Here is a 72,089-nt window from a genome sequence, read left to right as displayed (position 1 = left end):
TAAAGAATCTAAAGAATCTAGAGAATCTAAAGAATCTAAGGATTCTAAAGAGTCTAAAGAATCTAAATAATCTAAAGAATCTAAAGAATCTAAAGAATCTAAAGAATCTAAAGAATCTAAAGAATCTAAAGAATACATGGAATCTAAAAAATCTAAAGAATACATGGAATCAAAAAAATCTATTAATCTAAAGAATCTAAGGAAACTAAAGAATTTAAAGAATATAAAGAATTTAAGGAATTTAAAGAAACTAAATAATTTAAAGAATCTAAAAAATCTAAAGAATCTAAAGATTCTAACTAATCTAAAGGATGTAAAGAATCTTAAGAATCTAAAGAATCTAAAGAATCTAAAGAATCTAAAGAATCTAAAGAATCTAAAGAATCTAAAGAATCTAAAGAATCTAAAGAATCTAAAGAATCTAAAGAATCTAAAGAATCTAAAGAATCTTAAGAATCTAAAGAATCTAAAGAATCTAAAGAATCTACAGAATCTAAATAATCTAAAGAATCTAAAGAATCTAAAGAATCTAAAGGATCTAAAGAATCTAAAGAATCTAGAGAATCTAAAAAATCTAAAGAATACATGGAATCTAAAAAATCTATTAATCTAAAGGATCAAAAGAAACTAAAGGATCTAAAGAATCTAAAGAATCTGAAGAATCTAAATAATCTAAAGAATCTAAAGAATCTAAAGAATCTAAAGAATCTAAAGAATCTAAAGAATCTAAAGAATCTAAAGAATCTAAAGAATCTAAAGAATCTAAAGAATCTAAAGAATCTAAAGAATCTAAAGAATCTAAAGAATCTAAAGAATCTAAAGAATCTAAAGAATCTAAAGAATTTAAAGATTCTAAAGAATCTAAAGAATCTAAAGAATCTAAAGAATCTAAAGAATCTAAAGAATCTAAAGAATCTAAAGAATCTAAAGAATCTAAAGAATCTAAAAATCTAAAGAATCTAAAGAATCTAAAGAATCTAAAGAATCTAAAGAATCTAAAGAATCTAAAGAATCTAAAGAATCTATAGAATCTAAAGAATCTAAAGAATCTAAAGAATCTAAAGAATCTAAAGAATCTAAAGAATCTAAAGTATCTAAAGAATCTACAGAATCTAAATAATCTAAAGATTCTAAAGATACTAAAGAATCTAGAGAATCTAAAGAATCTAAGAAATCTAAAGAATCTAAAGAATTTAAAGAATCTAAATAATCTAAAGAATCTAAAGAATCTAGAGAATCTAAAGAATCTAAGTATTCTAAAGAGTCTAAAGAATCTAAAGAATCTAAAGAATCTAAAGTATCTAAAGAATTTAAAGAATCTAAAGAATCTAAGGAATCTAAAGAATCTAAAGAATCTAAAGAATCTAAAGAATCTAAAGAATCTAAAGAATCTAAAGAATCTAAAGAATCTAAAGAATCTAAAAAATCTAAAGAATCTAAAGAATCAAAGAAATCTAAAAAATCTAAAGAATCTAAAGATTCTAACTAATCTAAAGAATGTAAAGAATCTTAAGAATCTAAAGAATCTAAAGAATCTAAAGAATCTAGAGAATCTAAAAAATCTAAGGATTCTAAAGAATCTAAAGAATCTAAAGAATCTACAGAATCTAAAGAATCTAAAGAATCTAAAGAATCTAAAGAATCTAAAGAATCTAAAGAATCTAAAGAATCTAAAGTATTTAAAGAATCTGAAAAATCTAAGGAATCTAAAGAATCTAAAGAATCTAAAGTATCTAAAGGATCTAAAGAATCTAAAGAATCTAGAGAATAGAAAAAATCTAAAGAATACATGGAATCTAAAAAATCTATTAATCTAAAGAATCAAAAGAATCTAAAAAATCCAAATAATCCAAAGAATCTAAAGAATCTAAAGAATCTAAAAGATCTAAAAAATCCAAGGAATCTAAAAAATCTATTAATCTAAAGGATCAAAAGAAACTAAAGAATCTAAAGTATCTAAAGAATCTAAAGGATCAAAAGAAACTAAAGAATCTAAAGTATCTAAAGAATCTAAAGGATCAAAAGAAACTAAAGAATCTAAAGTATCTAAAGGATCTAAAGAATCTAAAGAATCTAAAGAATCTAAAGAATCTAAAGAATCTAAAGAAACTAAAGAATCTAAAAAATCTAAAGAATCTAAAGAATCTAAAGAATCTAAATAATCTAAAGGATCTAAAGAATCTAAAGAATCTAGAGAATCTAAAAAATCTAAAGAATACATGGAATCTAAAAAATCAATTAATCTAAAGAATCAAAAGAAACTAAAGGATCTAAAGAATCTAAAGAATCCAAAGAACCTAAAGAATTTAAAGAATCTAAGGAATCTATAAAATCCAAAGAATCTAAAGAATCTAGAGAATCTAAAAAATCTAAAGAAACTAAAAAATCTAAAAAATCCAAGGAATCTAAAAAATCTAGTAATCTAAAGAATCTAAGGAATCTAAAGGATCTAAAGAATCTAAAGAATCTAAGGAATTTAAAGAAACTAAAGAATCTAAAAAATCTAAAGAATCTAAAGAATCTAAAGAAACTAAAGAACCTAAAGAATCTAAAGAATCTAAAGAATCTAAAGAATCTAAAGAATCTAAAGAATCTAAAGAATCTAAAGAATCTAAAGAATCTAAAGAATCTAAAGAATCTAAAGAATCTAAAGAATCTAAAGAATCTAAAGAATCTAAAGAATCTAAAGAATCTAAAGAATCTAAAGAATCTAAAGAATCTAAAGAATCTAAAGAATCTAAAGAATCTAAAGAATCTAAAGAATCTAAAGAATCTAAAGAATCTAAAGAATCTAAAGAATCTAAAGAATCTAAAGAATCTAAAGAATCTAAAGAATCTAAAGAATCTAAAGAATCTGAAGAATCTAAAGAATCTAAAGAATCTAAAGAATCTAAAGAACCTAAAGAATCTAAAGAATCTAAAGAATCTAAAGAATCTAAAGAATCTAAAGAATCTAAAGAATCTAAAGAATCTAAAGAATCTAAAGAATCTAAAATATCTAAAGAATCTAAAGAATCTAAAGAATCTAAAGAATCTAAAGAATCTAAAGAATCTAAAGTATCTAAAGAATCCAAAGAATCTAAAGAATCTAAAGAATCCAAAAAATTTAAAGAATCTAAAGAATCTAAAGAATCTAAAGAATCTAAAGAATCTAAAGAATCTAAAGAATCTAAAGAATCTAAAGAATCTAAAGAATCTAAAGAATCTAAAGAATCTAAAGAATCTAAAGAATCTAAAGAATCTAAAGAATCTAAAGAATCTAAAGAATCTAAAGAATCTAAAGAATCAAATGAATCTAAAGAATCTAAAGAATCTAAAGAATCTAAAGAATCTAAAGAATCTAAAGAATCTAAAGAATCTAAAGAATCTAAAGAATCTAAAGAATCTAAAGAATCTAAAGAATCTAAAGAATCTAAAGAATCTAAAAAATCTAAAGAATCTAAAGAATCAAATGAATCTAAAGAATCTAAAAAATCTAAAGAATCTAAAGAATCTAAAGAATCTAAAGAATCTAAAGAATCTAAAGAATCTAAAGAATCTATAGAATCTAAAGAATCTAAAGAATCTAAAGAATCTAAAGAATCTAAAGAATCTAAAGAATCTAAAGAATCTAAAGAATCTAAAGAATCTAAAGAATCTGAAGAATCTAAAAAATCTAAAGAATCTAAAGAATCAAAGAAATCTATAAAATCTAAAGAATCTAAAGATTCTAACGAATCTAAAGAATCTAAAGAATCTAAAGAATCTAAAGAATCTAAAGAATCTAAAGAATCTAAAGTATCTAAAGAATCCAAAGAATCTAAAGAATCTAAAGAATCCAAAAAATTTAAAGAATCTAAAGAATCTAAAGAATCTAAAGAATCTAAAGAATCTAAAGAATCTAAAGAATCTAAAGAATCTAAAGAATCTAAAGAATCTAAAGAATCTAAAGAATCTAAAGAATCTAAAGAATCTAAAGAATCTAAAGAATCTAAAGAATCTAAAGAATCTAAAGAATCTAAAGAATCAAATGAATCTAAAGAATCTAAAGAATCTAAAGAATCTAAAGAATCTAAAGAATCTAAAGAATCTAAAGAATCTAAAGAATCTAAAGAATCTAAAGAATCTAAAGAATCTAAAGAATCTAAAGAATCTAAAGAATCTAAAGAATCTAAAGAATCTAAAGAATCTAAAGAATCTAAAGAATCTAAAGAATCTAAAGAATCTAAAGAATCTAAAGAATCTAAAGAATCTAAAGAATCTAAAGAATCTAAAGAATCTAAAGAATCTAAAGAATCTAAAGAATCTAAAGTATCTAAAGTATCTACAGAATCTAAAAAATCTAAAGAATCTAAAGAATCTAAAGAATCTAAAATATCTAAAGAATCTAAAGAATCTAAAGAATCTAAAGAATCTAAAGGATCTAAAGTATCTAAAGAATGTAAAGAATCTAAAGAATCTAAAAAATCTAAAGAATCTAAAGAATCTAAAGAATCTAAAGAATCTAAAGAATCTAAAGAATCTAAAGAATCTAAAGAATCTAAAGAATCTAAAGAATCTAAAGAATCTAAAGAATCTAAAGAATCTAAAAAATCTAAAGAATCTAAAGAATCTAAAGAATCAAATGAATCTAAAGAATCTAAAAAATCTAGAGAATCTAAAGAATCTAAAGAATCTAAAGAATCTAAAGAATCTAAAGAATCTATAGAATCTAAAGAATCTAAAGAATCTAAAGAATCTAAAGAATCTAAAGAATCTAAAGAATCTAAAGAATCTAAAGAATCTAAAGAATCTAAAGAATCTGAAGAATCTAAAAAATCTAAAGAATCTAAAGAATCAAAGAAATCTATAAAATCTAAAGAATCTAAAGATTCTAACGAATCTAAAGAATCTAAAGAATCTTAGGAATCTAAAGAATCTAAAGAATCTAAAGAATCTAAAGAATCTAAAGAATCTAAAGAATCTAAAGAATCTAAAGAATCTAAAGAATCTAAAGAATCTAAAGAATCTAAAGAATCTAAAGAATCTAAAGAATCTAAAGAATCTAAAGAATCTAAAGAATCTAAAGAATCTAAAGAATCTAAAGAATCTAAAGAATCAAAAGAATCTAAAGAATCTAAAGAATCTAAAGAATCTAAAGAATCTAAAGGATCTAAAGAATCTACAGAATCTAAATAATCTAAAGAATCTAAAGAATCTAAAGAATCTAAAGAATCTAAAGGATCTAAAGAATCTAAAGAATCTAGAGAATCTAAAAAATCTAAAGAATACATGGAATCTAAAAAATCTATTAATCTAAAGAATCGAAAGAAACTAAAGGATCTAAAGAATCTAAAGAATCTAAAGAATCTAAAGAACATAAAGAATTTAAAGAATCTAAAGAATCTAAAGAATCTAAAGAATCTAAAGAATCTAAAGAATCTAAAGAATCTAAAGAATCTAAAGGATCTAAAGAATCTACAGAATCTAAATAATCTAAAGAATCTAAAGAATCTAAAGAATCTAAAGAATCTAAAGAATCTAAAGAATCTAAAGAATCTAAAGAATCTAAAGAATCTAAAGAATCTAAAGAATCTAAAGAATCTAAAGAATCTAAAGAATCTAAAGAATCTAAAGAATCTAAAGAATCTAAAGAATCTAAAGAATCTAAAGAATCTAAAGAATCTAAAGAATCTAAAGAATCTGAAGAATCTAAAAAATCTAAAGAATCTAAAGAATCAAAGAAATCTATAAAATCTAAAGAATCTAAAGATTCTAACGAATCTAAAGAATCTAAAGAATCTTAGGAATCTAAAGAATCTAAAGAATCTAAAGAATCTAAAGAATCTAAAGAATCTAAAGAATCTAAAGAATCTAAAGAATCTAAAGAATCTAAAGAATCTAAAGAATCTAAAGAATCTAAAGAATCTAAAGAATCTAAAGAATCTAAAGAATCTAAAGAATCTAAAGAATCTAAAGGATCTAAAGAATCTAAAGAATCTAGAGAATCTAAAAAATCTAAAGAATACATGGAATCCAAAAAATCTATTAATCTAAAGAATCGAAAGAAACTAAAGGATCTAAAGAATCTAAAGAATCTAAAGAACCTAAAGAATTTAAAGAATCTAAGGAATCTATAAAATCCAAAGAATCCAATGAATCTAAAGAATCTAAAAAATCTAAAGAATCTAAAAAATCTAAAAAATCTAAGGAATCTAAAAAATCTATTAATCTAAAGGATCTAAGGAATCTAAAGAATCTAAAGAATCTAAAGAATCTAAAGAATCTAAGGAATTTAAATAAACTAAAGAATCTAAATCTCCTAGAATCTCCCTAGAATAGACGAAATTTTAGATAATTTAGGTCGTTGTAGATATTTTACATGCCTTGATCTTGCCCAAGGATTTCATCAAATTAAAATGTCTGAAAGTTCAATTCCGAAAACCGCCTTTACCGTTAATCAAGGGCACTATGAATATGTTCGTATGCCTTTTGGTCTACGCAATGCTCCTGCCTCATTTCAGCGAATGATGGATGAAGTGACCATATTTATCTTCGTATACATGGATGATGTTATTATATTTTCAAAATCACTTCAGGATCATATTCACGACTTAAAACTTATATTTTCTGCACTTGACAAAGCTAATCTTAAAGTACAACTGGACAAATCAGAATTTCTCACAAAACGCGTTGAATTTTTAGGTCACATTATAACAGAAAATGGTTTAGATCGAATCCAAACAAAATAAAAGCCATCCAAAATTTTCCTATCCCAAAAACTGTTGCCAAATTAACCTATCCAATTAATAAGTACACAAGAAAAAATGAAAAAATAGACATAAATAACGAACAATACATATCTTCTTTTAATAAATGTAAGGAAATTTTGTCCAACTCTCCTATACTACAATATCCGGACTTTCAGGACAATTTTATATTGACAACCGACGCATCTAATATTTCTCTTGGTTCCGTACTTTCCCAAAAAGGACTTCCAATCGCCTATCATTCTCGAACACTGAATTCTGCCGAAAGAAATTATTCCACTACAGAAAAAGAACTTCTTGCTATTGTCGATTCTGTACAACACTTTCGTCCGTATTTATTTGGCCGCCCTTTTAAAATTGAAACAGACCACAATCCTTTAATTTGGCTTTCAAAATTGAAAAAACCCAACTCTCGGTTAATTAGATGGAAGATAAAGTTGGAAGAATACGACTATACTATTACTTATAAAAAAGGAAAAGATAATATTGTAGCCGACGCCCTTTCTAGAATTGAAGTTAACAATAATGAAACTGATTCGATTCTCCCAAATATTGACGAAACACCTAACCCAGCCGATCCAGAAGAATTTCTTGAAGTTAGCACAGTACATTCACAGGCAGATAACATTTCTTTTGAACTACCCATAACTGATAAACCAATAAACTTTTTTAAAAATCAAATATTTATAACAACTGGGAATACAGAAAGTAATTCTCTAAAAATAAAATTCAAAGACCGCCGAGTTATCCATATTGTATTACAAGATAACGATACACTCTCCCAACAAATGGTTCATCAACTTACCAAAGTCATCGATCCATCACAAACTTATCACCTTTTTCTGCACCAACCAAATTTGCTTCGCCCAATCATTGAAGAATCTATAAAAAACATTTTCACAAATTCCCTTAAAATTATACTTTGTACAACTTGTTTAAAAGATATTACCAAATTGGAAGATCAAGAAATTATAATATCAAATTATCATAAAAATTCGCATAATGGTATAAACGAAACATACGCACACTTATCACAAACTTATTACTGGCCAAATTTAAAGAACGAAATAACTAAATTTATCAATCAATTCATGTCCTATATGTTTAAAAAATAAATACGAGAAAAGAACCCCTAAATACCCCTTTCAAGGTCCATTAATTTAACATAAACCAGTCCAAAATTTACACATCGATATTTTCTTTTATAAAAGTAAATCTTATTTAACAATATTAGATTCCTTCACCAAATATGCACAATGTTATATTTGGCAAGATCGTACAAGTTTTGAAATTCTACGAAAACTAAGGCATTTTTTCTCCCACCATAATTATCCCGAAAAAATCACATCTGACGCAGGAACCGAACTTACTAGTCGCTTATTTAACGAATTTTTAAATTTACATAAAATTGAACATCACACTACCACTATTAGAAATTCCACTTCAAACTCTCCTATCGAAAGATTTCATAGTACTCTCATCGAAAAATTAAACATCCTTCACGGAATAAATCCACGAGAATCGTTGGAAGATCTTGTCATCACCGCAGTAACCATTTATAACCAATCAATTCACTCTTCCACAAATTATGCTCCTTTTACACTATTATACGGCCCATATGAAAAATTAATTGAAATAGATACCGATTCTGCTATATACGAGGACTATGTTGAAAAACGGAAAAAGAAACTTTTACCATTTTTTGACCACGTATATGGTTGGACTCGAGAAAAAGCAACAAACCGTCTTGAAAAAATTAACAAAAGTAGAAACGATATTCCTTTAGATTATTCTTCCCAAATTAATTCTGATAAACCTTTAACCGTATATTATAAAAACAAAGCCAGAAACAAAGCAACTGCACCCTTTTCTCCCATTGTCGTTGAAAAACAACAACATAATAAATTAATTGGCAAAAATACCGAAACTGATAAAAAATATGTAAAAGTTTGTAACAAAAACACCTTGTTACAGGACCCACACAGCATTTCTAATATTCCCCCTGCCAATACCAGTTCACTATTCTTAAATTTACTTCACGATCATGCTCTCCAAAATCTAAGAAATTCCTTTCAAAAATTATCAAAAAATAGAAATAAAAGAGGTTTAATCAATGCACTTGGTTTCACAATTAAATTTGTTACTGGTAACCTAGATCAATCAGATCTGGATTTAATTAACACAAAATTTGAAACATTGAGGAATGCCAACAACAACTTGAATCATCAGGTTAACAGTCTTGTTCTCCTTACTGAAGAAACCACTGATCGATACAACAAAATTGTTCAGACATTTAACAATATTTTTAAAAATATTTGGTCAGAATACCAACACGATTTTGATGAATTGCCAAGAATACAATTGTTAATTCAAAATTATAATCACTTACAAAATTTTATTGAAATGCTTTTTCGTACTATTTCATTTTCACTATTAGGATACAGTAACGTAGAAATTTTTGAACTCGATGAAATTATTTCAATAGAATCGTCATTGAAGTCACTATACTCAAAAGAACAACTTCCAGTTTCTGAACGACACCCTTATGAAATTATTGAAAATTCAAAAACTACTGTAATTATTTCGGATCACACAATCTCAATAATTCTAAAAGTTCTCACAAAAGAAAGTTACACATTATCCCAAATTTTATCCTTTCCTTCTACTGACGACATTATGATTATTCTCCCGACAAAAAATTCTCTATTAACAACACAAACAACACGAGGATACCGTTGATTCGTCCAGTTCCGTTGAGTGCTCGAAGAACAGCTGACCTGAATGAGATCCACATCCCTGCAGAACTTTAACTCAAACCGTTAGAAAACATCCACTTACAAAAAGAAGTTCATTACTCTTTTTGGGCCATCCTAATAATAATTATATTTCTAATAGTAATTGTTACAGTCATACTAATTAAGAAAAGAAGCCGCATCAACCATCTCCTTTTTAAGCAGAGGCCTACTCTTAAGGATCTGGAATCTGCGCTTAAATCTGAGAAGGGAGGAGTTACGTCCGCTGACTAGGCATTTTACCCTGGACAACCGGACGTACCGAACTTACGTCGAACCCGGCAGCAGTAATACCGGCACTTGCCTTTTAGTTGTTAAACTGTCACAATCTAATTGTAACCTACCAACTATTAGTGTAATAAATCAGTTAAAATATCTACTGAATTTTAATCACTCCAAACCAACATTCAAAACTCGCGGCTCTGCTTGTAATTACAAATTAAACTACCTTGAAAAGGGTATTTAGGGGGTCTTTTCTCGTATTTATTTTTTAAACATATAGGACATGAATTGATTGATAAATTTAGTTATTTCGTTCTTTAAATTTGGCCAGTAATAAGTTTGTGATAAGTGTGCGTATGTTTCGTTTATACCATTATGCGAATTTTTATGATAATTTGATATTATAATTTCTTGATCTTCCAATTTGGTAATATCTTTTAAACAAGTTGTACAAAGTATAATTTTAAGGGAATTTGTGAAAATATTTTTTAAAGATTCTTCAATGATTGGACGAAGCAAATTTGGTTGGTGCAGAAAAAGGTGATAAGTTTGTGATGGATCAATGACTTTGGTAAGTTGACGAACCATTTGTTGGGAGAGTGTATCGTTATCTTGTAATACAATATGGATAACTCGGAGGTCTTTGAATTTTATTTTTAGAGAATTACTTTCTGTATTCCCAGTTGTTATAAATATTTGATTTTTAAAAAAGTTTATTGGTTTATCAGTTATGGGTAGTTCAAAAGAAATGTTATCTGCCTGTGAATGTACTGTGCTAACTTCAAGAAATTCTTCTGGATCGGCTGGGTTAGGTGTTTCGTCAATATTTGGGAGAATCGAATCAGTTTCATTATTGTTAACTTCAATTCTAGAAAGGGCGTCGGCTACAATATTATCTTTTCCTTTTTTATAAGTAATAGTATAGTCGTATTCTTCCAACTTTATCTTCCATCTAATTAACCGAGAGTTGGGTTTTTTCAATTTTGAAAGCCAAATTAAAGGATTGTCGTCTGTTTCAATTTTAAAAGGGCGGCCAAATAAATACGGACGAAAGTGTTGTACAGAATCGACAATAGCAAGAAGTTCTTTTTCTGTAGTGGAATAATTTCTTTCGGCAGAATTCAGTGTTCGAGAATGATAGGCGATTGGAAGTCCTTTTTGGGAAAGTACGGAACCAAGAGAAATATTAGATGCGTCGGTTGTCAATATAAAATTGTCCTGAAAGTCCGGATATTGTAGTATAGGAGAGTTCGACAAAATTTCCTTACATTGATTAAAAGAAGATATGTATTGTTCGTTATTTATGTCTATTTTTTCATTTTTTCTTGTGTACTTATTAATTGGATAGGTTAATTTGGCAACAGTTTTTGGGATAGGAAAATTTTGGATGGCTTTTATTTTGTTTGGATTCGATCTAAACCATTTTCTGTTATAATGTGACCTAAAAATTCAACGCGTTTTGTGAGAAATTCTGATTTGTCCAGTTGTACTTTAAGATTAGCTTTGTCAAGTGCAGAAAATATAAGTTTTAAGTCGTGAATATGATCCTGAAGTGATTTTGAAAATATAATAACATCATCCATGTATACGAAGCATTTATTATATAAATATGGTCTAAGAACTTCATCCATCATTCGCTGAAATGAGGCAGGAGCATTGCGTAGACCAAAAGGCATACGAACGTATTCATAGTGCCCTTGATTAACGGTAAAGGCGGTTTTCGGAATTGAACTTTCAGACATTTTAATTTGATGAAATCCTTGGGCAAGATCAAGGCATGTAAAATATCTACAACGACCTAAATTATCTAAAATTTCGTCTATTCTAGGGAGGGGATATTTGTCTTCAATCGTGTTTTCATTTAATTTTCTGTAATCAATTACCATTCGAAATTTTTTCATTCCTGAGGCGTCGGATTTTTTCGGAACAATCCATACCGGCGCACTGTAGGGACTTGTAGAAGGATGAATTATTTTTTGATCTAAAAGTTTCCTAATTTGTTTGGAAATCTCGGTACGCATAAGCGGAGGATGCCTAAACGAGCGAGTATAAATTGGATTTTCATCTTTAGTTACAATATGATGTTTAGTTGTGACTGAAGATGAAAGTGGTGTCGATTCGTTATAAAAAATATTTTTATATCATTGACAAAGATCAATAATTTTTGTTTTTTCTTTAGAATTTAAATGGGTAAGACGTAATTTTGAAATGTCTAATTTATTATTGGTGATAGGAAATTTAGTTTGGACATTAAATAGATGCAAGGGATAGGCGGTAATTTGTTTAGGAGCAAATTTTGTAAAAGGGATCGTTATGAAACCGTTTTGGAGTCTGTGAATAGAAGAAGGTATTATTTCTTGATTGTTAATGCAAACAGTGGGAACGAAAACATCACCGTCTGGTAAATTGATTGAAATTTTGGATTTTTCTGGTAAAAAGTAACGAAATTATGAAAGTATTATTAATATTTAAAGTATGAGTATGATAATCTATGTTTGCATATAAATTTTGAAGATCATTTGATCCTATTAATGCGTCAAATTTGTCGTGCCAAGGGATTATATGAAATTTAAAATTGTAGTTAATATTGTATTCTTCGAAAATTGGATACTTTAAATTTTGATTATTGGTAAGTGTATTATTAAGAGACTGTACAATAAATGTTTTTTGAAAATAATATTTTTCAGCAAATAAGGATGCAGCTTTAGGAGTAATTATAGAATTGGTTGCTCCGGTGTCTATTAAAACTTTTAGGTTAAAGAGTGAAAGAGTAATGACCGGTAATTTAGGTAGATTAGCAATATTGTTCAAGTCTATGTGATATTCGACTTTATGTTGACTTTGCAAAAATTTTGCCACATCATTTCATCAACATCAGCGTTATCTGAACACAGTGTTACCTGTTCGGTCTCTTGACCGGAATCGTTATATGATTCGCATGGATCAGGTGCATTTCCGTCAAAGGTGTCGTCTTCGAAGCAATGACCGTGAGAATAGAAATCGTGATTTTCAATGTTGTAAGCATTTTGTCTGTAATTATTATTGGGAGCATTGATGGTTTGTGTGGACATCGGGGTTGGTCTAAAATTTGGATTAGAATATTTGGCAGTTTGGACTGACATTGGTGTCAAAGAATTAGATTTATTTTGGAAAGAAGTTTTGTTTTGTGAAGGTCCGAAAATTTGTCGATTTGTCGGTAACTGTCTTTGAGGGATGGGTTTATTAATATTTCTGAAAGGTCTGGGATTATTAAAATTTGAATGAAGAGGTTTTGAAGGTCCGGGTAGATTTAAATTATGATTTTGGGGTACATGGTTGGGGAATCTCTGAGACTGAACTATGCCGTATGTTTTATTCCTTTCTAATTTAGAGTTTCGTAGAGTTCTACTAAACGCTTCTTCATTCTCGAATTCAGAACAACGCGACAGGCATTCTTCTAAACTCTTACATGTACTATATTTTAATAAATCCCGATAGGGTTGAGAAATCCCCACTTTAAAAGTAAGTAGAGCTTTTTGTTGGAAAAGTTCGGTTTTAATACGAATAACATTTGCATCACTATTATGTATATTAATAAGGTCAATAAGTTCATTTAATTTTTTGTCTAAGCGTAAATAGTAATCGGAATAATTTTCGTTAAAATTTTGAACACAAGTTGTTAACTCTCTTTCTATAGTAGATTCAGATCTACGGTCGCCAAATTTTCTAAGAAGTTCGGTACGAATTTTCCTACAAGTATCAAATGAATTTGGAATAAAGTTGTCGAGTTTGTTTGCAGTTATGAATGACTTTGGAGGCCCGCGAATATTATTTAAAAATAGAGTTTGAATAAATGTAATTGGATATTTGAACACATTGCAAAGGTACCATGGAATAATTCAACAATTTTGTCTACGGCGATAATAAAATCACTAAGGGATGCTTCACCATCACCGCAAATTGGAATAACTTTACAAAATTGTTCTAATTGGTAATCAGAAATTTGGGGAATTGCAGCATTTTCAAGAGACATATTTATGTTAGTCGTTTCAATTTCACGATTGGTAATACGAGTATTTTGCAGTGAATTAATTAACTGTTCGATTTCTGGATCAGTTAATTCCGACAAAGTAATTTCGTCTAAATTTTTTGACATAAAAAGGCGTAAATGTAAAGATAAAAATTAAATAATTAGAAATAAGGAGGGTGCAAAAGGAACTACTGAACGACTTACTTGATTAACAGTAGAACGTTGTTCATCCTCAGTTGGCTCGGGGGACGAAAAGACGAGTTTCAGTTGAAATCGAAGTTGTCCAATGAATCTTCAGGTGGTCCAATGGCAGGCTGAAGACAGGTGACTTCCTCTTAGTTACGGATTGGTTTAGATTCACCACAAGTTGTAGAAACAAGCCGAAAATTCAGATGATTTCCGTTGATGAATCCTGTTCGCAGCGCCAGTTTTGAATGTTGGTTTGGAGTGATTAAAATTCAGTAGATATTTTAACTGATTTATTACGCTAATAGTTGGTAGGTTACAATTAGATTGTTACAGTTTAACAACTAAAAGGCAAGTGCCGGTATTACTGCTGCCGGGTTCGACGTAAGTTCGGTACGTCCGGTTGTTCAGGGTAAAATGCCTAGTCAGCGGACGTAACTCGCGGAGCCCACATAATATATATACACGACCTTTGAGGATTTACCGATTTACCTGTTGTATTCTTAATTACAACATAATATAGAGATTCTGACATGCGTCACCGTCGCTACCGCACATTAAAAGATATGATTAAAAGATAAAAATTCAATTAATTAATTAATGAAATACCTGATGTTTTGTATTTTGGTATTAAACGTTGTTTCTGTTACTATAAAAGTTGCTAAGGATCATTCCGTGTAAATACATTTTGAAAAGTTACCTCGTGTTGAAACGTAGCTTCTGTTCAACGAGCTGGGGAGGAGCTATGTATTGTAGCTTGAAACTGAGGAAAACCAAGGACCACGTGATCGTGCATAAAACTTTAGCATCTAAGAGTCGTGGTTTCTTTGAACCCACACCATCTTAAGTTAAGAATACGGAGGGATTCAACTTAATCTAAATTGTTTTAGTTCATATTCGTTTATCAATTTGAATATATGAAGTGAGTAATAATTTTAGATGACGATGGTAAAAATATATCTGTTAAACTGGAAGTTTTAAAAAAGAAGGTTAATTAGTACCCATTTTTTTATTTGATTATTATAAGAAAATACGTCATATGATCTTTAATATACATTTACAAACATTTCATTTTAAATAAGGAAACAAAATTAAAAAAAAAATTCTGTTTAATTAATTATACTATTACTACTTTAGAACAAGTAATAATTATATTTAAATATTTAAGAAACATAATACACAAATACATTTATTTAGTTTAACAAAACACATTTCTCTTTGAGGTTAAGGTAATTAAAATTAAATAATTTTATGTTCATTCATGTAAATTAGTATTCATGCATTAAATGGAATTAAATTATACTAATTTCTTTATCTCATTTTAAGTCCTCTAGTTGCAATCTATTACATCTAGTCCACCGATGAATGTTCAATTTGTACAAACCTTAATTTTATTTTCAAATAAATCAATAATATAAATGTATATTTTAATATATAATACATTTTTTAATATAATGTTAAACGAAGGTTGATGAAATGATACAATGACACAAATCGACAACGGTTTATTCATGGACGGGGTGTGAACAGGACAATTCAAGAGTCCGGGTAGAAGTGGCGTCCCTCTCGGCGTGTCTGTGTCTCACACCCTCGCTCCCTCTGGCGGGGGTGGTACCTCTGCCCTCTGCCGGGTGATGCGTACGGTACCATTAGTTCTTCCTCCGGCGCCCTCGCGGATTCTGTTATATCTACCCGATCAACCCCTCCGACGTTAAGATGATGCAACTTAGTGACGAAACGCCGATTTGTCAAGTTTTGATGACAATAATATGAATAAATTTAATTAATATATTAAAAACTATTTTTAATAGTATGACATAGTATTACTGAAAATAATAAATATTAAATTAATTATGGCACATCAGTACTTTTCTACTTCGACTTGGACAGTAACTAGACATAGCATGTATAAATTTATTTTTAGTTTAGATAAATAATTCATTTTACATAAAATTAGTAATGTTTGTAGTCCTAGAACTCACTCTTACTTACTTATTTTTTAATAATAATAAAAAAAGATATTGAAATGAGGTTATCAATGCTTTACAACAGTGTTTTAAGTTTGTGTAAACATTTAATTTATTGGATTTGAGAAGTAGCTACTAGAATGTTAGTTTCTCACAATAAATAAGTGATCAATTTAACATTTAGATAAAGTTGAACTAATATGAACAAGCAGTCGTATCAAAGGAGTTGAATGGTTATTTTGTTTCATGTTTCATGTACATGAATATTGTAAGAATAATTTGATATATATTTTTTATGTTACGTTATAGTTTCTCTTTAAAGTGATCTTATTATATTTTAATTAATAAACAATTCAACTTAAACATAGAATTAAAATTAAACGTTAACTAATTTTATCATTATTTTCTAATTTTAATAATGTAAAATGTGGATTTTAATTACATTATGGTAATTTGAAAAATAAATAATAAATATTTTATTAATCAAAGACAAAATTTTACAAATATAAAATTAATAAAAACCTCGTGAAAATTTATTTAATTTTCCATTTATATAGATTCCATGGTATACAAGTTTTTGAACATTATTTTTGTTTTGTTTTCGCTATGGGAGATGAATCAAAATAGATAAATTGGAATTTATATAATGGGAAATCGATTTGGACAATAAATTTAAATCTAAATTCATATGGTCTAAAATATTTTAAAGTTGATTAAAAGCGTACAAAAGTTTCCAAGATTAGTTGTATGTAAATAATTTTGTGACTACAAATTACATAATTACATATATGTATTTACATATATAAAACCATACCATAAAACGATACCGCAAATATAATTTACTGGGAACAATTTAATTAAGATCGAAATGTCATATATTTTAATACTAATTACTTTTAGAAGATTAGTTGAAAAACAATATTTTACAATCAGTACCTTTTGCCAAATGTTTATAAGTTGTTAAATTAACTAACTCATTCACTAATGTTTTGAACAACCTTTGACTTTCTATAAAACATTTTTCTTATTTTTAGTAAATAGATATTTCACTTTATATTTTATTTTAGTAATAAACATTTTTAAATGTTTAAAGAATTTAAAATTATTATTAAATATGTTGAAGCTTACTTGGTCACCATTTTCTGTACTAATGTCTATAGTTATGTTTTTTTTTTTAATATTTATTTAAACAATTTCAAAATTAAAAAGACCTACCAAAGATCAGTAGAATAGTTACTTTGATTTCGTTTAGTTTAAAGTACATTGTCTCAAAAATTAGGTGACTTAGAATGTCAGATACGTGAAACGGGTAAACAGATCGTAATTTTTATTTAGTATTATTTGAAATGCTCTCCTTCATCGCCGTACTTTGAATCTCTTCTATAGTCAGAAGTAAATCTAGCGAAGCACTATTTTAGATTTGTGAGTCGACGCGTTGTCATGTAATAGGTGCTCCCGACATTCTAGGTCTATAAAATATTTATATTTATATATTATATTTTTACATTTTACAATTTTACAATTTTACAATTTTACAATTTTACAATTTTACAATTTTACAATTTTACAATTTTACAATTTTACAATTTTACAATTTTACAATTTTACAATTTTACAATTTTACAATTTTACAATTTTACAATTTTACAATTTTACAATTTTACAATTTTACAATTTTACAATTTTACAATTTTACAATTTTACAATTTTACAATTTTACAATTTTACAATTTTACAATTTTACAATTTTACAATTTTACAATTTTACAATTTTACAATTTTACAATTTTACAATTTTACAATTTTACAATTTTACAATTTTACAATTTTACAATTTTACAATTTTACAATTTCACAATTTTACAATTTTACAATTTTACAATTTTACAATTTTACAATTTTACAATTTTACAATTTTACAATTTTACAATTTTACAATTTTACAATTTTACAATTTTACAATTTTACAATTTTACAATTTTACAATTTTACATTTTACATTTACACTTTAAAAAGAAAAAAATTAAAATTATATAGTTAATATAAAAATTCTTAGATAAAATTTGAGAAATTATATACAAAGTAGTAAAGTATATGGAACAAATTCTTTTTATATCAGCTTTTTATGTATTTAACGCACAATTAACTAAGATATATTTTTTATCAAGATATTTGTTATTATTCCAATTTTAAATATTTCAGTTAAAGAAAGAGGATTTAATGTGACAATTTCATTATGCACGTTTTTATAATATTTATATTTTAGGTATTATGATACGCTGTTCAGAAATATAAAGGGTTCAGTGTGGATTTTCCACAACCATTGTCACAAGATTATGGAAGAAGTCCGTACCAAGTACAGTCAGTGTCAAGAAGAATAATAAAACTTCATTCACATAAGATGTACGGACGTAGTGCCTAACCCGCTTGTGAGAAATTCAACAATACCCGATATTGAAAATTAGGCACTTCAATTTAAAAATTAAAATAATAAGTAATCATGTATGTTACTTAAAATATTTTATTTATAGTATTTTAAGCAACAAGTATAAATTACGGTTTATGTTATTTAAATTATATTAAAATTTCTATATTATTGAGTATATTATATGTATTTGTCGTTGTCAAAAATAAGGTGTATAACCTGCTTCTTCACAAACATTGGGGTTGTTTTTTTAACAATTATTTCAAGCATCCATTAAAAACGACGTGGTTTGTTGGCTGTGTTGTTTCTTAAATCATCATTCCAAATTGAACTTTTACATTTGTATATATAAGGTATTACCAGTCCTTCATATTTTCCTCTACGGAAAATGATTTGATCTAGTTAATGCTAGTGATGAAGGAAGTTAAAATTAAGTCTCTCATTTTTTTTTGTTTGCGCATGGTATTAAAAGCACTTCTTTCTATTTCTCCTTCTTCTTGTCCTGGACATTGTTCTTTATATTTGCAAATTAAAACAATTTTGTGTATATCAGTAAATGAATTTATAAACTCCTATAAGCTTACAATTTGCACTTCGATGCTTCCTAAAGCATTTAAAAAATCTTACAGAATCTTAAATATTTACGTTTGAGTGTTAGGCTATCGTTGCGATTGTCACTTTTTTATTATATTATAATTTCCTTGTCATCATTGTCATCGATTTATTTCATTAGCTGAAGTTACAGGAATTCCTTTACAATCTGGTACTTACTTTATTCCGTCCACCTTCATCTTGTATATTTAACACCCTATATTCTAATTGAGTTAACTGTCTACTTTCCAATTGATAAACCTCAAGGATACTGTATCTGATTCTATGATCATCACTACCTGATCAATACAAGTATTTCTCTACGGCTTGGGAGTCCACATCTGAGAAGTAGAAAACTCTAGAGCATTTAAAATTTCGACTTCTACAAGAAGAGGACAGGTACAAGAAGGATGATGTTCAAGTTGCTTTCTATACTGGAAAGAAAGCTAAGTGTTTCAAATGTGGTAACCCAGGCATATAAAGTCGCAATGTGGTAAAAATGGAAAAAAACACTGAATACAAAGACAAGATAGTTTTCCATGTTGTGGAAACACCTCAAAAACGAATGTACTTGAGTTGAGTCTTTCAATGATTTAAATGTTATTGTCAAAGAATGCGAAAATTGACCAAAGAAGTTTAAAGAAGATGAATTACAAGCATTATTGGACGAAGATGATCCACAAACCCATCAAATGATGGCCGATCAGTTGAATGTCACTCGGCAAACCATTCTCGATTGCCTGAATGCCATAGAAAATATTCAAAATTGGATTGGAAAATGGATTGAACTGAAGAAATAACGGTTATTAAGCTTTTATATTTACATTTTATGGGTTTGGTACCAAAATAGGTATTTCGGACCAAGGGTTAAGTTAGAACAAAAATAATAATTCATTCTAGACTGATTTTATTATAAAAAATATTCTCTTTTATAAGCATAATATTTACACACTAAAACCAGTGGTTTTAAACCATAACAATTATATAATGCAAATTGTGGAATTTATTATTCCATCTATTATAGTTTGGTAATAAATAGCCTAACAAATTCCGCAGTATTTAGACTGCAAGGTAAATTTAAGTAAAAATTCTTTCTAATTTTATAATTAAACACTTTTTTCAAAAAACCCTTTCACATTTTGAAGATATCTCTCAAAAAAAGTGTAAACTTCAGGTTGATTCAATGCATTTGTTACTTCTTAGTGGCAGTTATTAATGCCTTGTTAAAAGACTCTTATAACAGATATAATCAGGAATTTTGCGAAAAAGTGAACGAGTGAGCTGGGATATTTTACATTGAAATTGATAAATTATTTATAGGTTATTTTATTTAGTTAGTAACGTAGATAGTTGTTTTTTTTTTCTAATATTTATTTATGTCTAAAAGAAAGTCAAATCTCTCTAAAACATGAGAAAGGCCAAAAGCCAAAGATTGAGACGTGAAAATGAATCTGAACTAGATAGGGAAAGTCGTCTTACAAATTGTAGATTACGGATGTCCATGTCTAGATCGAACGAGAGTAGTTCTGAGAGGAATGAACGAATACTATTAGATAGAACGCCTCATTGATTGTTAAGGGCTCAAGAATCTTCGGAATCTCGAGATCACCGTCTAGAAAACGATTGTATTCAACACGCTATCTCACAAAGCCGATTGGATCGCACGATTCGATTGGAAGGAATGAGCAACGATTGGAAAATGATCGTATTCGACACGCTATCTCGCGAAGTCTAGAATCATCTCATTTTAGAGGGCAAAGATTAGAATGATCCTATTCGACACGCTGTCTCTCGATCTGATTCTAGAGAGCAAAGATTAGTGAATGATCGTCGTCATCACCGGAAAGTCAAGAACAGCATGACATCCACGCTTCAGAACAATGCGATCGATATCATGTGTCACAAAGACAAAGAATCGAGCGCTTATCTCAGCTAAGTGAAAGTGTATCATTCGTCAATCAGAAACGAATTTTGATCGAGAAAAGCATCTGGATAGTGTTAGACAAACGACACGTGCTCTATGGGATATTGAAACTGAGGCACCGACGACAATGACTAAATAATGACCAAATAAGAAGAACTAATAGACGTAATATTGCATGGCGAGAAAAGCATAACAGTGGGTTCAATTATGATGCCCAAATAAATTACTTTGCTGCATCTGAGATAGGCCCTATGTATGTTGCAACTACTGTAAAGCATTAAGGTGGAAAGATGAGTCAAAAGGCATTTGTTGTTCATCTGGAAAAGTACGCTCGAACTCTATTCAACTGCCACCTGAGCCGCAATTATTTAATCAATACTTAGTTGACGTATATGCTAAAATCGAAACAGAACGGCTTATTTTTATACCGAAGGAAGTCGCGGGTACAGCTAGTTATTAATAAATAATAATAAATTTTGACACTTATATACTTATGTCATTTAGTTGTGTCAATCAAGTCAACAGTCAACGCAACACTTATCGAATCATTGTTGAAAATTCTGTACGGCACTATGGACGATGAAGACGACTGTACCGATTATGTAGACACCATACTGGAAGCTCTCATAGGTTGACTGGGAACTCTTAGCGATATATGCACGTAGATGCACAGTCAGAGAATGGAAACAAAATGTTGAATTTTGTTTGAAAACATGCATTTATTTTTTAATTTGTGATGAAGGCTATAGTGATTATGTACGTGGAAGTCATGTGGACGATTAATCATGTCCCCAAAGACGCTGACTCGGAAGAAGTTTTGCCGTGAAATTTTTTGACGTACTGTACCTGCCGTTTCGTGAAATTTCTTTTATTTTGTATTATAATTTTTCAATAAACAACTGTTTTCGAAATAATTTATATGTTTATATTTATTATTCGCACAGAATAAATGGTGAGTCAAGACAAAAATTGAGTCAACAATAAGGTGTTTATCTGTCTAAGCATTAGCTAACCTTTAAAATTTTAAATTATTTTGTCAGGAAACACTTTTTCAACAATGCAAAGCATATACACATTGAACTTTTCACTAAATCTATTCAATTTCACTTATTTCACTTATTTGGTACGAGATAATAAAAACTCTAAAATATCACTTGCTGTTAGATATTTAATATTAGGTTCAAACAAATGATAAGTAAGATGTTACTGCAAAGAAAGTGTAAATAAAAGGCATAAATGTATTTCCAGAAATTCTTTTGTTTTTATTATTTATTAAAAGAGTATACCTGATTGTTGATGAATAGTTTGTTCATAATGAAAAACCTTAATTAACTAATTAATACTGACTATTCTGTCATACCTATCGAAAAACGTTTGACCCCACTGAATTTTGAGAGAGGTATTTTGTATGATAGAGAAAGTAAAAGTTTCCTATTACGTGGTAAACATGCAGACTTTTACTGTCTATGTCGTGATTGATGTCTCTTGCAAAATGCAATCGGATCAAAAGCTTTTCGATCGGTATATCACTTCTTCAGGTTAGATCTAAATCTTCATGTAAATGTTTTTTCTTAGTAATCGATAACTGTTGTTTATTGTAGTAAACCGCTCAGGAAAGAATCTGATTAGTAATGTTGTTTCTTAAGATCGACTGTATATAAATGTTAAAATATGCAGAGTGCACTGCAGTGGATAAAAAAATGTTATTTCATTAATGTTTTCAATATTTAAATCCAAACTCATTATCCTCTAATTATTAGTTGTAGTTAAGGAACATTTCTTGGTTCTTGAACAGTTTACAGTGCAGTGTTGTCGCTTTCATACGGTGAAAATTGTTTTTTGTAAAAGTTTTATGTTCTTTGTGACTCAATTATTGTTAAAATAATATATATATATACATATATATATATATATATATATATATATATATATATATATATATATATTTTTGTTTTTTAGTTTATATTTTTTTCTAATTTGATGATTACGCTCATTAATTAAAATATTTTACATTACAGCTTATATTCCCGTGGTGTTTCTAAAAACAACGTATTTTTAAAACATTATATATTTTTAATATTCCGCGGACCGGATCGTAACGAAAATAACAAGTTCACAGACAGTTGGTTTACAGAATTACCACACAGTCCAATACTCGGCAAGAATGAATATCTAACAGTAACCACATGTGAACACAGATTGTGAAAAACGGGATTAAAGTAAACTGTCACTCGTTATTATTTTAACATCTACCATGTAATGTATTGAAAATTAATTTTTAAACAAGATAATTTATTTAAAATTTATTCACTTTTATTGAAGCTTTATAAAAAAATGTTTGTCTAATTTTCCTCATATTTATATTTTTCCTTAATCTTGGAAAGTCTCATATCTCTATAATATTTACTCTTTCTAAGTTTCCAAGGTGTACGTTTGGTACCAGGCAAATTGTATTCCTGAAATTGATATGTTGATGCAGAGTATTTAAATATTTGCTACGCAATTTACTTACGTCAACATCTTCTTTTACTTGTTCTTCTAAATCATTTATGTCTATATCTTCTGGCGACTCAATAATATGGGTTAAACTTTGATATAAATATCTAGAGAATTAGAGAGGACATTAATAAATTTTTAAAGTAATTATCAAAAAATACCTTCCAGAAGTTCTACTCCAAATTTCTGAAATACGTTCTTCAGATTTCATAAGATCTGCTTGTTTTATATCTCTGGCAGGTATAATCATCATTTTAGTGAAAATATTAGAAACATGCCTCAAAAGATGACTTTTGGATAAAGCAATTTTTTCTACATTTCTAAAAGATTTTTTATGTATTATTGATGCACACGATTAAAGATCGTACAAATATAAAAAATAAACATATATATACCTAGGAATATAACAAGGGGCGACATACATTTTATTCCGTCGGATATCTAAAATTATACCTTCAATTAATAAAAGTTCTTCTATATCACTATGAACTACAAAAATTTTGTAGTTCTTTAAATTGGGAATAAAAGCTCTATCAACCAGTTCCAATATTTCTTCTTTAGTTGAGTTAAATGCTCGACTCTCCATCAGTAATTGATAAGCAATCATAGTTGCCGCATGTTTCCACATAGCAGCTTCCAGACTAAAAAAATATTATTAGACAAGTAAAAATTAGGGTTAAAAAATAGTATACTTATTATAAGGGCTCGGACTGTTCTCAAAAATTGTAAGAAAACAATCTAGAGGTAAAAAATAGCACATACACGGAGTTTCCACCATTACTTTTGAGTTATAATGTCGTCCAGTTAAAACACCCATCTCCCCAAAAGAAAAATCTTTCATTAAAAGATGTTCAGAATTTGTTGCAAAACTCATATTTGATGTTAATTCTACAATCGGTAACTCTCCATGCATATTTAATGCTTCTAATAATTCTGAGTTTGGAGTATATATAACTCGAACATTACCTAAAATACATAAATTGTGGAAAAAAAACAGTCAGTTACGAGTTAATATTGTTAAAATATTACTTAATTAATGCAATATTTTATTTTCTATGAAGAATTGAGAGTATTAGAAAAAACCCAACTTTGGGATAGGAGAAAAAATTTGTAGGTTGTCTTATTTATTTAATAAATTCGTAATTAAAAGATGCCTTCGATATTTTAGAACCACTACATTCCATATATACCATACACGATGCGAAATATTCTGCCGTAGCACTGAAAAATTAAAAATGTTTGACTAATGGAAAATGAACATCTGATTATGTGACAATACTAGATTCCCACTATGATGTCCTCATATTTTTTCAATTCGACCAATACCCAATAATTAGGAAAAACTGGGATGCGAATGTGAAAGATATCAAGATGACCATCGAAAATATTCATATACTGTATATTTGAATTGTATTAAAAAATTATGAATATTGTCAAACGTCACAAATAACTAAATTTAGCAAAACTAGACAAATAAATAAAGCGTTCAAATATCCAAACCATTAACTTAATTAGAACTGCTACTTTGACAGAATAAAAATATGGAAACTAAAGAATTCCAAGTCTTCACCATCATGTAAAACAATATAAAGAAAATGTAATAGACTCAATAATCAATCACATTCAATTAAAAGGATTTATACGTGGATCTTAGATATTCTTCCTTTGTGCATGCTGTAGTTCCAACTACCGAGGAAAGAAACATGTGTCTGAGTCTTTCTTGTATATGCGAGTATCTGTCCACACAAAAATCTCAACAAAAGAAGATTTTAACCACTGCCGGAGTTAAAGAACGGCAGTGATATGTTAAATTGTATCATTTGAAGAATTCTATTGTACGTTGAATTGATGTTAATATAATATTCGGAACCCTCTTTTCAGAAAAACCGACTTTATACACATATAATAACATTGTTTCTTTTGATATACACTCAACAATAAATTCATTTTTAAAAAATTATCATTTTTCTTAAAAACAATATAATACACATTACAATATCAAAATTTACCTAAAGCAATAATGTAAACTCCAATGGGCTTATCTCCTTCAGAGTATATAACATCCAGTGGTAGATAGAATTGAATTTCAACATTTTTCAATAAATAATTTTTTGTATTAGAATCCAAAATTTTTAACCAAGACACCTTACTAAATACTTCTTCTGCCGTTTGTGGAGAAACTTTTTTCTGAAATTTATTTAAGAACAGCAATCGATCTTCATACGAGTGCATTAATTTATAATATTCCGATTCATCGATTCTTCCAGTATCCTTCATTTCTTCAATATTTCTCTTTGTGTTTAGCAACGTCTTATACATAACATATTTAGTTCTCACTGTTACTAAAACCCAAGGATGTTGTTTGATTAATAAGGCCAGTTTTTCCGTAACTTCTTGCTTATGTCTATTTAAATGTTTAATTAGTGATCTTTCGATTCTAGGATCTTTAACAAGAAAATTTTCAACAGAATGTATTGCATCATCATTTCCCCTATTATAAGTCTAAAACTGAGAGATGTATAACAAATTTTAATGCATAAGTTCATTTGAAACCTGTCCCAGAATATAGAGGTATATTAAGTTGTCACGTATTTTATATCGCACAAATTCCTCAAAATTAGGAAGAATTCCGAACACAATTCGACAAATATTTCCACTAACTCTAATAACAATCATTATTATTAACAATATTCGAAAAAAACCATGAAAAGTTAATATGTTACACATATGCAATGTTACTTTTAATATTGAAATCATCCAAACAATAATGTTAAAAAGGGTAAACGACCTGAAATTTATGTTATAGTCAGATCTATATCTATGTTGTACTTTTAAATTCTCACATAAGGTTTCTTTTTATCGCATCCATATACCCATATCTACTTGAAGCCGTAAAACTTAAGAAAATATCTATCGTTCCAATAAAAATTGATGTTAGTAAAGTCACATAAAGTTGAGAGCTAATAAATATAAGATGGAAGAATAAATAAATGTCCACAACCATGCAAATAAATTTAAATGTACATGATCTCTTGACTGTGTAAAGAAAGGCCCCCCAAAGATTTGTTGGCTTACGTAATTTTCTATCCATATCAAGTAAATCGAATAGACATAATAATATTCCTCTGATAAATTGCTAAAAAACAGTAAAATCAAATATGTGTGTCGTTGACCATCTTATTGATGCCGATGTTCACGTAAAACTCTTCATCTGACAGACCAAAGAGTAGAGATGAGATATTTTAGCTATTCATTGGTTTATTTTAGCGCTGCAACATTTTATGTTGATGTTGTATTAACACTGGAAATATCTTGTTCTATTAACCCCTTGAGATCCGATTTATTTGGAATTTTTAACACATTATACATACATTCCAGTGACGGGAGAGGCTCGTCATCTGTAACTTTGGTTATTCATATCGATGATGAGTCTCACTAGTCAAATGTACTCAAAGGGTTAAAATATAAAAATATTTATATATTAACCGACTTATCTCCTTTGACACCAGACAATGATGTGATTCATACTTTATTTGTTAAAAACTTTAACACAACGATAGAATTTGAAACTCCTAATCAACACCATTTACATAAATGAATTATAATTATTAGTAATATTTAAAATAAAGAATATCACGATACTCATGATACTAGAAAATATTAGGAATCGAAAATGATTCAAAATTTTCGAATATTAAAAAGAAATTATTAAAAATATTAAAAATGAAGTATATATTAATTTTTTAGATATTTAGCATGAAATAATTAATTTTAAAGTAGAAAAAGGTGACTTATTTAAATTAATAAATTAATTTCTTTAGCTACCAGTGTAAGTAGTTAAAAATTTTGTTGAGGTATTACATTTAAAATAAAAAATATTTATGGCGAACAAAGAAAATTTGGACAATTAAATAAAGAAGTTGCCACTAAAATTTCGAAAAATAAATGGTTTTTATGGATGATATAGTTTTAGTTTAGTTAGTTGAGTTAGGTTATTATGATAAATCTAAATATGAAAATATATTTAAAATTTTCGAAAAATAAATGGTTTTTATGGTTGATATAGTTTTAGTTGAGTTAGTTTGGTTAGTTAGTTTTAGTTTAGTTAGTTTTGTTAGTTTAGTTAATTTAATTAGTTTAGTTAGTTTAGTTAGTTTAGTTAGTTTAGTTAGTTTAGTTAGTTTAGTTAGTTTAGTTAGTTTAGTTAGTTTAGTTAGTTTAGTTAGTTTAGTTAGTTTAGTTAGTTTAGTTAGTTTAGTTAGTTTAGTTAGTTTAGTTAGTTTAGTTAGTTTAGTTTAGTTAGTTTAGTTAGTTTAGTTAGTTTAGTTAGTTTAGTTAGTTTAGTTAGTTTAGTTAGTTTAGTTATTTAAATGCATTTGAGAATAAAGCCTTAATAGATCATACCATTTGCAAAACTTCAAATTTATTAGATAAATCTCATAGACATTATGGCATTTAAAAAACAATTTTCAATACTGTAACTTGGTTAAGTCATTAAATTAAGTTCAAACCACTGACTTTGCTTAAGTGTATAACTACAATGGTATACAGGGTTTTAGATTGAAGCAAACAAAGAAAGAAAATTTCAAAAGTAAATGGCAGTATTTAAACAATCGTTTGTACTTGTCTAGGTCTATTTCACGAATTACTAAATTTACCAGGATTTTATAGGAAAAGTGCATTTTGAGTGACATCCGTGCACCTAACTCACAATAATTTTACAATAATTCAGTAACAATTTGTCTCTAGTTATCACTTTTCATGTTTTCAAGAACATCATCAACGATGCTTTTGAAAAATTGCCAGGTTGCAGATTCTTTCCCCAACAAATATTGTGAAAAATATTCATCATAAAATAATTTCCTGATGTGAAGACCAACAAATATGTCTTCTTTAATTTTAACCAAATTTAAGGAAAAACAGCTAAAAAATGTTAAAAAGCAGCACCATCTTTATTCAGAGCCATGGTTTTGAAAAGACCTAGTTTTATTTGATGTGTTTTGTTTTCCAAAAAAATACTCCGCTTTTTTTGTGCGGCTTAAAAAGAATTGGACGTGATACTATAGAACAATTTTGAATACTACGTAACCAAATTACTTAAAAAATATCCTTCCTTTTGTATACCAGTGTTATTAGTATAAACTTTTATATAACATTTAAAACATGAGGATGAAGTCGAAAAGAAAATTCCAATATTAATTTGCTACATCAGAAGATTAATTTGTTTTTTATCTCCATGAGTTTATTTGGAGAAATATATTTAAAAATCAAACGTATTTAGATCCATACTATTTGTATAAGAGAACAATATCTAATTTAATATTTATTTTAATTCTACATAAAAGTACAATATCTATACATTTTAATTAATTTGAATTTAAAAACAGTTCATAACTTTATTCCAAATAATAATAATAATTATTTAAAAGAGACCACATAACACTTCATCATCATATTTGAACTCATAATATTTAATGATTTTAGCACATATTAAGTAACAGTTACTTGAGATTTTTTGTCAGTTATTTATTTCCTTCATCTCTGCTCCAATAAAAAATGTGAATAAAACTCTCGAAGATCCCCTGTTTATGGTTCCTATTATAATTTTACCTTTTTGTCAAAAAGATTAAGTATACTTTCCACTTTTATCGTTTGAGTTTTTGACATGTTTCTTGTATGACTAACTAAATTCTGAAGTGTAATCAGAACTGCCGAAGTACACAATCCTTTTTCGTATTGTTGATAGTATGAAATCTCCAAAGCATTTAAAACTCGCAATCTTGAATATCTAAAAATAAAAACTTATACAACGAATCGTCATTACTAATTACAATTATTTCCTCACAGAGGAATATTGAATTTATACAATATATAAAATAAAAATATTTTTATTTTAGAGTTTAAAAAGAAAACTATTTTAAATTGTTTATGTTATATACGAAGCAATTTTCTCTTTTCCTCTGCCACCTTTTTTATACCCCACTTTACAACTGCAGAAATTCAGTAGACATCTTAAATTTACAGTAATAGTAATATATAGTTAAACAATAAAAAATAAAAAGTTTAATTTTAGTGATGATTTTGTTTTGGGCTACAAATAATTTGTAATTCATGTTTTAATTAAATCTACACTAATATATCTTAAAATTCCCATTATTATGAATAACTAACAAACGCCATTTTTTGATGGAAAGCAATAGATGGTCAATAATATTTTTATCCATATTTTGCCAGGCCTCCTGTAGAACCGTAAATAAATCTTACTATACTCTTTTATCTCTTATTTTATTGTTCACTATTTCCCACAAGTTTTGAATGAAGTTTAGATCAAGAAATTGACATGGTCAACTCATAACATTCATTTTTCCCTTAAAAGCAGTTTTCTTCGGGTCATTATATTGTTGAAAATAGTGTTTTAGTGGCATATTTTGTTCTGACTGCGGTACGTTGTTTTATATTAACTCAGTTGTCGCGGGTCGCGGCAAAAATTTCAAAACACAAAAAAATGTTCTGTTTCATATTACTACATTGGTTAGTCACTAGGAGTAGTGCCAAAGTATATATTTGTGCTCTTTTCGTGTGAAGCTGCTTTCTCAGCCTTGGTGTACTTAAAAAATAAATATATAAACAGATTGGATGTCGAACCGAATGTGAGAATAAAATTAACATTATTTCTTCCTAATTTGAAATTATTATGTGATGACAAACATCATCCTTCGCACTAAGGACAAAATATGTAAAATAATGTTTACTTTATTTACTAAAGTTTTACATGAAGATAATGGATATTTTTTTAATTTGTTTTTGTTATATAATTATTTTACTATTTTTGTGTATGAAAGAAACAAACAAACATGATTTTTATTAAAAAAGAAAATTTGTTTTGTAAATAAATGTTTTCTTTTCATAAGGTGGGTGGCGAAAAATTTTAAAATCTCGTAAATCACCGACATAGTGTGTTTATAATTGTAATAAATTATATTAGATTTGCATATAGCAATTTATATATTTCTAAAGTTGCTCTACTTTCTGCCAATACTGTACACAAAATGGTTGATATAAATTTGATATATTATGTAACATAATTTTTTCCTTCCCAACACAATAATTATTTATTCTTAATACATTTTATGTTCAGTATTAAATAAATTAACAATTTACGATAATATAATAATAAACAATTAGGTATAATTACTTAATGTCATCAAGTCGATGGCGTGGTAATGAATTTTCAACACATTTGTTTAATAATTAATACCTTTTTGTTTAAAATTTTATTCTCAAAGGTTTAATTAAAAATAAGTATACACACTTAAATAATTATACTGTACCTCAGTAGAAGTTCATAACTGAAAGTGGGCTTAGGTTTTGCCACGTTATCTTCCTCATTATTTACAATATCTTTTTTTTCGTATGAGCTATCAAATTCTATCCATTTGCTTACTACTTCCCAATTTACAGGACCAGGATTCCTAAAGTTTTCAACTGAATTTAATCCTACATAAGCTGTGACCTATTTAAAATGGAAACTCAATTCTATTGAATAAAAGCTTAAAAAATAGATATTCAAAATATCCTCCAACAGAGAAGTATTACAATATATTTTGTAGCCAAAAATTGAAAAAAATATGTTCTTTAAATTTTCATGTGAAATAAAATAGGGACGATTTCAGAATTTAAGATTTCTGAGGCAACGAGTCTATCAACTTTTGGCACTTCCCTGGGGAATTGAATTTCATGCTTCCTTCACCAGGAACCAGAGAGCTTCTTTATTAGTGACACTATTACCCCTCAGACCTTTCTTCACAACGTGCCATAAGTTCTCGATAGGATTTAGGTAAGGTAATTGGACAGGTCAGCTTAAAAGCTGAATTTTCTTGTCAGAAAACCATTTCTTTACCACCTTCAATGTTTGTTTCGGATCGTTGTCTTGTTGAAACACCCATCGCAGTTGCATCTTGTCCTCAAAATATGCCAATATAGTCCTACTTAACACATTACAGTAATACATTGCTGTCATTAGTTCGTTAATACGGTATTTAGACTGACCCCTTGATAGGAGAAGCATCCCCATACCATAATAGATTCTCCTTCGTCTTTTAACTGTTTTTTCTCGTAACTTGTCGCTTGAACGCAGTGTCTTGTGGTCTACAATCGGGATGAAACAAATTTCATTTGGTTTCATCTGACCAAAGAATATTGTGCCATTTCTCCACTGGCCAATATATAGATTCTCTAGCAGTAGCAGTTTTTTAACGTGTCGAAACGATAGGAAAGAGACTCCAATTGGCTTTTTCGCTTTTAAACTATTCTTAATTGGCAGTTTTCAAATAGTGGAAGTGTGAACTTTCAAAGAAAATTTTTAATATTTTTTGACGATTATTTTTATTTACAAATCTCGTAATGATTCGTTCAATATTCAGCGTTATCTTAAAATTTCGTCCTCACGTTTTACTTTGAGGCTTATATTTTACTGTATTTCTGAAAACTGTCTTTGAGTAATTTAAGTTTTCGGCTATTTTCCGGTATGAAATAGCATTTTTTGGTAGTTGTTCTATCGCTTTCGTCATTCAAAGGTGCAATGTTATACTATATTTTCACTTTTTACTAAATTTTTAAAAATGAAAAAATAAAAAAATTATAATAATAGATTGAAACTAGAAATTCCCTCTACTTGCCGAAATGTCGTAATATATCATAAAGTTAGAAAAACATTAGCCTAGTCCAAAGTTTCCCTAATAGGTTATACGAAATGCAGTTTAAATTTGCCGGGTTGTTTTAATGCTGTTCAGACCCAATAGATGTCGCTGTCCACGTTTATTTGGTCGCTAATACTTACTAGAGAGAGGGCAGTCTATAAGTGTATATAGTCTTTGGTTCTATTATGTTATGGAATCGCCCCCGGAACTACCCAGACAGGTAAAAGAGACCTTCTTTCTTGGCTGTGTAACTTGTTTCCGAAATGTCCTCCTGGGTTATGGCTATCTTGAGCTGATCCCACTGGAAAGAGGTAATTAGTCGGTGAAAATCCGACACTACCTCCAAAATCCATGTTTAAAGCGTATCTGCGTCACGTTTCGTCGTGGATCTCTGACAGCTGAGCGATATTTAAGAAAGGTTCTTGAAGAAACTGTAGTAACGTTGCAGAATAACTGTTATTTTTATTATTTTGCTGGTTTTCCTTTCATTTCTAATTTTGTGGCAAGTGTATTTTATTTTTGATTAAAAAATATATTATAGAAGGCATATAATATCTTTTTCGCTGTCTTTTGAGCTATTATTCAATAAAATAAAAATATAAGTAAAAAGTTGGAGGTGCTTCCATCTCAAATGAGCCACAAAATACATAATTCTATATTTACTGTTTTCTTTTTGCAATATCAATTTTGCATTTGTTTATTTCCATAATATGCTTTCCACAGTTATTCATATTGTCTTGTCTTTCAGAAGTATGACAAAATAAGGGACCAACGAAAAATTTATAATGTTTGAAAATATGTAATGCATACAAATTGCTATAAATATAATATCGTAATTACGAAAATATTCGACTTGTACATCAGAAACAATTAGCAAAAGTATCATTTGAAGGAGTTCAGACATGCTAGACCATCCAACTATTATCATATCTCTCCACGTGTATTTATAACCTATTATCATATATCTATGTAATAATTATTAATAAGTACATAATATACTTACCTAAAAAATATAGAAACGGCCAACAACAAAATACACTAATATATCGGCTGATACTCAAAAGCAGATAGAGGAGGAACGCAAATAAAATGATTTTGAGACTAAGCGCGTGCAGTGAATCATGAGTTATTCTATAATATACTGGCAATGTCATTCCCAACACCATTATTAAGAATATACGACAAGTGAAATCTATCATGCGAAATAAATAATCGTTTGCTTCGTTCAACTCCGTAGAGAAAGTTCTTCTTTGACTACTTAGTAAAAATCCCATCACCAAAAAAACAACTGTGCCATTTAAATATGCTATTTCGTTAATATATTGTATAATCATGGGCATGGCGACGTTTGTCATCATAACACTAATCGTATCCCGATTGGAAATGTAGTATATAAATATTATATTTATCGCCCACAAATAACCGGCTATAAGAGCTAGAAAGAAATAAATAAGAATCTTAATATCTATATAATAATACATATACAGAAACGTCGCAATATAACAGATATACAGTCGGCTGCAGAATGGCATTACAACATTGTCAACAAAACCCTATGTGGCCCACTATCAATAATCTCCCACAGTACACCAAAAAGAGGTGATCTGTGGACAGGTTTAGTAAAAAAGGGATAAATACTAATTGCGGTACTAGTACTAATTAGTAATCGTTATTGTTAATAACTACATTTCAATAAAATTAATGAAAATTTTACACATTTTACATTTTGGTGTCGTCGTCAACCTAATCTTAATGTAATGTAATGTAAATTTTCAAATATTCCCATGAAACCTAATTAGAGTGGGTATATAAAATATAAAAATATTGACTCAGCAATCTACATTTTCTTAGAATTTAAATAATTGTGCAATGGATTTTTCTTAGCAATCTTTAGTTTCAATACAATACTAAATATTGTAGTTAACCTAAATGTTCTATCAAATGTTAAAAATTTCAATTTTTCTTTTTTTTAACCACCATAAATCTATTTTGATGTTCTATTTGTAAAATTTAAAGTTCTGTAAAAATGTTTATATATGTGAGGATCACTTTTTACTTTCAAACTTTTTCATAATAAGCCTCTTCTAAAAAAGGTTCTTTCTACTTCTATTAGTACTAACAAGGTTTAAATATCTGAAATTTCTCAGTTTTACTTTTTTGCCCTTGAGAATCTAATAATTTAAATAATCTTGATAAAAAAATTGTCTATTCCAATGTTTTGTTAAAAAGTTTAGATACTTTTTCTATTTCGAATATTTCTACAGTTCCTATTTTTTATTCCAATTCTAGTATCTCTCTAATGATTGAAAATTCTCTCTGTGATAAAACTACAAATAGCAATAATAATGTTGAGAAAAATTCTTTGTTGAACAAGATGCAACAAAATGTTATTTCTAAAGTTTCAAAGTTAAAAGTACACTGTCGAAATCAAGATTTCCAATCTCCGTAATATCTTTAAAAGTGAAAAGTTAACCTAACCTATTTAAATCTGACTATAAGGAACATAATTGTTTCCCAATTGAGAAACTCCTCTCGAAAATCTAATTGTGAAATTGGTCTCCCGATGTATAAACGAAGTGGTAAATTATATCGTTATTTGTAAACTCATTTTTCTCTACCTTCCATTACTACTCTGAAAAGTCTTTTTAGTAAAATTGAATTTGAGTCCTATATAAATTGCCACATTTATTTAATTCGTTTTATAATTATATTAATTACTAAGTTTTGTATAAAGGAGTAGTAGCACTCTTCACTAGTACGACTCTATCTTGGTTTCAACTGTTGAACTGATAAGACGTCGAGAAGAGTAATAAAATCTAGGTATGAAAATCTATATTTATTATCGTTTAAAATTATCCCATTGTATCTGTTCTATTTGTTTAAATGTCAAATTTTCTCTACAATTTTGAATCTTTCATGTCATTGTAAATATAATGTGACAAATTTGCACTTGTCGAGGTGTCTTTGTTAAATTTGTTCGCCATGTTGAATTTTCATCATTTATAATCTTTTCAATCATTTTATAATCATTCTTGTTTATTTAGAAACAATCTCGTAAGACAGTTTTTCTTAAGTATAGATTTATGGAGATCTTGATGAGAGCAGTGATTTCAGACATCTAATATTTTTACAAATTTATTTATGACAATGTGTCATAATTTTTGTTCACTAATTTTAAATTATTTTGTGAGAATTGTGGTACAGAATTTCTGCTGTTTTCCGTCCGTTGCATGTTGTTTCGGTTATTCGGTTATTCGCCGAATATCGACTATTCGGCGAGCTCCCTGACTGAATAGCCGTATATTAGGCAAAAGTATTCGGCGTGTGGCGCTAAACGCGATTGTTTCGCGCTCGTTTGTTTTAATGCAAAAAGTATTTGTTAGATTCACCTTTTAAGATAAATGTTTTCACCAATCAACTGCAAAAAAGGGAACCAGTTTGTTTTAATCGATAGCATAAAAATGAGCTCTGAAGAAAATATCGACGATAGCGCGAGTTCTTCTCCTACTTTGACCAATGGGATGAGAACTAAAGAGCAAAGTCTAAGTCAGACTATTCACTCAACTGTTATGGATTGCTTCGAAGAGGTGATAGCAGAAAAAACACAGCTCATGGAAACGAAACGTAAACGTGGCGGCAAGAAAATATAAATTTCTGTGTTTGATGAAGACCACAGCAAAATGTTTGTTGCCACCTGAAAGTAGTGGTTATTCAGAGCGTCTTTTCAATGAAACTGGGATGATTTACGAGAATATAAGAATTAAATTACTTCCAAAAGATGCAGAAAAATTAGTCTTTCTGCACCATAACTTTCCTCTTCTAAATTTTGATTACAGCAATAATTCAAATAAATTCTAAAATTTTCTAATACAGAAGATGTACCAATGACTATTATATACCAATGACTATTATGTACTAATGATTATAAGAGAAATAAAAATATGAATATAATAATGAAACGATAATTTTTTTCATTTTACCAATTATCTCACTAGAACAAAATATATTTGGTATTCAGCCGAATATAATAAAAGCAACCGAATAGGCCGATACTTATTTATATTAAAAGACCTTCATTTTGATGTTCTTCTAAAATTGAGACTAGGAGAAAATTGACTTCAATATTCAATAAAGTGTCTACATGATAATGAACAATAACTAAATTCATTTAATTTGATTATTTATAAACAATAGTTAATGCAAGACTCATTATATTGATATGCATAATCATAATAAAGTCGAGTTGCTTATATTTCGAACAAATACGGATATGATTATAGCAAAGATGTAAATAAATCACATTTGTTAATTCTACTTGTGTTTGTTATTTGTGGTCTATCTTGATTATTCAGTTCTACGCATTCAGAATGGGGTTACTACATTTTGTTAATTATTTTCTTATCATACACAACAACCTAATTATTCTGGTTGATCACGTGGCCATTTCTTTGTACTTTTGTAAATTCTAATGGTATCATTACAACATATTTACTTAAAAAAATGTCAACTTATTTTTTTGAGACTCACTAAGATAATGTGTATGTAAGAAAGCATGTTAATAAAAATCTTGTATAACATATACCATCAACTTGGACACATAAACATCTTAATTGGGGTCCTTGTGATTAAGCCATATTCTCTTTTCTGATGAGTCAAGATTTCGCTACTAACCAGATTATGGAGGGACACGTATCTCGAGAGAACCCGGACATCAAGTACAGCTACAACATGCTCATGAGATGTTGAAGTTTAGAGAAAGTTCATTGATGTTTTGGGGAGAAATTAATTGTGACGAATGAACCGAGCTCTTCAATGGAAACCACTTTGAAAGTAGTTCGATATAGCAGCAACATAGTTTTACTCATTATGTAACCTTATTTAAACAATATGAGCCCAAATTCCATTTTCCAGCAGGATAATACTAGACCACATATTGCGAGGATCATTCGAAGAGTACAACATGCGTTTTTCTTGGCCAGCAAACTCTCAAGCCTTGATCCAATATAAACATTGCATTCTATGAAAAGATGACATTTGAATTGAACTTACACGATAGGTTGATATTGAGTTTGCCAGATCGATGTTGGGCGATCGTAAACAACCGAGGAGCTCCGTCCGGATTTTACTTTTTAATAAAATAGTAAATATGGCATAATTATTATAAATACATAATAATAAATATTTGGATATTTGGTCGATGTTCTTATTATAATTTTGGAAGGGGTTGTGACTTGACATTTTTTAATAAATTTTTATTTAATTAGTAAAAAACATTTGTTTTTATTAATTCATTATATTTTTACATTAGTTTTTGGTTTTATTGCAATAATTTAAAAATATTGTGTTCCCTAGACACACCTGACTGCGTTATTATATATTTTATTACTGCATCTCTCTCTCTTTCACAGACGAGCTCTCATATTCAGACCGCAAGTGAAACTGAATATTGGATTGGTAATGGCATTTTGCAGCCTACTATGAACTATTCTCATGCATAAGTGGTCTGCCACTTCATCGACGTCAGACGGTATTACGGTCACATTCTGTATTGCCGTGCACTGTCTACTCCACACCATTCCACACCACATCGTCAGATGAGATTCCCAAATGTGTTGTCGATTCAATGTGAATTGTTATTGCGAATAGAAGTCAACAAATATGATTCTAAACAAAGAAACGCGTATGCGAATATTTTCCTTAACAAGGAGGGAAGTGAATTTTGTGAATTATATGTCATATATTAATTTCAAATTATGTATCAACAACAATGTTATAGATTGGCAGCCAGTTTCTTATATTCAATTTTAATAACGAAAAAGACAACACTTGTTTACTTCGCGGCTAATATAAACAGCAGTAACGTTCCGAATACAAAATACACACTACACAGAAATAATTATAAAATTAAAATAAATTAATAAAAAGTACAAAATATGTGTAACTGATAGAATCTGGAAACGATAGAATGAATAAACATTATTATAACTAATATATTATAGATGTTTACTCAATAAATATCATATATCTTAATCTTATAATTTTTTTATTTTCATTTACAATATTGATATTTAATTTAATTGTTTAAAATAAATGTCAATAATAAAGAAAAAATTAAATAATAATTACAAAATTATATAACATGAAAACCTAATGTATACATTTTTTTAATATCTTACACTCGAGGCTATTTAAACTGTATGCAACAACATTTAAAGAATACCATTTATAGAAACAGATTACAAATGATGAATAAGTTATAAAATGCAATAACAAATAATGTTCAAAGAAACAATACATGAAAAACAAGTGAGGATCTTTTTTGAATAAACCAAAGTGGTATTTTTGAATTCATAGATCCAAATTGTCTTTTATCGTTTTTACAACGATATGTATGTGATATTGTTAATAAGTATTGTTATTTTATTGTTTTAATTTTAATCTACATAAAGAAATTAATAGCAAAATTGTCCATAAAATAAAGTTTTAAAAATGTAAAAGTGTTATGAATCATGACCGTTAACTATTTATTTAACAGCATAAGAGTAAATACAATTAACAATTTGCCATTATTATTAAAAAGAATATTAGATATTATTGACATTTAAGTAATTGTCGTATATCGTGAAATTTTAACTCATACACACGAAGAATTTCTAACCACTCGATCTTTTTTATTATAATATATTTGTTCATAACATTTAAAATGTTTTAATATGTACTATTTTACGTTTCGTAAATACTTTATTTTGTTATGAAAATAGTTAATCTTTGTTTCTTGTATGTAATATTTTAAATATTTTTAAAATATATCACATTAGTTCAAATACTAATTTAAATCATTTTTAAAATAATTCAAAATAATATTAATTAAGATTTTAAATAAAAAATTAAAATATTGTAGTTATTATAACAATTTCAACAAAACATTCTCTGAATAACTAAAGCTTACAAAATTAGTTAATAATTTGGCGTATTTCAATCCTTGCAGTCCTGTTTATAGTACAAAATGTAATTCTGTAGTTTCGATACACTTTAGGAAGAGTCAAAACTTATATTAATTCAGTTTTTGAACCAAAACGATGCACGATGCACGGTGCACGGTAACAGAATGTGACGGTCGAGGTCAAGCGCTTCCGAAAGTGGCAGACCACTTATGCATCCGATAGTACATTACATTATATATTTATTTTTTATGAATCCTTTTTGTTTTACGGATATGGGGTATAGTATAGACAAAAGACGATGAATGACTAAGCTGGAAAATTTGAGGAAAGTATGGAACGATCTGCCGACGATCGCTGCGTACAGTGTGCGAAGAAACTCCAGTCTCGACCGGGATCAAATATTTTAGAACAGGGATGGCGAACGAATGGCACGCGTGCCACAAGTAGCACGTTTGAAAATTTTGATGGCACGCATAAAAACAAAATTATTTTTTTAACTACACTTAATTTATTATTGATTAGTAAAAAATTGTTTAAAGAAGAATTGCTTTTATTTATTTAATTATACTTATGTATAGTTTCACCACGCTAACATTTCGAATGAAATTTTATTGTGGCACATTACCTATTTAAAAAATAATTTTTATGACTTTGTGGCACGGATGTCAAAAACGGTTCGCCACCCCTGTTCTAGAAGAACCGGCTAAGGACATAAATGTACGCTTGACCGACAGCGACATACTAATAAATATCAGTGCCTTGTTGTGTCTGTGTTGCAAATAGAGTTTCAGTTTAATTTGGTGTCAGTATTATTTTCACACTACCCGAACCAGAAAAACTCTTACAATATCATGTAACATAAGTACATTTAATATTACGACGTTCAGAAAGTACAGTATTGGCAGAAAGTAGAGCAACCTTTTTAAAATTCAAATAATTTTTGTCTTGGTTATTATGTTCAAAAAAATGTATATTGAAAATTTAATTATAAAAAAATAAAGAGTTTAATTTTACTGATGATTATTTGTTTGGGGCTGACAAAAAGTAGAGCAAGTTTTATTACTATAAATAATTTGTAATTAGTATTTTCATTAATTCTACACTAATAGATTGTAAGATTCACATTTTTATGAATACCATCCAAACACCTTTTTTCATGGAAAGCAACAGATGGACTATAATATTTGGATCCATACTTTGCTAGGCCTCTTGAAGACCCGTGAATAAATCTTCCTGATTACTATACACTTATTTTGTTGTTCACTAACTTCCATAAGTTTTTAATTAAGTTTAGATCGGGAAATTGACATGGCCAGTTCATAACATTAATTTTTTTCCTTAAAAGCCACTGCTTCAAATATTTTCCTTCGGGTCATTATCTTATTGAAAATAAGGTTTCAGTGGCATATTTTTATCTGATAGTAGTGGTTTTTTAGTCTGGTCTTCTCGCATGAAGACCCCCTTGTAGTAATCTATCTCTTACGGTCCTTGAAGAAATATTAATTCGAAGTTGTGTCTCAACCTTTTGTTTTGCTGGAAATCAGGAAAGGACAAAATTTGTTTATCCTGAAACCTACAGTTTTGTTTGGTTTTCCAGTTTTGTTTTTTCCTGTCACACAACAAATCTTGTAAAAATTGTTGTATTATAATCGAGCGATACTGATTTTCTCTCATTGGATTGAAAGAACGATACAGTCCTTGATTTTAATTCGGAAAATAATTTTTTTCTACTAGGTACTATATTAACTCAGTTTGTTTTAGTGTGTACTATAAAACTAAAAATTATTGTGGATTTTCAATAAAATATCTATATATTAGTGACATTTGGTAAAACGTTGCTCGATTTTTTGTCAGCCGAATATTTAGTTATTAGATTTGTAGCTAACAGAATTATTCTTAATACAAGAAATATTCACCTAGATTTGTATATACGAATTTATATAGTTTTAAAGTTGCACAACTTTCTGCCAATACTGTATGTCAATTAAGACATAAACTGGTATAATATTAATGGCTATAACTTACGAAAAGTAATGTGCTTGAAAATGTCGTATAAGAATTCTTGCCATGTCTGAATCATGTGCCTCATCATAGGTAGAGTGGCAATCCCTTTTAAAGTACTTATGAGTGCTTCGAATTCTAATGTGTTTGAGAACATTCCTTGATAAGCCCTCTCATTTCCTTCTCTAAGCATAATATTCACTGGATCTTTCACCAAAATTAATGTTAAGAGAGCCGCTGAAATGATTTACGGATTCTAAATTGTAAATAAATTAAAAAATAAAACATAAAAGTAAAAATTATGTGCTGATTAACAACAAAACTATCTAACAAAACTGTGTACCCAGGTTAGGTTAGGTAATTTATTAATTAATGTTTGAGAAATATCAAAACCTATCTATAGATTTGAACATTTTTTTATTAATTCACCAAATTCAGCATTCAGTTGCTACACTCCACTGAAGACTTCAATATATTTTTGGTTCATATAGTCGATTAGCGAGAATAAAATAGGGGTAACTAACACACAAGTTTGGACAAGTCACCTATTTTATGGTGTATCAAGTACAATGTTAGTTATTAATCTTGTCAATTATATTAACGTGTTTTATAATTTTTAGGTATAAATGTATCTTTTACAATAAAAGATGTATGAAATACCAAGTACGGGCTAGATTTGTGTAGAGAGAATTGTATATTTTAATTTTAAGAGGTATTCAAAGTAACATGAACAACATAATAATCAAACAGTGTTAACACGCATGTTATCCTCAGCAACAATTTAAAACAGTTTAAAATATGGCAAAGATATCACGGAAAGTGTACATACACAACTTAAAATTATACTTCTAACGTATTAAACATATTTAAATCTTTAACAACAAAATGAGTAATATTTTAACAACAAGCATCGGAGACCTTTATTAAAAAATAAAATAAGAAATTGTAACACATCGTAAACGTGACAAAGATATCATAGGAAGTGTAAAAATGTATATGGACATTAATTAAAACTATTCAATTTTTAGAAAGAATCTGAATATTATATTATTGTTATGATGTGGAAGACTTAATTTATTTAAATAGTGAAATATAAAATATGTACCCTGAAGATACCTTAATAACCTTATTTAATGTAATAGTTCTAGTTAGATTTATTTATGAACAGTAATATTAAGTTAATTAATATTACTGTTCATAAGTAATTATCCAAAATATAAATAATAAATATTTTAATAATTTGTATTGTTTATACAGTAATCGTTGGATATTAAAAAAGCAATTTCATTCAAATTTGTAGTTAGTTCACCTAATGTAGATGAAATTATTAAGAAATAGAAATTAGATAGATAATTTAAGCACTATGTAGGATAGTATGCATGATAAACATCAACAAAATAATTTATACCCAAATCAACTAAGATACTAAAATACTTCAAATTTGTAATAAAGTTTGGTATGAGATAATATTAAAAAAAGAACAATAAAATATCACATTTAATATAAGATTCAAACAAACGTTATGCAAATAAAAGGCATAACTGCATTTACAGAAAATTGTATATGACAAATTAGTCAGTATTACTTAGTGAACTGTTTTGATGCCAGTAAAAAGTGGCAGCAACATTAAAGGTTTTTCATTGCATACTAACTATTCATCGACAATCAGATAATGTAATCTTCTGAGAACTTAAAATGAATTACATTAATAGTTTGATAGCAATTTTAATAAATAATATATACTTTTTAATAAACATTAAAAACAAAAGAATCTCTGAAAATACATTTATGCCTTTTATTGACACAACTTTCATTCATATCATTTACATATTTTCCACGAGTAAGTTATATTTTACTGTTTTTTCTTTAGTGATATCTCATAATAAACTTTATTACAAATTTGAAGTATTTTAGTATCTTAGTTGATTGGGTTGGTGGATTTTCTAAGTATAGATTATTTTGTTGATGACTATTCAACATAGCAAACTAAATTTGCGCATAACAAATAATTACTTGCCAAATGAACCCTAACCTAACAAAATTAGGTGTATATTATTAATTGTTAATAAACAAAACTAATATTTTAAAAATAAAACCAATTTGTTTTGCTACTTTTATGCAACTACAATTTTATCCCACCATGGTTGTAATAGTAAGAGTATTATTATATAATTGATAAACTGTAATCCTGTACCCTAGATTTAACAAACTTCTTATTATAATCAATCTCAATAAAACTCTTTTTAATTAATTTGAATGACAAAAAAGTAAGATAAATTATTAAATAATTACTAATTATTATTAGAAAGTAATTTATATAACCAAAAATATTTGATTAAACAAACTTTGTTAAGGTACCTTCAGGGTAAAGTTTCACTGTTTATATAAGTTAAGGTTTTCACATCATCACAATAGTATAATACTTTAGATTTGTTCTAAAAATTGAATATTTTTAACAGTTCATAAATATACTTAAAACTAATAGCCATATACATTTTTACACTTCCTATGATGTCTTTGTCACATTTACATTTTAATTTAGGTCTTCAATGTCTGTTGTCAAAATATTACTAATATTGTTGCTAAAAATTTAAGTATGTTTAATACATTAGAAGTATAATTTTAAATTGTGTATATACACTTCCTGTGATGTCTGTCATTTTCTAATATTAAATTTAGCGAGTCTTTGGTGCCAATTTTCGTTCAAATCTGTACATAGTGTAACAAGAACTTGTTGACTTTATCTTTCTGTTTAATAGTTATAACAGAGGATTCATTAAGGATGTCTAAAAAGAGAGACGAATGACAATAAATAAATAAATATTAAAATTAACATTAAATTAGCTTCGCCTTTTTTCTATTGCTCTCATTCAGTTTAACACTCGCATACCGCTATACTTAAGAGCAAAATATAGTTGTGGACAAATATTCTTCAAATATTATTGTAAAGGGACAAGTAAATATATAGAACTCTGTAATTTTCATTATTATCATCCAACTTTTTGAAAGACATTTTCGAAACAAATTTTATAATATCTAAATAAACTAATAATCCTTGATGATAATTAAACCAAAGAACTGAAGGTACTTCTTCGATTTTTATGTCATTGTTACTAATAATTCACGTCTTACCTTGGTTTTATCTGTTCATTACATCATATAAAAAATATACTCCCAAATAAAGAACTGCAGGAATAATGACATTTTACATTAGTTCTATATATCATCAACAAAAACGAAAATTTCTGCTCACAGGTCCTCACACATATTTGAACACAGTGAGTCAAATGTTAGATATGTTGATTCGTGAAAAAGTTATATGACCAGACCTCTATTTGATATTTTTTTTAAGTACAAATCATTTAATTAGAAAAAGATAACTCGTCCATCAATATATCTGTGCCTCCCTATTGTCTTTAATATCAATCTCTCTCTTCTAGGACGTCCTTAATAAGAATCTAACAGTCTGTCTGACCTAATATATGTTAACATTTAACTTAATTTAAGCTTATAGATTAGGAATTACCCATATCCGGAGAAAGATTAGGAAATCCCATTAACCACCACCAAATGTAAATTGCGAATCCATCAGAAACAATATCTAAAATGAACAAAATATTAAAAAAGCATAACATAATAATAAAATTTGTTTACATTTAAAATAAAATAATGCATACAATGTGATCAATTTTTTGTAACTCATAACATCATATTTGTATAAATGACATTTTACATTTTGAACCTTATTGAGAATAGAAACAAGAAAAAATATGTACTTTTAAGAAATATCGTTGTATATTGGATAACAAATTTCGTAACTTCTTTGTGGTGTTATGAGGTGTAGAAGTGTAGAATCTCTAAGATTTTATTTTTAAAAGTTTTGCATTGAAATTTTATTATATATTAAAATTTTAAATTAATGAACGTTATATTGGGAGGGAAAAAATATATCTGATAAGTAATTTGACAATTATTTTAAAACAGTTCAATTGCATTAATCCTGTCTCCCTTAAAAGTAAAAGCTACCCTAGATAGTTTTATGATTAAATTTGTAGTTTTGAGTGAATGTGTTTGTTTTTTGGGAAGTGCATTAGAAAATTTTCATTAATACAGTCATGTGAAAAATAATAGGGACACTTGTGTGAAATAAGATGAAAATGCCCCTGGGTTACAATTTGTCTGAATTTATTCGGAATTATACATTAAATTGGCAACTGGAATCTTTAGACAGAAAAAACTGTTGTCTGGGGGTAAAATGTTTTCATCGGCTTGCATTTTAATTGATGGTGGTCCTAAAATACTTAATAAACGGCAAATAGAAAATATAGTGGATTTTAGTTACAATGGGGAAAGCAAAACGTTACACCTTTGAACGACGAAGGCAAATAAAACAACTGCATAATATAGACTTTTCGTACCGGAAAATAGCCGAAAACCTAAATTGCTCGAAGACAACGGTAGGAAATACAGTAAAATATAAGCCTCAAATAAAAACGGTCGAAAGGCCAAAATAACGCCGAATATTGAACGAATCATTTCGAGATTTGTAAATAAAAATCCTTTTTCATCGTCAAAGAACATTAAAAATTAATTTTCTGTGACCATCCACACTTCGACTGTTCGAAAATACGAGTACTTATATATATTCCTTTCAAAACTTTTTGAAAATATTGGTTTAATTTACTTTTTTTGTGTATACCGACAAGTGCCTTTATTATTTTTCACATCATAGTAATTTAATATCGAAATTAAGAAAAAGCGTTAGTTTTAAAAAAATAGATCTGGCTCTATCTTTTCTATTTTCTTTGTTACTGAAAATATAATGTAAAAACATTTCAGTCTATATAATTATCAATTGTAATGTAATCCTCCTTCTTTAATAATATAAAATAATAAAATGGACAAAACTAAATACCAAATAATTTGTAGTCCACAATCATCTACAAACTAATAAATATGTGGAAGCTCACATAATGTATAAAGACAAAACCTTGATACTCAAGGAAGATCAAATTTATCTATTCAACAATTGAAAAAACGAGGAAGGTCTCAAAAACAACATAATACATGGGTGAAAAATCTTAATTTTTATTCGATTTTAGTTTGATAGGACGTTTATAATTACTTAAATAACTTAAATCTGTCACTTTATTGCATCGAAACAAATTAGTATTGTTTGATGTGAAAATTTTAATTACTCGGGAACTGATGATGTGTTTACCACGGATATGCATATGAACCCTTTGAGTAGTACATATAAACGCATATTTTATGAAAGTGAGAAAAGATATTTTATTCAAATTAATTTGCATTGATAGCAAAAAGAAATTTCCTCTTTCGAGGCTCGTGTTGTCGAGTCATTTTTCTACATTTTCGTAGTCGGTGAAGCGTTGCTCAGTCAACGCGTGTCCCATCGAAGCAAACAAATGATAATCAGATGAAGCCAAGTCTGGTGAATAAGCCGCATGAGAAAGAATTGCCCAACCAAATGTTTCAATTGTTTCTTTTGTCTGTTTTGCAGCGTGCGACGGTGCGTTATCATGCAGCAAAATGACTTTGTGGTGCCTTCTTTGATATTCTGGTCTTTTCTGACGCAAAGCTTGGTTTAATTTCACCATTTGTTGTTGGTAGCGTTCATTATTGACAGCTTCGTCAGGTTGCAGTAGCTCATAATAGATAATACCCTTCTGGTCCCACCAAACACAGAGTATTGTCTTCCGTCCATAGCGTTTTGCGAAATACCCATGATCCTCTACGCTTAAGATTCGCAAAATAGAACCACTTTTCGTCTCCAGTAACAATCCGGTGAAGAAATAACTTTCTTTTTTACCTGGCGAGCAACATATCACAAATGGTCTGTCTATTCTTCTGCTGCCTTTGGCTCAATTCATGTGGAACTCATTTTCCAATCTTTTGAATGTTTCCCATAGCTTTTAAATGTTTGAAAATGGTTTCTTGGGCTACGTTTAATTGATTCGCGAATTGTTGTTGGATTTGAGTAGCATTTTCATCCAACAATTCTTGTAATTCAGTGTCTTCGAAGTTTTTGGTGGGTCGACCACGTTCTTTGTTTCTAATATCAAAATCACCACTTTTGAATTTTCTAAACCACTCTTTACACTGTGTTTGACTAAGAGCATGGTCGCCATAGACTTCCACAATCATTCGATGCGATTCTGCAGCAGTTTTCTTCAAATGATGCTGACTGCACATCACTATTTTGAACGAAAATCGAATTCTCTCAAGTTCTAAATATTCCACAGACAGAACCGAAACAAAAACTCAATCACTCGTCTGTATGGTACCAAAACTGACCGCTAGGACCCTTCTAGAAAAAGGGCGGTTTCATATGCATACCCTTGGTATTGACATTTTATATTATTTGTGTTACAGGAAAAATGTTTGTTTAAGTGGGCATTTTTATTTAATTTATTTTTATTTAGACGGTAAATAATTATAAAATTACGGTAAATAATACCAAGTATAATGTTCATTTTATGAACATTTATTGATTGTAACATATATATTTAGTTTTAGACTATTGTTGACTTCACTCCGTAATTTATATGAATAAAGTATAGGTAACTGGTACGACCAGTTCTAATTTGTTCCATATTGATACAAGAAGTTGGCAACGTCACACTTTGTGTGTCGCGGGGTTATGAGGTTGCCAATGTGGCCAATCGATTTTACTAAACGTTCAGTGAGGACTAGAATTAAATAACAGACAAAGCTGTAAACTAGGGCAATCAGACAAGTACGTAATAGCTGAACAGCACTACTAGATGGAAATCGAAACATAAAGTTCCAAGAAACAAAGTTGCTTGTCTCAACACAAGGATATCACAGTAAAATGACTAGGGAAACAAATGAGATCCATAAACCCAAATTTCAGTAGAAAGGAAGAAACATTAAAAAGTTGTCATTCGGTTGTTAATCAGATGTCAAAGGAACACGAACCAGATTAGACCTCTGAAGATGCTAGCCACAAACAATGGTCAACAAAAGCCTTTACTGCATAAACAGCCTGATTCATATACCAATCGAAAAGCGTTTGATCCGATTGAGAGAGACATCATGCACGACTGAGGCAGTAAATATCTGCAAATCTGGTCCATAGTGGAGGCGCATGATGTCTCTCTCAAAATTCAGTAAGATCAAACGCTTTACGATCAATGTATTGGACACTACTCGAATTTATCTATATACTTACTAAATGCTGTGAGGATGAAAGCATGCAAACAACATAATTTCGCTCCTTGAAGTGGCATATACAAAATCCTTTTAAAATAAATGGTTGGAAGAGCCTTTTCTGTATCAAATGAAAAAATTTGTTCTCTTTCAACACCATGGCCAAACTAAAGGTTATTAAAAAAATACATGGCATCACTGACACACTCGTGTTACGCACCTAGTATATTTTGAATTAATTTGAAACCGCATTCGTATTCATTTATACTTACCAAAAATAAAGTTAATATTATAGAACTAACAAATATTACTGTGAAAATTGCACCCAGATCACAAAACCTTTTTGTTAATTCTACAAAAAGAAAATTGGGATATGAAATCTCTGTTAGACAGAGTACAAAAAGCACTTTTGTAACCAATAATATATATATTTTATATATCAATTTCATTTCTATATGAAACGGAAAATGAAAACCAATATTTATGAAAATTACTAACGAGTAACAGTCATATTGTTGAGATGTTGTCATAACATTCCAGACAAAAAAAAATGAAAATCATAAGCTACCCATGATGGAAATATATTGTAAAAATATGTGTAACAAAACATTATCTGAAATGTGCAAAATTAATCATATTGATATATACCTTATCGATCTACAGGTAATGGAAATGTGCAGTTTGACATACCAGTATTTATTAAACGTTTACTAAACTTATTTTATTTATTATTTAATATATTTCAGAATTTCATGAGATTACTATAAAATCATATGTTTAAAAAAGTTGAATACATATAACTAAAATTGGAGTGTCTGTTTGTAATATTGAAATAATCGTTTTTTACTACGTGCATATGAATATACATACGGTACATACACCAAAATAACATTTTTTACAATTTTTGTCTCCTTGTTTGTCTGTTTGTTCCGGCTAATCTCTGACATGGCTGGACCGATTTTGACGGGACTTTTATTGGCAGGAAGCTGATGTAACAAGGAGTAACTTTTATTTTAGAAAATTTCTTTTATTATAGAAAAATAAAGTAATGTTGCAATGTCCAAGTACTGTCTAGTACCACGCGCAGCTCAGCAGCCGTCACGTCGAGCGCCTTCCACCACTTCTCCCACCAACGATTCATTGATAGTTTGATTTGATTGATAGGTATCTTTTATAATTCCACCGATGCGTTCTTCTTATCTTATCTTAATTCAAAATATTTTGTTATATTTTTACTGCTTTCATTTTCTACCTTTAAGTAATAATTATAAATAATTATAAATTAAGTAGATTTGTGTTCAATATTCAAATTTACATTGAAATTGATAAATTATTTATAGGTTATTTTATTTAGTTAGTAACGTAGATAGTTTTTCTCTAATATTTAGTTATGTCTAAAAGAAAGTCAAATCTCTGTAAAAACATGAGAAAGGCCAAAAGCCAAAGATTGCGACGTGAAAATGAATCTGAACAAGATAGGGAAAGTCGTCTTACAAATTGTAGATTACGGATGTCCATGTCTAGGTCGAATGAAAGTAGTTCTGAGAGGAGTGAACGATTACAATTAGATCGAGTCATTCATTGTTAAGGGCTCAAGAATCTTTGAAATCTCGACATCACCGTCTAGAAAACGGTCGTATTCAACACGCTATCTCACGAAGTCTAGAATCGAACGATTCAAGAGAGCAGCGATTGGAAAATGATCGTATTCGACACACTATATCGCGAAGTCTAGAATCATCTCATTCTAGAGAGCGAAGATTAGAGAATGATCGTATTCGACACGCTGTCTCTCGATCTGACTCCAGAGAGCAAAGATTAGAGAGTGATCGTCGTCATCACCAAAATCAACGTGAATTGGAAAGTCAAGAACATCATGACAACCGCGTTTCAGAACAATGCCATCGATATAATGAGTCACAAAGACAAAGAATCGAGCGCTTATCTCAGCTACGTGAAAGGGTGAGCATCATACGCCATGTATCGCTTGCCTGTCCTGTTTAACATTTTCCAATATTTAATTTATTTAAGTGAAAACTTTAATCTCTGTCCACTTTGCACATTAAATATAGTAAATAATATTGCGGTATCGAAAATGTTACGTTTTATTCCTTTTTAAGAATTTCCATTACATCATAATTGGTTAAATTATACTCAATTGCATTTTTAGATAGTAGAAAGCATATAATTGTTGTCTAGTCCTGACTTAGTGGAAACGGAAATGTTTTCGAGTAGTTCAATTTGAGTGGGTTCACAGTTCTTGTTGTTGAAATCATTTGATGTTGCTGAACATACCATTTTTGGAAAGAATTTGTTACATTATTTATAAAGAAAATAATAATTGATATTGTCTATCACCTTTATTTCGTATCCAAACAACAGGAATAAAGTCCATTGCGGAATTTAGTCCACATTCTAACAGTAACTACATGTGAATATAGATTGTGGGAAATGGGATTAAAGTAAACTATCGAACTATCATTCATTATTATTTTAAAATGGTAGTAAAACGTAGTTTGAATTGTCATTTGAAACTATATTGAATATTTATTTTTAAACAAGATAACTTATAAATAATTTCTAAACTTTTACACAATCTTTATAAAAAAATGTCTGTCTACTTTACGTCATACAATGTTTCTATTCTTTTATGTGTCCTGGGTACTCTCATATCTCTATAATATTTATTCTTTCTGAATTTCCAAGGCATACGTTTGGTACCAGGCAAATCGCATCCCTAAACAAATTGAATGTTAATGAAGAATATTTAAATATTTGCTTAACAGTTTACTTACATCAACATCTTCTATTACATCATTTATCTATCATTTATCTATCATTTATATCTTCCTGTGGTGACTCAGTAATATTGGTTAAACTTTGATATAAATATCTAGAGAATTAGAGAGATTGTTTTTTAGTTTATTCTTTCTTCTAATTTGATGATTACACTCATTAATTAAAATATTTTACATTACAGCTTATATTCCCGTGGTGTTTCTAAAAACAATGTATTATTCTTATTCTTCTGGTAATTACATTCTTAATTTATTGGTAAGCTCATTTATTATATTTTACTTTATAAAGTAAAATAATAACATGACTTGAATTACCATTTGAATGTGTATTGAAAATTAATTTTTAAACAAGATAATTTATTTTTAAAATTTATTCACTTTTATTCAAGCTTTGTAAAATAATGTCTGTCTAATTTTCCTCATATTTATATTTTCCCTGAATCTTGGAAAGTCTCATATCTCTATAATATTTACTCTTTCTAAGTTTCCAAGGTGTACGTTTGGTACCAGGCAAATTGTATTCCTGAAATTTACATGTTAATACAGAGTATTTAAATATTTAGTACACAATTTACTTACGTCAACATCTTCTTTTACTTGTACTTCTAAATCATTTATGTCTATATCTTCCTGTGGTGACTCAATAATATTGGTTAAACTTTGATATAAATATCTAGAGAATCAGAGAGGACATTAATAAATTTTTAAAGTAATTATCAAAAATACCTTCCAGAAGTTCTACTCCAAATTTCTGAAATCCGTTCTTCAGATTTCATAAGATCTGCTTGTTTTATATCTCTAGCAGGTATAATCATCATTTTGGTGAAAATATTAGAAACATGCCTCAAAAGATGACTTTTGGATAAAGCAATTTTTTCTACATTTCTTAAAGATTTTTTATATATTTTTAATAGATACGATTAAATATCATGCATATATAAATAATATACCTAGGAATGCAACAAGGAGCGATATACATTTTATTCCGTGGGATATCTAATATTATCCCTTCAATTAACAAAAGTTCTTCTATATCACTATGCACTACAAAAATTTTGTAATCTTTTAAATTGGGAATAAAAGCTCTATCAACTAATTCAAATATTTCTTCTTTAGTTGATGTAAATGCTCGACTCTCCATTAGTAATTGATAAGCAATCATAGTTGTCGCATGTTTCCACATAGCAGCTTCCATGCTAAAAATTATTATGAGACACTTAAAAATTAGGCTTAAAAAATGTTATACTTATTATAGGGACTCGAATTGTTCTCAAAAATTGTATGAAAACATCCTAAAGGTAAGAGATAGCACATACACGGAGTTTCTACCATTACTCTTGAGTTATAATGTCGCCCAGTTAGAACACCCATCTCCCCAAACGAAAAATCTTTCATAATAACGTGCTCGGAATTCATTTTGAAATTCATATTTGGTGTTAATTCTACAACTGGTAACTCTCCATGTACATTTAAAGCTTCTAAAACTTCTGAGTTGGGAGTATATGTAACTCGAGCATTACCTAAAATACATAAATTATGAAACAAGCAGTCATAAAATATTAAAATATTACAAAATTAACACAAAATTTTATTTTATATGATGAATTAACAGAGAGCGGAAAAAATCCTGGTAAACAAAACATTAGTATAGGAGAAAAATTTCGTACATTAACTCCTATTTATTCAAAAGGTAGGTTTTTTTTTTAATTTTTTTTAATTTTATATTTGTATATTAGCACTCAAAACTTTAAATCGCCTCCGGTTATGCAAGTTGTACCGGTATGGCATAGATCAATTGTTTTAGATACCTCCATAAGAAAAAATCTAACGGATTAAGGTGCAAGGTTGTCAAAATTTACCATATTTTTTTAAATATTTAATTCAAACATCGAACAAACGTCACTGGAAGAAATAACAAAAATTACCAAAACTAGGCAAATAATTACCGTTCAAATACCCAAACGACTAACTTAATTATAGCTGCTACTTCGATAAGATGGAAATGTGGATGCCGAAGAAACCCAAAGAATTCCAAGCCTTCTCTATCATGTAAAATAATATAAAGAAAATGTGATAGACTCAATTAATAATCAATCATAGGCAAAAAGGTATTATACGTGAATCTAAGATATTCTTAGTTTACACATGCAGTAGTTTCAACTACCAAGGAAAGAAATAATGTTATAGAGCCTTTCTTATACATGCGTGTATCTGTCGAACAGATCTTCAATCGACGCAAAAAAATCTAACAACAGAAGAATTTAACCATTGCCAGAGCTAAATAACGACAGTGGTGTGTTAAATTGTATGATTTGAGGAATTGTATTGTAGGTCGAGATGATGTTATTAAAATATTGGAACTTCCTTATCAGCAAAACACTCTATAATTAATTCATATTTAAAAATCATTGGCATTTTCCTTAAATACAATACAATACACATTATAATATCAAAATTTACCTAAAGCAATAATGTAAACTCCAATGGGCTTATCTCCTTCAGAGTATATAACATCCAGTGGTAGATAGAATTGAGTCTCAACATTTTTCAATAAATAATTTTTAGTATTAGAATCCAAAATGTTTATCCAAGGCACTTTACTAAATATTTCTTCCGCCGTTTGTGGATAAATTCGTTTCTCAAATTTATTTAAGAACAGCAGTTGATCTTCATACGAATTCATTAATTTTAAATATTCCGATTCATCAACTCTTCCAGTATCCTTCATTTCATCAATATTTCTCTTCGTGTTTTGCAACGTTCTATACATAGCATATTTAGTTTTCACTGTTACTAAGACCCAAGGATGATGTTTGACTAATAAGGCCATTTTTTCCATAACTTCTTGTTTATATCTATTTAAAGTTTTAATTAGTGATCTTTCGATTCTAGCATCTTTAACAAGAAAATTTTCAACAGAACGTATTGCATCATCATTTCCTTTAATGTAAGTCTGAAACTGAGAATTATATAACATATTTTAATGCATCAGTCTAATTGAAACCTGTCCCAGTATGTAGAGGTACATTAAGTTGTCATGTATTTTATATCGTACAAAATCTTCAAATTTAGGAAAACTTGCGAACACAATTCTAAAAGTATTTCCACAAAGTCTAATAATTATAATTATTAATAACAATATTCTAAGAAAAGTAGAAAGAATTCTATTGTTGCATATATCCAATGTCAGTTTTAATATAGATATGATCCAAACAATAATGTTATACAGTGTAAATGACCTGAAAATTATATTATAGTCAGATCTATTTACAGATTATGTACTATTAAATTCTCACATAAGGTTCCTTTTTATCGCATCCATATACCCGTGTCTACTTGAAGCCGTAAAACTTAAGAAAATATCAATCGTTCCAAGAATAATTGATGTTAGTAAAATCTCAAAAAAATGAGAGACTCTAAATATAAGATAAAGAAATAAATAAATGTCCACAACCATGCAAATAAATTTAAATGTACATGATCTCTTGACTGTGTAAAAAAAGGCTCTCCAAAGATTTTTTGGCTTACGTAATTTTCTATCCATATCAAGTAAATCGAATAGATGTAATAACAATCTTCTGATAATATGCTAAAAAACATTAAATTAAATCAAATATATAGTACTGGAAGATTACATTGCTTTGTTTATTTTTCTTTTATTATTACCCTATATGTAATTAAAAATTTTCCAGTTCTGTATATATACAGTACTGGCAAAAAGGAGAGCAACTTTAAAAATATATAAATTGCTACCGCCCTGTATATGCATTCTAATATAATTTATACCAAGTATGAACACACTGTACACAAACATATTGAATCAAAAAACTAAATATTCGGTTGACAAAAATTAGAGCAACTTTTGTCTAAATATCACTAATCTCTACAAAATCCACAATAAGGTTTAATTTTACAGTATACACCAAAGAAAACTGAGTTAGTGCCTCGTGGAAAGAAATTAGTTTCCGAATTAAAATCATGGATCGTATCGTTCTTTCAATCCGATGGGAGAAAAGTCAATATCACTTGATTTTAATTCGTGCTTTACAACAATTTTTTAGATTTGGTGATGTGAAAGGAAAAAATAAAACTGGAAGACCAAGAAAAAAAAATACATTTCAGGATAAACAAATTTCATCCTTCTTCAAAACAGATTCTTTCCTGTCTTCCAGCAAAATAAAAGGTCTACTTGAGCCACAACTTGGAATTAATGTTTCTCTAAGAACCGTAAGAGATAGATTACTAAAAGGGGGTCTTCGTGCGAGAATACCAACACTACTATCAGAGAAGAACAGGCGAGTCAGAGTTGAATTTGTTATGGGAGATAGTGAACGAAAAAATAAGACACAAAGAGAATAGTAATCAGCAAGATTTATTGGCGGTTTTGCAGGAGCCCTGGCAACATATGGATTCAAATATTATTGACCATCCGTTGCTTTCCATGAAAAAAATGTGCTTGAAAGTTTTTGGAATTTATATTTAGTGTATTATATATTAGTATAGATTTAATTAGTATACTAATTCCAAATTTTTTGTAGTAATAAAACTTAAATAATAGCATAAGTTATTCTACTTTTTGCCACCCCATAACAAATAATCATCAGTAAAATTAAACTATTTATTTCTTTATCGTTTAACTACGCAATTGTAAAAATTATAAAGGGAAGTTAATTTTTAATATAATAAGCAGGACAAAAATTATTCGAATTTTAAAAAAGATGCTCTACTTTCTGCCAATACTGTATATGCATTTACTTTTAATGATGTTAACTCTTTTATGTTATTTATTCAGTTAATTATCATCTCTATTCTATAATAAAAAAATGAAAAGAAAACCCTCGAAGACCTCTATTTGTGTTTCCTATTATAATTTTACCTTTTTTTCAAAAAGATTAAGGATATTTTCGACTTTTATCATTTGAGATTTTGACATGTTTCTTGTATTGTTGACGAAATTCTGTAGTGTAATAAAAACTGGCGGAGTACACAATCCTTTTTCGTATTGTTGACGGTATGACATTTCCAGAGCATTTAGAACTCGTAATCTTGAATATCTAAAATTATGGCAAAATCACATTTAATTCTTATTATACAACGAATCATAATTAATAATTACGATTATTATATCACAGAGAAAAATACTGAATTTATACAAAATAAAAATTTATTTTATTTTAAAACTTAAATTGTTTATATTATATACCAGGGGTGGCCAAGCTTCTTGATAGTCCGTGTCATTTTCAGAGTTTGAAATTTGCCGCAATTAAATACGTATTTAAAAGATATGCAAGAAAGATATTAAAAAATTTGCAGAAATTATATTTATTCAAAACTTAAATAAAAGTACAAAATATATGTAGTGAATTTAAATATTAAAAATTAAACTCATTTATTTTACTTCTCTTGATAATTCTGGAATGAAAAGGTGGCTCACGAGTCACAGGTTGGTCACCTCTGTTATATACGAATCAATTTTCTCTTTTTTTCTGTCTAATTTTGTTATATCTCATTTTGTAGCTGTAAAAGTCAGTAGACATCTTAAGTTTACAATAAAATTTGGATTGCACCAATGTAACTTTATACATTCTTTCAGTATCATCTTTTTCACTTCACTAAAATTCTTTGGTCTCTCAATACGTCTTATCCTGTTAAAGAGAAATACAATATTCCTTAATAATCTTTGTTCTAAATTGATTGCGACAATATATTTTATATAAAATATTGTTAAATATTTTTAGAGCATGATCCAAGTAGCCATAATGGCATCAAATGTTGCCGTCAATCAGTACTGAGTCATTTCGTTATTGTAGCGCTGCCATGTTTGTAGCGCTGCCATTCGTTTCTCTTAAAATGTTTCCACCTCAGGGAGTAGCTCTGTCGTGTACTGGATGTGTGCAAGCGTATGGTTCGTAAATTATTTTTACTATCCAGTCTTCTCTCTAAATACTCAAAATTACATTTGAGATCCACTTCCAATATGCACCTAATCTAATTCCTTCATTGAATAATGAGAAGATACCTTGACTCCTTTTTTACACTCTATTTCACCTTCGTTTTTACTATAGCGTAATGATAATAAAACAGTCTTCTAGTTCATACTTCAACTCATCAGATGAGGAACTATTAAAAAACATCATTTTGTCTTTATGAAAACGTAGTGATGTATGTTACTTGAAAGCACTCTCTCGAAAACGTTAATCTACGTTAATTAACGTTAAATATCACGGTATTACGATATAATAATAAACAATTACGTACAATAGTGTCATTAAAATTATTAGGTCGATGGCGTTAGTTAATATATAAAAATCGTATGAATGCCAAAATGCTTCGTCGTCTTGATTTAAGTCTGGTGATGAATATTCAATATATTTATATAATAATTAATAATTTTTGTTTAAAATTTAATACTCATAGATTTCATTAAAAACATACCGTACCTCAGTAGAAGTTCATAACTGTACGTGGACTTAGGCTTTGCCGTGTTACCTTCCTCGTCATTCACAGCATCTTTTTTTTTTGGTGAGCTATTAAATTCTATCCATTTTTCTACTACTTCCCAATTTACAGGACCAGGATTCCTAAAGTTTTAAATTGATTTAATCCTACATAAACTGAGACTCATTTAAAATGGAAACTCTTTGTATTGAACAATAGATAATGAAATTACCATCCAACAGGAGTATGCTATAATATAGTTTGTAGTCAAAAATTAAAAAAATATTAAGGCCGTTATTATAAAAATATGAGAAATAAAATTTTAAAATATATTTATTTTTTCTGATAAAGCGAACCATAGAATAAAATGTTAAAGACATCAAATCATCCACGGCCTAGACGAGTGTCTTTTGAGTAAAAGCACTCAATCGTTGTAATTGTTGATTTTCAAAAATTAATTAACTTAATGTGTATTCTAAATTGTATTAGTCGTTTTGTTTATATTCTTATATTTTAAAATATTTTTAAAAAATAACATAAAAGTACAATAATTGATATTGATTAGTTAATTACAACTTGACACTTTTTCAGTTGAATAATACGTGGTATATTTTTCCTTCTTGATTCCAAAAATGTTGGTGAAAGTGACAGATGAAAATTAATTGGATTCATAAAAAAAGAATGCCTGGCAAAATATGGATCCAAATATTATTGACCAAATGTTGCTTTCCATGAAAAAAAAGTGTTTGGAAGTTATTCATAGTAATGGGAATTTTACAATATATTAGTGTAGAATTAATTGAAATACTAATTACAAATTATTTGCTCCACTTTTTGTCAGCCCAAAACAAATATTCATCAGTAATATGAAAATATTTTTTTATTGTTTAACTATATATTACTTTTGACTAAAAAATATGTTATAGCAAGCATCTTATTCTCTATCTTTTGAACCATTATTGATTAAAATAAAATAAAATGTTGGACGACTTTCCATCTCAAATTAGCCAATGTACATAAATTTATATTTACTGTTTTCTTTTTGCAATATCAATTTTGCATTTGTTTATTTCCATAATATGCTTTCCACAGTTATGCATATTTAATTTATTTATTCCTTCCATTGTTTTGTCTTTTAAAAGTATAACAACATAAGGGATCAATGAAGAATTTATAATGTTTGATAATACGTATTGCATACTATATGTTATAAGTACAATATCGCAGTTACGAAAATATTCTACTCTTACATCAGAAACAATTAGCAAAAGTGCCATTTGAAGTAGGTCTGACATGCTAGACCATCCAACTACTATCATATCTCTCCATGTATATTTATAGCCTGTTTTCAAACATATTAACATAATAACTATCAATGAGTTTATTATGTACCTACCTAAAAAATATAGAAGGGGCCAGCAAAAAAATACACTGACATATCGGCTGATAGTCAAAAGGGGGTAAACGAGGAAGGACAATAAGACGTTCTTGAGAGTAATTGGGTGCAGTGAGTAATGAGTTATTCTGTAATACATTGGCAACGTCATTCCAATCACCATTATTATGTATACACAACAAATGAAATCTATCATGCAAAATAAATAATCGTGTGCTTCGGTCAACTCGCTGGAGAAAGTTCTTCTTTGTCTGTTTAGTAAAAATCCTATGACCAAAAACACAATTGTTCCATTTAAGTATGCTATTTCGTTAAAATATTGTATAATCAAAGGCATGGCAAAGTTTGTCATCATGACACAAATTAATTCACGATTGGAAATTTTGTATATAATTATTATAAATTTCGCCAACAAATAGCCGGCTATAAGAGCTAGAGAAAATAAATAAGAATATTATATACATTCACACATAGAAACGTCGCAATGTAGATATATGTATATATGTAATATATGCGAATTGCTGTGTATTCCAATTCGTAAGTGCGATCGATACTTTGCTCCTTACTTATAAAATAAAATTTAATATTTTTTAAAAATAATTTTTGTTAGGTAATGTTATAACACTATTTTTAAAATATATAGATACTTGATCAATACCTAGATAAACATTTCCCTGTGCATCCAATAGAAGTAAAAATACAAGAAAAATGTTTGTTTACAACAAGCTATACAAACATGTCTAGTTTAGAGGGTCTAGAGGGTTATTGTTTTATACCTACCAATGTAGAGTTTATCTCAGAAATTAACCCAGTTACAGAATATTCTTTTGGTCTTCTTAACAAACAGTCGACTGAAGTGTCAGTTTACCATGGCACTGATCACACAAGATCTACGAAATCTTTTGTACTCCGAAATTGCAATAGTACGGCGCATGATGCTAATATGCTAAAATAAACATAATAGATAAAAAATAATTTAGAATTCCTTAACACTGATACAAAACCACCCAATTTTGATGAAAATATTAAATAATTTCGATATTAAATAATTCGTTAATAATAATTACCTAAAACCCAAATTATATATATTTTTAAAATATTTCATTATATATATATATATATATATATATATATATATATATATATAAGAAAACCTTATATTCACAAACATGAAGTACAAACCCAATTTAAGAATATTCTAAAACAAGGGACCATCAAACCATTGGAATCTCCCTGTTCATCCCCTATCTGGGTGATACCTAATAAGAAAGAAGCGCTAGGAAAACTCAATTAAGCTGTGAATTGGTTTCTTTGTTTTGGTTATGTCTGTGGAATATTTAGAACTTGAAAGAATTCAAATTTCATACCCGCAACATGTCTTTTTACAAAGTTAATCATGTCGAATTTTGTGCCTAAAAATAGCGATATGCAGTCAGCATTGGTTTTTTGTTACCATTTGAAGAAAACTGCTGCAGAATCGCATCGAATGCTTGGGGAAGCTTACGGCGACCAGGCTCTTAGTCAAACATAGTGTAAAGAGTAGAAAATTCAAAAGTGGTGATTTTGATATTAGAAACAAAGAACGTGGTTGGCCGACCAACGCAACAACTCGCGGATCATCTAAATGTGACTCAAGAAACCATTTCCGGACCTTTCAAAGCTATGGGAAAGATTCAAAAGATTGTAAAAAATAAGTTCCACATGAACTGAGGGAAATGCAGCAGAAGAACCGAAAGACCATTTATGAGATGCTGCTCCCCTAGTACAAAAGAAAGTGATTTCTTCATTGGATTGATACTGGAGACGAAAAGTGAATCTATTTTGAGAATTCTAAGCGTAGAGGATCATGGGTATCTCCAGGCTTTGTGATTGGAGGAACCAGAAGGATATTATCTATTTTGCGTCAAAAAAGACCAGACTGTCAAAAATGGCAGTACAAAGTCATTTTGCCGCATGACAACGCACCGTTGCAATTGAAACATTTGGTTGAGAAATTCTTTCTCATGCGGCCTATTCACAAGACTTGACTACATCTGATTATCATTTATTTTTTTCGATGAGACACGCGTTGGCTGAGCGACGCTTCACCGACTACGAATATGTGTAAAATGGCTCGATGACTGGTTTGTTTGCCTCGAAAGAGTCAAAGATTCACAAATTGCCGGAAAAATAGGGAAGTTGTATTGTTATCAAGGAAAATTATTTTGAATAAATGATCTTTTCCTACTTTCATAAAATATACGTTTAAGAGTACAATTCAAAAAGGCGAAAATATGCATACTCTTGGCAGATACATAAAAAATCGCTGTCTCCCTAGAAAAAAGTCATTATAAATTCGTAACAATGCCATTTGGTCTTAAAATAGTTCCTCTATTTTTAATGTTATGAACAATATTTTAAGAGGAATACAAAATGATCCGTTTCGTATAGACAAGTAATATGATAATACTCTACATACTAATTAAATTAAATCCCATAACTGCAATAACTGTTAAAAAACTACTAAATAATTAAATGAATTTTTAGGGATTACTCGTCTATTATCGGAAATTTATAAAAATATTTACGAAAATAACAAGACAATTAATTTATTCAACTGTTAATTATATAAAATTGTGTATCCAATTATGACACTAAACGAACATAAAATAAACTACAGCATTGTTGTAGTAGAATTTAAATTTATGAATAGTATGAGTACACATTACTTTCACCAGTATTTATATGAATAAAGATAACTAGCAATAACAGTAACATATCATAAACTTTTACAATCGTCATTTATTTAGCTTGAAAGGACCAAATTTAAAAGTGGTGTGGTGGGACTTGGGACGAATAAGAAAATTCGATTATGACATTATTTGCAGATAAACTAAATCCTAATACAGATGCACCCAATCTGAATATTCTTGAAAAAAATAGAATACTATTTTTTAATACACGCAACATTTTAATGAAAATCCATGTGTTGGACTATCTTACGTCTATTTAATTGTCCACGGACTTTCTGTGAATGAACAGCAAATAGAAGATAGTAATACAATTCACATTGCAATCGGAAATCCCATTTGTAAAGTACCAATTAGCGTTACACTGTATGAACAAATCTGTTCAATATTAGAACGAAACTTTAATAAATTTACCAAAATGCCAATGAACTACTATTTCTATAGATAAGTTAACACATTTATACCCGTTAAATTAATTATTAAACCAAATCATCATCATTTTGTATAATAGCAAAACCAAAAATTGCTAATTATGATACTTTTCAAATCTCGACAGCTTGTGAATTTTCAATTGAAAACTACTATAAAATGACAATTTCTTCAAAATTTTAATTTAATGTAATTTTTATAATACACTTAATTTCTTATTACATTTAATTTAAGCGTCTTCAAGTAACAATCGATTTTAGGACTATTTTTTTAATCACACCTCTATCAAATATTATGTATAGAAATAAATTCAAGATGCCAACATATACTTTAAGTCGGTTTATATAATATGAAAGATCTAAAATTATTCTTCCAAAAAAACAGTTAGGGATTCTTGAATGTCACACTAAAACGTACAGAAAAAGAACCCAACTCTTGAACTTGAATATACATACCGTCTAAATATATACATACAAATAATATTGCGACGTCCAGAAGGTATACGAATTTGGACACAAACTGGTATAATATGAATAGCTATAACTTACAAAAACAAACATCCTTAAAAAGGTCAAGTAGGATTTCCTCCCATGTCTGATTTGCGTACTTCAATATATGTAGAGTGGCAAATCCTTTTATAGTACTTATGAGTACTTCGAATTCTAATGTGTTTGTTAACATTCCTCGTTGAGCTCCCACATTTGCTTCGACCATAATATTGACTGGATTTTTCACCAAAATTAAAGTTAGAATACTTGCTAAAATATAAAAAATGTTTTATGAATTATAAATAAATTAAAAAGTAATGCATAAAAGTGTAAGTTGTGTGCAGAATAATAATAAAACTATTTATCAAGTCTGTGCATCTAGGTTAGGAGTTGTTTGAGAAATATCCAAATCTATATATAGACTTAAACAAAATTTTTATGTTCGAACAATCTCGTTTCATCGCTTGTTAGATTTGGGTGTTTAAACAGCATGTGAATTTAGCCAAACAAAGATGCTGCGCTTTCTTGTACAATAATTGTTTTCATCAAAATAATCCTGGAAAGAGATTTGAGCAACTATGAAAAAGGAAGAGAGATATCCAATTGTTTTGTTACCAAAAAGTTGCGACCAGAATCTGAGTGCGAAATCAACAACAAATTATTTATATTAAATAATTAACTATTGGGGTATGGTGTCCGAAAATGTTAAAAATTAAACTTTTTTATCGTAATTCTTTGAACTTTGATGAAAAAATTATCGAATTTAATTTTTATTCGTTTACAATTATTTAATTTTTTGGCAAATTTAAATACCATGTATTAAAGTATTTATTAATAAACCATTTAATTTGTTGGATTGAATTAATTAAGTAAATTAAAAGAAATACTTCATATTAAATTACAATACACATACGAAAATATATGTGTCTTAGAGGCAAGTACACCGCGGATAACTAAGGAACGACTTTACGTCCCCCAGTAAAGAACTGTAGCAATTGTGACACTTTACAATTGTTGTATATATTATCAGAAAAAAAAATTTGTCCAAAGATTCACATACAATTTTGAAAACAAATGTTAAATATGTTAATACATAAAACAGTTTTACACTATTTGATTTTTTTTCGAGTTTTTTCAATTAGAAAAAACGAATATTTAAAGAAAACCCATACAACAGTTGTTCCCTACTGTCTTTCATATCAATCTTTCTCTCTAGGACATCCTTATTAATGTATATGTAAATGTATATTATTAATTAAATTAAGCTTATAGATTAGGACTTACCAGATTCCAAAGTAAGATTAGAAAATTCCTGTAAAGTCCACCAAATGAAAATTGCGACTCCATCAAAAAAAACATCTAAAATGACAAAATAATAAAAAACCATAACATAATAATAAAATTGTGTAACATGGTGCTATCTATACATTTAAGAAATGTAAAATAATAAAATTATGCATATACTGTGTTCAATTTTTTATAACTCACAACGCCACAGTGGAGTAACCAAATTCGTTATATTAGAGGTGTGTATATATACATACTCAGTGACAAAGAAATTGCAACACCAAGAAGGGAGTGTTTAGTTTCAACGTTGTGTCACTTTTCATTAAAGTTCCAGTCAATGTGATATCAGAAATATTCCCTCCAGATATAGTGGACCTTTTCCATAAGTATCTTACTGAAGCAATGGACAAACCTCTTAGTTCTGTGATCGCCAATTTCTTTGTTGGAAAGTTTGAACAAAAAACGATTGAGGCTTCCAAACACAAACCTTCTGTTTGGTATCGTTACGTGGATATTATTTTCGAGATTAAAAATATAGAAGAGTGCACAATAATAACTTTATTATTGGATATTGTTTGTATTACAAGACATAAATTTTATTTAATTTTCCTTGTTAAGTAAAAGAAATAAAAGAAAAAGAGGCTGAAGTTTTTCTGCGCGTTTTCAATTTAAACTAAAATTTTGAATGAGAATAAACATAATTTCAAATAAAGTATGCCATTTTGAAAATAAAAATGGATGCCATTGCAACTTTGCCAATGTTATTTTACAAGAGGACGAAAAAAAATTGGAACCACACGTCCATGATTACACAAATAAACAAATCCTTTGATCATGAAAGGTAGAAGGTACATGAATATTTAACAGTGAGTATGACAGTATAACAAAATGTTAAACAACTTGGTGCCAGATAAATGAAAGTGATTGGCAAAAATAAAACAATTGTGAATAAGAAAAGAGAAATAAAATATTTCAACAGTAATCCTGTAGTGGTATGCTAGAGATTAAAATCAAAAGAATTTTAGTATTTGGCAAAGAAACTATTAAATTAAATTAAAAACTGTATTTTTTTTTAAATTAAAAGATTCAAGTTCAAGTAGTGTTTAAGTTTGACAATCAGAAATATTTTAATTAACTACATACTTACTAGTTGCTGTGAGAATGAAAGAGTGCACAAAACATACTTTCACTCCTTGAAGTGGCATATACAAAATCCTTTTAAAATAAATAGTTGGTAAATAAATATATAATAAAAAATAGGGGTTGTTAGATATAAGCCTTTTCTGTATCACATAAAAGTGTTTGTTGTCTTTCAACAGTAGGGCCAAACTAAAGGATATTAAAAAAATATATGGCATCACTGACGTACCCATATTACGCAGCTAAAATATTTTGAATTAATTTAAAACCTCATTTGTATTCATTTATACTTACCAAAAATAGAGTTAATATTATCGAACTAATAAATATACCTGAGAAAATTGCACCCATATCACAATATTTTTTTGTTAATTCAACAAATAGAAAATTGGGATATGAAATATCTGTCAGACAAAATACAAATAGAACTTTTATAACCAATAAAATATATATCTTATATATCAAATTCATTTCTATATGAAATAGAAAACTGAAACCAATATTAATGAAATCTACTAATGACTAAAAGTCATATTGTTATAATGTTGTCATAACTTCTAAACAAAAAAAAAATGAAAATCACGTGTTCCCTACGATGGGAATGGGTAAGAAACAAATATAAAACATTCCTAGCAATTTGTTTGTTACGTAAAAGTCATGCGCGTCAAGTGAAAAGGATCAAATAGAAACAGCCGAATGTCCCAGATGTTACACTCGTTTTCTAAAAATGATATGTTGTTTATAATATTGGTATGACAGTTGGTAATGGTTATTTAACTAGATCTGCTGATGTATTTTTTGACCAATCGCAGTGCAGTATTTTAAATATTGCGCGTTTGTTTTCTATCCGAAAATTCCTGAAGGATGGAATAGAGCCAACGAATTAAAATGTATTGGAATTTTTGTTTTAGGTAAGTTATTTCTTATATTGCATTACTAACTCAAATAGTAGTTGTATTTTATTGTTTGTAATTCAATAATTCAGTTCATAAAATGTTTATTTTAAACCAGCTGTACCCGCGACTTCGTACGGTATAAAAATAAGCCGTTCTGTTTCGATTTTAGCATATACGTCAACTAAGTATTGATTAAATAATTGCTGCCCAGTGACAGTTGAATGGAGTTCAAGCGTACTTTTCCAATCGCTGCTCCCTTGAATCGTTCGATTCTAGGCTTCGTGAGATAGCGTGTTGAATACGATCGTTTTCTAGACTGTGATCTCGAGATTTCAAAGATTCTTGAGTCCTTAACAATGAATGACATGTTCTATCTAATTGTAATCGTTCATTCCTCTCAGAAATACTCTCATTCGACCTACACATGGACATCCGTAATCTGCAATTTGTAAGACGACTTTGCCTATCTTGTTCACATTCATTTTCACGTCGCAATCTTTGGCTTTTGGCCTTTCTCATGTTTTTAGAGAGATTTGACTTTCTTTTAGGCATAACTAAATATTATAAAAAAACAACTATCTGCGTTACTATCTAAAAAAAATAACCTATAAATAATTTATCAATTTCAATGTAAATCTGAATATTGAACACAAATGTATTGTAATTTATAATTATTTATAATTATTACTTAAAGGTAAAAATGAAAAGCACTAAAAATATAACAAAATATTTTGAATTAAGATAAGATAAGATAAGAAGAACGGATCGATGGAATTATAAAAGATACCTATCAATAAAATAAAAGAATTTTTCTAAAATAAAAGTAGCCTACGTTATTTCTTATTACATCGGCTACCTGCCAATAACCCGTCAAAATCGGTCCAGCCACTTCAGAGACTAGCCGGAACAAAGAGACAGAGAGACAAAAATTGTTAAAAATGTTATTTTGGTGTATGTATCATATTTATATTCATATGCATGTAGTAAAAAACGGGTATTTCAATATTACAACCAGACACTCCAATTTTATTTATATGTATAGATAAATTAAAGAATATAGTATAATTTATATAGTTATTTATTGCGTCTTTAAATGATAAAAATAATTACTCATTATATATATATTTATACAGAGCACTTACATAACTATTTTTGAACAGTTAAAATTTGTAATATTGATTTTAATATGATGAAAATTCAGTCAGTTTAATTTTCATATGTCCTAAGGAACTTACAATTTGATGAGAAACTTTTTAGTTTCTTGATTAAATGTTATCTATTTTTTTCGAATAATTTTATAAAATAATGAAGTTAAAAAATATTGTAACAATTTCAAGGGTTCGGACAGTGTGAAAATTAAAAACCGATACTAAATTAAACTAAACTATATTTACAATTACTTAAAAACTAACACACACTACTTTTAGCTATTTATATCTACGGCACTGATATTTATTTTTAACCCTCTTATGGTTATTTATTTCCAATGGCCCGTTATTACGCTTGCTAGTGTGACTCTCTCTGGCTCTGCTGTTGGTCAAGCGTGCGTTTACATCCTCAGCCGGTTGTTCTAGGATATTCGATCTCGATCGAGTCTGGAACTTTATGCGCTGCACTCAGCGTTTGTCGGCAGAGATGGGACGCCCCGAATTTTCTGGCGCGCTGTTGCTTAGCCCGCTGCTCGCTACAATTTAGTATAATATAACTTATATACCAATTGTGACAATATTTAAAACAGAAAAGACACTTTGGAGGTAACTTGTGATATCTGATCATATTTAAATAACCAAAAATAATTTTCCAATACATAAATTTCTATTAATACAAATGCACAACAATTTTGAGCGGTTAAAATTTATAAGATTGGTATAATACTATGCAAAATTAGCTTATAGTAAATGTGAGACTGACCTTTTATATTTACGTTTCAGATTCATTTCATTTCCTTTCCTCACAAAATAACATCTCAGTTTAAGTGTTATTTGTCCTAAGGAACTTACAACTTGGTGGGAAGTTTCTTGGTTAACTGCTGAAAACGAATCAATATTATTCAATTTATTAGAATAATTTATTATAATAGTTAAGTTAAAAATATAGTAGTATAATTTATATACTAACTTATTGTGAGTGACAAATATTTTAGATTGATACCCATTATGATTACATTTAAAACAGAAAAGAAACCTTGGAGGTAACTTGTGATAACTGATAATATTTAAATAACCAAAAATAATTGCCCAGCATACATATACTATACACATACACAACAATTTTGAACATATTTACATTTTTGATTTGAAATTTAATTTTATATAATAGTTATCAATCCCAATGAAAATTTATATTTTTTCAATACATAACTGAACGATTGTAATATTATACTTAAAAGCAAACAACCGGTATCATACAAAGCAAAATTAGTTTACAGCCTTTTAAATTTATATTTCTGATTCGTTTTATATCCTTTCCTCATAAAATGACATGTTGTTTTAATTTCTCATTTGTCCTAAGGATCTTTTAATTTGGTGGGAAGCTTTTTAGTTTTGTGGTTAAATGCTGAAAACAAAAAATCGATATTAGTTATTAAAGTTATCAAAATAATTTTATATAATGGTTAGTTATTAATACTAATGAAAATTTATATTTTTGCAATACATAACTGAACGATTGTAATATTATACTTAAAAGCACACAATCGGTATCATACAAAGCAAAATTAGTTAACAGTAAATGTGAGACTGGCCTTTTATATTTATATTTCTGATTCGTTTTATATCCTTTCCTCATAAAATGACAGTGTTTGAATTGTATGTGGGAGGAGAACAGGGGTTAAAATATATATTCAGATTAGATTCTTCAAAAAACTTTTTAAATATATTAATTACCTTACAGTTGGAGATCTTATGAAGGTGTCGCATTGCCAGAATTCTATGTTGGAGGAGAACAGGGGGTAAAATATATATTCAGATTAGATTTTTCAACAAACTTTTTAAATATATTAATTACCTTACGTTTTGAGGTCTTTTGAAGTTGTCGCAGTACTAGAATGATATGTTGGAGGAGAACAGGGGTTAAAATATATATTCACACTAAATTTAGGTTGGGGTAAGGGCTGAAATACATTTTGGTTTAGGGACGTAGGTGCGTGCGAGAGTTTTGATTTATTCGGTTTAAACTAAATAATGTAAATATATATTTTAATGTGGAGGATTTGCGTTTCGGTTACGTTAGAAAAATGTGTAACATTCGCAACTTAAAATGTTTAAAACAAAAATTTCTTTATGTTTATAATAAAGTTTAATGATATAATTTTTAAAACAAAAAAAATGATAAAATGTTATTTTGTTTATGTTTTTAAGAGCAGCATTAATCACAAATAAACATTCAGTTCGTGTGGAAATTATTTTGCATGGAACAGGACTGCACTTGTGATCTCATATATATACCGAATTTACTGGTTGTAAATAGATTATTAATAAAAGTATATATGATTAATATATATTACAATACTAAATAAATGTCACGACTGTCAAATGTGTTTGATGATATTCTTCAAGAGTTGCCAAAAAAGAACCCCAATCCTATAATTCCAATCTTGTTGCTCCATCATCGTATTTTTAAAACACTTGGTCCCGAATATTAGTTTTATCGTTCGACTTGGTATCGTGTTCCTGATATAGAACAAACGACAAATCTTCTGGTTGAAAATTTGATTGAAAGTTCGCTAGCAACGGCCCTGCCTCAGACATCTAGCGCTTTCCAGGTAAAGTCGAATAGTCAAACGAAGAACTATAAAGGTAAACAAGTCAACTATAAAATCAAACAATTTAATTTTGAAAGGAAAGAAAGACGTCAATATCACTACTGTAAGAAATACGGTCATATTGTCGCGAATTGTCGCAAGCGTATAGCTTCCGAGAAAAGGGCTGCTGTAACCAATGGTAATAGTAAGAATACCGATTCCAGTTTGAAAAATAGCGTTAAACAGAGTACGTTTCTCGCTAATGGTCTTACAGTCAACACTGACTCCGTTTTAGCTGAAGACTGGATCTCTGACTGGTGCATCGCATCACATGACTGTTAATAAAAAGCATTTCACAACATTCGAGAAATTTTCGGTCCCTCAACCTGTCGAAATTGCAAATAAAGAAATGATTCTTGCTTATGGATGTGGCACCGTCAATATTGAGGTGCTTATTGGAAATTTGTGGTCGCCAGCAGTTCTAAGTAACATTTGGTATGTTTCCGACGTTGGCCGTCAGCTTCTCTCCGTTCGTCAGACTACCAAGCATGGAAACGAAGTCATTATCACATAGAAAATCATTCCATGCCCGTCATGATCGACCTCATAGTGTGGGCAAACTGATCAATTCGGATGTAAATGGTTCGATGTCCATTAACTCGATTCAGGGATTTAGATCTAGTATCGCAGTGTTTAAAGATCTCGTGCTATGTTCGGATATTTTTCATGAAACAAAAATCAGAAGTTTCCACCCATTTAGAAACGTTTCTGAACGAATGTGACACTACTGGTCGTAAAGTAAATGTTTTTCGTTCAGGCGAACTTTATGGTACCAGCGTGCATGAACATTTACGGAAACGAGGTATCGAACTCAACTTAACGTGTCCGGATACACCTCAGCAAAACGGTGTTTCAGAACAATCAAATCGTCATGTTGTTGAGTTAGCTCGTTCTATGCTTTCAGTAAGCAAGCTACCAAAATCGTTTTGGGCTTACGCATGTGATACGGCTGCATTTTTAATTAATCGCACACAGGAAAATCAAGCCTTTTAGGCAAAACACCACTTAAACTGTGGACCGGAAAATTTTTGAATAGTTTCAACTTTCTTCGAATTTTTGGTTCTGAGTGCGAGGTAAGTTCGGCGACAAAGTGAAATTTGGTTGTTTTATCGGTTACGTGAATGAAATCGCGTGACGTTGATTTTCGTTCTAAAAGATTGTGTACCACGAATGGTACGGTCGAACTTAAATTTCAGTTAAAAGAACCAGAGCTAAGTATTGAAAATGGTCAAAATAATTGTGAAGATAGGTGTCAGAATATTTCACAAATATTCAAATGCCGATGACACAGAAAAAAACACTCAAATCAATGAATCTTCAAATCAAAGGGCTCGTTCTACCCGGCGAATTCGACCTCCAGCCAGATTAAACGATTACCATGTAGGTTCTCAACCTCATAGAAGCTGTCAATCGAATATTGCGTTAACATATTTGGTTGAAGTTGTTCAACAAGACCTTGAGCCAACTAGTTTTCCTGAAGCCATGGGGAGTCGCAATTCTGAGAAATATTTGGAAGCAATGAGAGAAGAAATGGAGTCTTTTAAAGAGAATGAAAGTTGGGATTTAGTGCCTTTGCCTCCAGGAAAACGTGTGATAGACAATAGATGGGTCCTTGAAATAAAATATAAACTAGACGGTTTGACTCATCGATATCGAGCTCGCTTAGTTGCCCGTTGAGTATTTCAACGCGCAGAGTTAGATTATGATAAGATTTTAGTCCAGTTGCTCGTTTTAATTCGATTCGTGCTTTAATTGCAACTGGAGCTGTTGAAAATTTAAGTCTCAGACAATTCGATGTAAAGACTGCGTTTCTTTAGGATGACATCAATACAGAGATCAACATGACTCAACCATAAGGTTTTGATGATGGTTCAGGCAGAGTCCTTCGTCTAAAGAGGTCACTGTACGGCTTGAGGCAATCTTCACGATGCTGGAACGAAAGGTTTCGTTCGTTTATGGTAAAAAACCACTTTACTCAATCAACGACAGATATATTTACGTTCAGAAGGGAAAAGAAAATTCAGGAAAGTTAATTGTTGCCAAATATGTCGATGGTGGTTTCATCGGTGGGTCTTCAAAAATTGAAGTAGACTTATTTTTGAACTTATTGACTGAGTCTGGTTTTTGCGTTTCACAACAAGCATACATTAAGAAAATTTTACGGCGTTTTGGGATGGCTCAGTGTATTCCGTCAAAGACACCTGTTGAAAACCACCAACTGAACGAAACTAACAATGGCGATCTTGATGGTACCATTCCGTATCGTTCCGCTGTGGGTTTCCTTATGTATTTAGCCTGTACTACTCGCCCGAATATAGCATACACTGTATCAAAAGCTGCTAGATCAATGGCTAGACCAACTATAGCAGATTGGGTCTCTATTAAATGGGCTTTATGAATTATATGAATAATAATAATTTTATTAATTTGTTTACAAACAAAAATAGTATAATCAAACAATAGTTTAAACTGTTACTTACTGTTTATAATAACTTAAATAATTTATAAACT

At 28.9% G+C, this 72,089-nt stretch overlaps 2 protein-coding genes and 1 long non-coding RNA gene across 6 annotated transcripts; all 3 read right to left on the bottom strand.

Moving 5' to 3' along the window:
• Nucleotides 1-23,145: 23,145 nt before the first annotated feature.
• LOC126265829 (sodium/hydrogen exchanger 10-like) lies at nucleotides 23,146-32,767 on the bottom strand. Its single transcript, XM_049968662.1, has 11 exons — nucleotides 32,703-32,767; nucleotides 30,672-30,812; nucleotides 28,951-29,128; nucleotides 26,184-26,476; nucleotides 25,894-26,128; nucleotides 25,350-25,842; nucleotides 24,033-24,306; nucleotides 23,736-23,981; nucleotides 23,502-23,660; nucleotides 23,357-23,447; nucleotides 23,146-23,300 (listed from the first exon to the last, which is right to left on the bottom strand). The coding sequence occupies exons 1-11, from the start codon at nucleotides 32,744-32,746 to the stop codon at nucleotides 23,187-23,189; spliced, it is 2,268 nt and encodes a 755-aa protein (XP_049824619.1). The 5' UTR covers nucleotides 32,747-32,767; the 3' UTR covers nucleotides 23,146-23,186.
• Nucleotides 32,768-44,365: 11,598 nt separating this feature from the next.
• On the bottom strand, nucleotides 44,366-48,336 carry LOC126265832 (uncharacterized). The gene is made up of 3 exons (XR_007548287.1): nucleotides 48,198-48,336; nucleotides 44,511-44,585; nucleotides 44,366-44,459 (listed from the first exon to the last, which is right to left on the bottom strand). It is a non-coding gene; the product is annotated as an uncharacterized LOC126265832 (long non-coding RNA).
• Nucleotides 48,337-51,088: 2,752 nt separating this feature from the next.
• On the bottom strand, nucleotides 51,089-65,345 carry LOC126265828 (sodium/hydrogen exchanger 10-like). 4 transcript variants are annotated; one of them, XM_049968660.1, is made up of 16 exons: nucleotides 65,175-65,345; nucleotides 64,888-65,122; nucleotides 63,738-63,812; nucleotides 62,514-62,723; nucleotides 58,808-59,239; nucleotides 58,662-58,753; nucleotides 57,414-57,554; nucleotides 55,850-56,027; nucleotides 54,270-54,562; nucleotides 53,978-54,212; nucleotides 53,434-53,926; nucleotides 52,220-52,493; nucleotides 51,924-52,169; nucleotides 51,700-51,858; nucleotides 51,553-51,646; nucleotides 51,089-51,496 (listed from the first exon to the last, which is right to left on the bottom strand). In XM_049968660.1, coding segments are annotated over exons 6-16 (2,229 nt in total). In that variant the 5' UTR covers nucleotides 58,664-58,753; nucleotides 58,808-59,239; nucleotides 62,514-62,723; nucleotides 63,738-63,812; nucleotides 64,888-65,122; nucleotides 65,175-65,345; the 3' UTR covers nucleotides 51,089-51,382. The 4 variants fall into 4 exon arrangements, 3 of the variants coding, with proteins under 3 accessions (XP_049824617.1, XP_049824616.1, XP_049824618.1); XM_049968659.1 differs by lacking the exons at nucleotides 58,662-58,753; nucleotides 58,808-59,239; nucleotides 62,514-62,723; ... (1 more) ...; nucleotides 64,888-65,122; nucleotides 65,175-65,345 and adding an exon at nucleotides 58,444-58,629; XR_007548285.1 differs by lacking the exons at nucleotides 51,089-51,496; nucleotides 51,553-51,646; nucleotides 51,700-51,858; ... (4 more) ...; nucleotides 54,270-54,562; nucleotides 55,850-56,027 and adding an exon at nucleotides 56,340-57,093.
• Between the last annotated feature and the right edge of the window lie 6,744 nt (nucleotides 65,346-72,089).

Source organism: Aethina tumida, chromosome 6 (genome assembly GCF_024364675.1).
Source record: "Aethina tumida isolate Nest 87 chromosome 6, icAetTumi1.1, whole genome shotgun sequence".
In the NCBI taxonomy this organism is placed as follows: domain Eukaryota; kingdom Metazoa; phylum Arthropoda; class Insecta; order Coleoptera; family Nitidulidae; genus Aethina; species Aethina tumida.
The sequence above is the reverse complement of the archived record's forward strand: the minus strand, read 5'-3'. Positions and strand labels throughout refer to the sequence as shown.

Coding starts and splice junctions, on each gene's coding strand:
- LOC126265829 (XM_049968662.1), bottom strand. CDS start 32,746: ATGGAAATAAACAAATGCAAAATTGATATTGCAAAAAGAAAACA. Junction 26,477..28,950: donor TTAATCTTTTTGACAAAAAG/GTAAAATTATAA, acceptor ACTGTTTTTTAG/CAATTTATCAGAGGAATATT. Junction 23,301..23,356: donor AAGTAAAAGAAGATGTTGAC/GTAAGTAAATTG, acceptor TATCAATTTCAG/GAATACAATTTGCCTGGTAC.
- LOC126265828 (XM_049968659.1), bottom strand. CDS start 58,610: ATGCAATACGTATTATCAAACATTATAAATTCTTCATTGATCCCTTAT. Junction 56,028..57,413: donor AGTTATGAACTTCTACTGAG/GTACGGTATGTT, acceptor CCATAATTTTAG/ATATTCAAGATTACGAGTTC. Junction 53,927..53,977: donor ACCTCTACATACTGGGACAG/GTTTCAATTAGA, acceptor TCTCAGTTTCAG/ACTTACATTAAAGGAAATGA.